Source organism: Myiozetetes cayanensis, unplaced genomic scaffold, assembly GCF_022539395.1.
Source record: "Myiozetetes cayanensis isolate MyiCay16 unplaced genomic scaffold, myiCay2020 scf20-37, whole genome shotgun sequence".
Lineage (NCBI taxonomy): Eukaryota > Metazoa > Chordata > Aves > Passeriformes > Tyrannidae > Myiozetetes > Myiozetetes cayanensis.
In genome coordinates, this window is record NW_026087412.1 from 15,328,380 (window position 1) to 15,398,082 (window position 69,703).

The 69,703-nt window shown below is 52.8% G+C and overlaps 2 protein-coding genes across 2 annotated transcripts; both read right to left on the minus strand.

The window, feature by feature from the left end:
* Window positions 1-13,415: 13,415 nt before the first annotated feature.
* LOC126641251 (uncharacterized) lies at window positions 13,416-21,113 on the minus strand. Its single transcript, XM_050317752.1, has 2 exons — window positions 20,997-21,113; window positions 13,416-20,195 (listed from the first exon to the last, which is right to left on the minus strand). The coding sequence occupies exon 2, from the start codon at window positions 14,662-14,664 to the stop codon at window positions 14,026-14,028; it is 639 nt and encodes a 212-aa protein (XP_050173709.1). The 5' UTR covers window positions 14,665-20,195; window positions 20,997-21,113; the 3' UTR covers window positions 13,416-14,025.
* Window positions 21,114-26,555: 5,442 nt separating this feature from the next.
* TEDC2 (tubulin epsilon and delta complex 2) lies at window positions 26,556-35,476 on the minus strand. The gene is made up of 10 exons (XM_050317829.1): window positions 35,052-35,476; window positions 34,863-34,961; window positions 34,582-34,643; window positions 33,508-34,141; window positions 32,055-32,108; window positions 30,116-30,200; window positions 29,675-29,783; window positions 29,347-29,448; window positions 28,735-28,946; window positions 26,556-26,763 (listed from the first exon to the last, which is right to left on the minus strand). Exons 1-10 carry the CDS (start codon window positions 35,474-35,476, stop codon window positions 26,629-26,631), a joined length of 1,917 nt encoding a protein of 638 aa, XP_050173786.1. The 3' UTR covers window positions 26,556-26,628.
* Between the last annotated feature and the right edge of the window lie 34,227 nt (window positions 35,477-69,703).

Genomic DNA, 69,703 nt, shown 5'->3' on the forward strand with positions numbered 1-69,703 from the left:
GGACTGTTGGGGTGCCCTGTGCAAGGCCAAGAGGTGGACTCAGTCCTTGCAGGTCCCTTCCAACTCAGGTTGTTCCATGATTCTATTCTATACTTCCCCAGTGAATCCCTCTTTCCAGATTCATTGCTAACGTCTCATGCCATGGATACCAACCACGCTGGATGCAGGGTGATGCCTGCACAGGGGCTCACCCTTCAACTGAACACCCTTTAAAATCCTTTCTGTGCAGAAGATTACTAACTTTTGCCTATTCTTGCAGTAAATGTGAAATTCCCATTCCCTGTATTGGCACCATGATGTTTGGACTAAACAGTTTGGATTGAAATCTGTAATGCCCCAGCACCCAGAGTTTGTCACTGGTCAGTTCTAAAATGCTTTTACCAAAAAAACACTCAGCTTCTGTATATTCTGCCACTGAAGGCACATTCCAGCTGCTCTAAAGGGCTGAAAATAAAAGGGAGTCAACAAAGTTAGAGGCAACAGAGTGTTGTGAAGAGGATTGTTTTCCTAATGAAGGAGCAGAAGGCACATCAATGAGGTTGGAAGGCGTGAAATGGGAAAGTGATGAAAGCACTCTCCTGACACCCGGCCACGCTCGCTCCATTCCCTCCACGTGGTACTGCAGATATTCAGCAGAAACCCCCAAAACAAGGCTGACCTTTACAGTGGGAGGTGTGCAGGTGCTGCAGGACTCCTGCTGCCAACAGCCAGCTGCAAACTTTCTGATTCTATTCAGAGTGCAAAATGCCTCCAAAGCCCTCGGGCTGATGAGGAGACGCAGGAGAGCAAGTGGCACAGGAATAAACCTGAGTGTGCCTCCAGATCTGAGCTTTATTGTGTGGACTAAACCTTCAAATGCCTCCTGAAGTATCAGAACCCCCATCAGATCCCCTCAGAGCCTGGGCTGTAGCTCCCATGCTTGGTGCTGGCATCTCATGGCCGGTTTAACTTGAGAACTTCTCTGTGCTGGCTGGGAAAACTGGGAACACTCTCCAGGGATAGACATGCCTGTGCAGACACAGACTGAGCTGGAGGGGCTGCAGAGCTGTGGCACTGCCTAAACACTGCACCTGGAGGGGCTCTGTGCTCTGACAGAGAGCAAAGCTGGTACCTGGGGCACCCGGGGCGTGCTGTGGCTCAGAGCCTGAGCAGAGGGCAGAGATGCACATGGAGCATTAAAGAGCTGCTGAAGGGGGACCTGCCACCTCTCCTGGCACCCTCGGGTCCCATCTGTCATATTGCCATGGGCATTGCACATCTCCTGGGCAGCGCAGCCCCACGGGACTGTGCCTCCCACTCCTGCTCACCATCACCCCAGGAGATCAAGGGACAGCATAAGCCAGTCCTGCCCCAAGCAGCCCTGCAGTGATGCACTGCAGGCACAGTGGGATTTAATCACCATGGTGAGGCTCATGACTCCTCCTCACCATCCCGTCCTACCCCGAGATGATCTCATCCAAAAATTAAGTGCTTATATTTAACAGCTTTAATATATCTTAGGTCACAAGAAAGGCAACTGTGAGGGGATTGCAAGAGATTCTTCCTGAAAACACACCACCCATCATAGACTCAGAATTACAGAATCCCCCAATAGGTTGACTTGAAGGGACCTAAAAGATCATCTCCAGTTCCAACCCTCTGCCATGAGGCTGGACTGGGCTTGGAGCACCATGGGATAGTGGAAGGAGTCCCTGACCATGGCAGGGGGTGGAATGAGATGAGCTTTAAAGTCCCTTCCAACCCAAACCCCTCAATGATTCTATGATTCTATGAACTATCAAATCCCAAAAGACATAGAAATGCAGTAATGTTGATTTAGGATTTAGAAATGGAAGTTGGGTCCTCTTAGCTTTACCCCCCCGCCCCAGGGTGCCTCATTCTCTGCTCTCCTCTGTGGCTGCCACATCCCCGTGGGACTGCACTGACCAGTGCCACCAGCCAGCCCAGCCCTCTGGGAGGGGAGGGACACATGGCCAGCAGGGCTGGGATGTGCTGTTCCTGTGGGATTTCCAATTATTTGTGTTTGCTCACCTAATGCACCTCAAAGTTTTTAGTCAAACTGAAGATTTCAATGTAAAGATTTGGTAGCCTTGAGCAAAACCACGACGTGCTTAAAGTCAACACTTGGAGTGGGGAAGAACAGACTTTGCAGGATTTGTTTTCCCCTTTATCCCAGCAGGATCTGAGCATCGATCCTTGGAGGAACTGTCAACTAAACTCACTTCAGGCTCAGTTCAGGGATTCACTCAAGAACGTGTAAAACTCATCACTTCAGATCCATTCTTAGCTCTGGCAGAACATCCCAGCATATGGTCTCGAACACAGGCTTAAAATAAATCCCACAGGAATGTTTCACCAGGCTGGGGCACTGCCATGAGACAGTGTGCCACAAATTCAGCCTTTACTGGGCACTTTTCAAGCCCAACAAAAGCAGATATTGCAAACAGAAGCTAATCAAGAGTAAAACTACAGGGCACGAACTGGAGCCACTGCTCAGGTGAGATGAGTTTTGCTGGGTGCTGGTGTGTCTTGTGCTTTTTTCCCTCATAAGTGGCTGCTGGCTGCCTTGGGAAGAGTCATTGTAACAATCCAGTGTGATAAAAACCCAGGGAAAACATTTCAATTGGTGAGTGCCCTGTGGGAAATCAAATCCCTGTGGGATTTCTGCCTGGCAGCTCTTCAGGAAAACATCCTCAGGACAAGGGACTCTGAATAAACCCGAGATTTTGCTGTGAGCAGAAGAAGGAAATTATAAAGTCCTGAAAACGCCACAGAATCATGGAATCATTAAGGTTGGAAAGGACTTCCAAGATCACAGTCCAACCATTCCCCCAGCACTGACAGGACTAAACCATGTGCCCAGGTTGGCACATGGCATTTAAATCCCTCCAGTGATGGGGACTCCACCTCTCCCCTTGTCCATGAGGAAATTTTCCCAATATCCAACCTGAGCCTTTCCTGGCACAGCTTGAGGACATTTCCTCTGGTCCCCCCTCCTGTCAGGGAGTTGCAGAGCCAGAAGGTTCCCCCTGAGCCTCCTTTTCTCCAGGCTGAGCCCACCCTGGAGCCTCTCCTGCTGCTCCAGCCCCTTCCCAGCTCTGTGCCCATCTCTAGTGCAAAAAGCTGAGTGGTTTTGCTCAGAGGGAGCTGGGTTTGGGGAGCAGTGAGGACACAGGGATGCTCAGGGCCAGTGCAGGACTGTGGGGCATCACCCACATGTGGCTGGAACAGCACCCGCTGGGAGATGCCTCCAAAAGGCTCTGTGACACCTCAGTAGAGAAGGACAAACTCACAGGCATCATGTTTTTGAGTTTTTAAGTGGAATGTTGGAAGATGGAGACTTGGAAAACTCCAAACTACAATCCAAAGAGTGCTTTTAAAGAAGTACTTGTAAAGTGCCTTTAAAAAAGTGTCACTGCCTTGATCTTACTCAGGCACCCAGTGAGGGCTGTGGTGAGAGCTCTCCAGCCCTGGCACTGTGAGCAAATGCCACTTCAGTTTCGACAAAACCTTATTGTCACCTCTTTATTCCACCTATTATTATTTTTCCTGACTCCCTGGTTATTACCTCCTCTCCAAAGCCTGCAAACAGCCTGTGTTTTCCACCCTCTGCTGTGCTGCCTCCTGCTAAAACAGCTTTCACTGTTCTCTCTCCTCCTGCTCTCCAGGAGGGTTTCACTGCTTCCTTCACAGTCCTACTGTGTGACACCTTTTCCAGAGGGATGCAAACCTATTCCTGGCTGACAGGTGCTGCAGAGTTCCCCAAAGCACCCTCATTGCCCACATAATCCTCCATTTTAACTGTTTCCAAGTTGGCCACCATTAAATAGCTCTGGTTTGCTTGGATTTTTAACAAATTCAGAGCGTGCTTGATCCTCTGCGATGACTTAGTGGAGATGGGTCGCATTCTTGACCCAGTGTATTGTAGAATCACTGAATATGCTGAGTTGGAAGGGATCCTCAAGGATCATCCAGTCCAACTCCTGGCCCTGCCCAGGACACTCCAACAACCCCACCCTGTCCCTCAGAGCATTGTCCAAACCCTCCTGGAGCTCTGGCAGCCTTGGGGCTGTGCCCACTGCCCTGGGGAGCCTGTTCAGTGCCAACCACCCTCTGGGGGAAGAACCTTTCCCTGAGATCCACCCTGAGCCTGCCCTGACACAGCTCCAGCCATTCCCTGGGGGCTGTCCCTGCTCACAGAGAGCAGAGATGGGAGCTGCCCCTCACGATGAAACCACAGGCCCTGATGAGTTTCCCCTCACTCTGCTCTTCTCCAGTCTGAATGTACTTTGTATTTTAAATATGAAAGTGAGATTTCACTCCATATTCAGAGTTGGGAGTGCAGGAATAGCCTGACAAGGCACAACAGGAGGGAGAGACAGGGTGGCCCCTGCACCTCTAATGGAACCCGATTTTAGTCTGGCAGAACCCCCTGATGCCGTAACCAGCCTCTGGCATTTTACCTTGATAATGCCACGGGATTTGCAGCCTCTTTTACACACTTCATGACATCCTGCTGGTTTATGCCTGCTGTTCACAGGGGCAGTGAGAGGGAGTGAGGACCTTCTGTCATTTTCTGCCATCTCCACATATTCCATGTGCAGGGATTCAGGAAAAATGGGGTTTGCATCTTGCCAGGGGAGGCACAGAGCAAGAGTGGTGTGGGGTTGTCATGAGTTATGGAGTCATTTAGGTTGGGAAAGCCCTCCAAGATTTAGTCCAACCATTCCCCCAGCACTGCCAAGGCCACCATTAACCCTTGTCCCCAAGTGCCACATCCACATGGCTCTTAAACCCCTCCAGGGATGGTGACTCCAAAGTTGTCCTGGACAGCCTGACCACCCTTTTGGGGAACAAATGTTTCCCAATATCCAATCTTAACCTTTCCTGGTGCAGCTTGGGGCTGTTTCCTCTGGTTCTATCCCTTGTTCCCTGATCCCAAGGAGCAGAAGGCAGTGGGGAACACCCAGGTTTCTGGTCCTGCTGCATCTCAGTCCAATATTGGAGTATTTTTCCCTTCCACTGAGTACAAGCTCTTCCTGCTCTTCAGCACTGCCCACTGGGCACCAACAAATTTTCATTTCGATCAAAAAACCAACAGAATTGTGTCTTAATGTTGGAAGTGGGCATCCTATGGGTGGTTTAGCTGCATCCTGGGTGTCCAAAGCACTGTGCTTTCCTGTCTCCCTTGGTGTAGCACAGCTTGTATGTGTTTGTTAGATGGGCTTTAAATGCTAATTTTTGGCATGAGCAGCCGTGAGCAGCTTCTCCCTGGTCTCAAAGGGCTGCCAGGGCAAGGTGGGTCACTGATACACAGCCCCAAAATGGAAAAAAATAGGGAACATGGGCATAAAAGCCATGAGAGAGTTTGTTAGAGGTGATGGAGCCCATGGGTCTCATTCTTGGAATGAAAATAGGGTGTTTTATAATGCTCCACGTAGGAGTGTGGTGGCTTAATCCCAACTGAAAACAAAGGACCAGGCAGCTCCTAACTCACTTCCCAGCCTCCCTGGTGGGGAAAAGAACTGGAAAGAAAAGATAAACTGTGGGCTCAGATAAGAACAGTTTAATAATAATAAAAACATAGAATATAACAATAATGATAATTAAAGGCAGAGAAGTGGTGCCCAATACAGTCTCTCACCACCCACTGTCCCTTAGCAGCCTCCTGGCAACCTCCCCAGTTTCTATACTGGGCATGACGTTCCATGGTCTGGAATATCCCTCTGGCCAGTTTGGATCAGCTGTCCTGGTCATCATCCCTCCCAGTTCTTGTCACCTCCTCACTGGCAGAGCATGGGAAATGGAAAATCCTTGACTTAGAGTGAGCACCTCCCAGCAACAACCGGACCATCAGTGTGTCACCAACACTGTTCTCATCCTGAATCCCAAGCACAGCCCTGGACCAGCTTCTGGGAAGAAAATTAACCCTATCCCAACCAAAAGAGGGACAGGGAGCCCATGCCTCTCCTGGGGGCTGTGCATCCCACTGCTCCCTTCCCAGCCCTGAGCCTGCTGCTGAGGATGGCTTCAAAATGATCCCTCCATCTGTCAGGACATCCTCCCCTGGAATGTGACCAGGACAGTGGCCTATTTGCAAATGTTTAAGTGGTGGGCAGAGAGGGGCACCAGGAGCTGCTGAAACCAGTCTGGCTTCAACCCCCAATCAACACCCTGCTGGAGAGGCAGCCACTGGGGTCAGTGGCTGTCAGTCAGTCACTCTATACCATGGAGGTCCAGTCCCCTTTCATGCAGGCAGTCCCTCCAACAACCCTTCTTGGGGTGTATGAGTGGAGATTCCTCCCTCGGGTGGGGATGCCCCTCAAGGTCACTCCTCGAGGTTGAGCAAAAGAGATCTCCCCACGAGCCTTGGTCTGGGTAACAGCAAACCTCTAACTAATAATTATTTCTTTTTGCTAGCTTTGATATAAGTACTTTAAGACATTGCACTATTCTATCCTATGCTAAACCACTACTAGTTTTAACTTTCATACTGTGCAGTAAATAATTCTAAGATCTTTCATCTGTTTGTTCATCTGATAATTTCTAATAATAAATGATTTATTTTGTATAAATGTTCTCAGTTTGTCATCACTAAAACCTGAGTGACAAAGGGGTTCAAACACCCCTCTTTAATTCCTCAAATTTAAACCGCTGACAAAATCCAAGGCTGAGATTGGATCCAGCTGCACCCAGGCTCCTCTGGAGAAGGGTTTTGGAAAGCAAAAGTGTCCTTTCTGCACCGTGTGACTCAGCAGCAGGGCTTCTTTAATAAACTTTGTCTAAAAGCCTGCACTCCCACTGTGGCAGCAGGACCAGGGCCCGGTGGAAGGAGCCACCTGTCCCTGGCAGGTCCTGGCACGGTTGTGGCACCAGCGGCTCCGGCCCATCTGCTCCTCACCCCGGCGGGTGGACAGCAGGTGGGATGGCAGCAGGGGCTGCGTGGCAGTGCTGAAGGGTGGAGGGGTTTGCCCCCGTGGGCTCTGGCTGGGCATGGTGCCACTGTGTCCCTGGCAGGTCCCCTGCCATCCCCCCTTCCCGGCTGATGGCAGTCCTGGCTCAGGCTCCTTCAACTCCCTCAGCCTTGGGGCTGTGCCCACTGCCCTGGGGAGCCTGTTCAGTGCCAACCACCCTCTGGGGGAAGAACCTTTTGCTGAGATCCAACCTGAGCCTGCCCTGACACAGCTCCAGCCATTCCCTGGGGGCTGTCCCTGGTCCCCCCAGAGCAGAGCTCAGTCCTGCCCCTCCTCTGCCCCTGCCCAGGCAGTTGTGACTGCAGTGAGGTCTCTCCTCAGTTCTTCTCCAGCTGAACACACCAAGTGCCCTCAGTGTCCTCACACGGCTTCCCCTCACTGTCTTTGTGTTCCTTGCTCTCTATTGGCTTCATGTCTTTCATATTCCCTGTATTTCAGTGCCCCAAACTGCCCCAATCTTGCAGGTGAGGCCACCCCAGGGCAGAGCAGAGTGAGACAATCCCCTCCCTCAGCACACACTGCCATCCACACCTGATGGACAGGCACGTGGTGTCCTGCTGAACACAACCCCTCTGAGCCTCCACAGGCACCAGCTGCTCCACTCACAGAGAGCTGAGCTCAAGCCTCAGCTCTGGCAAATTCCATGTGAAAAATGGGACCAAATCACAGGGTTTCTGTGCCTCAGTTCCTTTTCTGCCTGGGGAAGAAAATACCTCCCTCTTTCCTTCACAGCATGAGCATCTCTAGTGGAAGTGTCCCTGCCCATGGCAGAGGGGTGGAACAAGATGAGCTCTGGTGTCCCATCCAACCTGAACCATCCTGTGATTCTGGGATTTTCAGGTCTTGCATCGAGGCTGAGGCTCTGGGCACTGCTCCAAAAACCTTACAGCCAGCAAAGATGTTTATGAAGGGTTTTTTCAGCCTTGTGGTAAAACCCACATTATTTCTAACTCCCACCTGGGGGACCTTCCATCCAGTGTCACCAGAGGTTTGCTCCTGGGTGTGGGTAGAACACAGCACACGGTGCCACGGTGCTTTGCAAGGAGCCACTCACTTGAGATGTGCTCTGACAAACAAAGTGAATAATCTCTGGGCTGATGCAGGAGATACCTTGAGCAGGAAGCACAGCTGGCCTTTTCCAGAGCCCTGGAGCAGTCTCTGAACTGAGGCTGTATGTGGTGGCACAGGGAGAAGCTGCCATCCCTCAGCATAGCTCTGGGGAGGGATTAGAACTGCCTGAGAAACTTCAGGGGGAGCATTTGAGAACCTGGGAATAGTTTTGAGTCACAGCATCTGGAACCAGAAGCAGGAGAGCAGAGGGATGCAGGCCCATAGATTCATGAAATGATTTGGGTTGGGGGATTAAAGATCATCCAGTCCCACTCCCTGCCTTCCACTATCCCAGGTTGCTCCAAGCCCCATCCAACCTGGCCTTGGACACTTCCAGGGATGGGGCAGCCACAGCTTCTCTGGGCAGCCTGAGAAGGTTCTGTGCCAGGGCCTCCCCACCCTCACAGTCAACAGTTCTTTCCCAAAATCCCATCTAACCCTGCCCTCTGGCAGTGGGAAGCCATTCCCCCTCAGCCTGTCAGCCTTTGGCCTTTGACCACTACCAGCATCTCTGCTGTGCTGAGCCCCCATCTCTGTGTGCTGCTTTTTATGCTACAAGATCTCCAAAATCCTTCTGAACCTTAATCCCTGTAGAAACCCCGTGGGAAGGTGATGCAAACCCAAACCAGGGCTCAAGCAACCAGCAGTGAGAGGAGCTGAATCTCTAATGAAGGAGACACCTGGTGATCTTGTTTTGGAGGTGAGCAGTGGCCTCACCCCTCTCTCCACCCACAGCCCCCAAGGCTCCCCCTCCCCTCCTGCAGTGGTGGCAGCGACCACACCAGAGCCACGGGGACCTTCCTTGGGGCTGCTGGAGCCACCAAGTGCTGCAGCTCCATTTTCTGAGGGGGAACCCCAAGCTGAAGATATGGCCATGTTTGACTGATGGCTTTGAGACTCGCTCAGAGTTCCCAGGAGGAGCTGTAGCTGGTGGGACATCCCTGCAGCACGGCCACAGGGCTGGTGCAAGGACATTTCTGTGACAGCAAGTCCTGTGCACACACAGACCATCAGAAACTGCATTTACTTGGGAAAATATTCTCTAATTGTCCCTTTGGAGCTTGCTAAACCAAGATTAGAGCAACCCCATGGGAGGGAGTGCTGAGTTAGACGGTCTGGTGGTCATTTCCATGTTCCCAAAAGTCTGCTCCCAGTGCCCACTCTGTGCCTGGCATTCCACCCCTCGTCCCTGCCCTGGGAAGACAGAATTTTCCATGCCACAACTAGGCAAAAAAAAAAGTGTTAAAATTTCCATTTGTGTCCCTGCACAAAAAATAACTGTAAGAGGAGTAAATAAATCAGTTGATTAGCCACGAATTCAGCTCAGCTGTCTCAGAGTTACTCATTATTTTGTTGGCAGCTTCGGAGTGGAGCCAAGTAGCCAGACTTGGCCATCCCTGCACCTCCCTGAGCACGTGGACTTGTTTTTGAAGTGCAGGGAATGGTGATTTTTGGTCGGGATGGCTGTCCCAGTCTGTGCCACGTTCTCTGCTCCTGGCTGGGATAAGGAGACCAACAGTAGTGCCTGGACCTCTACCTCTGGCTGGGGGAGCTTTGCTAGTCATGCTGGGAGTTTCCAGGCCCAGCTGATACCTGGAGAGGCAGCAAAAATAAACGTGTTTTGAAGTGTGTACAGGCTTGTGTAGGAGGGTGGAACATGTGTCTTTTTTCAGGGGGTGCAGGAGCAGCTCAGACATGCAGCTGTACAGGAGCTGGATCAGCTCTTCCTCCAGCTCTCTGGGAAAGGGGACACAGCACTTCCCTGGCTGATGGCACATGTGGGGACCTCAGGTGCACACCCCAGCCCAAAATCCTGTCCCCTGGGCAGGTCCCTCCCTGCCACACCAGCCATAGCAGTGGGAGAGCAGAGTGGACAGAGCAGGGAACATCCCCATCACAGGGCAGGCACCTGCCCTTCTGGGTTCAGGCGTCACCCCAAGGCGAGGTGGTGGCTCTGCTGCTCCATTAGATCCTCCAGCAGCCGGGAAAAATGGTCCCTCTCTGGCTGTCCCTCTGTCACTGCTCCTCTGAAGGGCTCAAGGCTTCAGGTTCCTCAGAAGGGAGTGGAAACAGGAGCCCCCACAGCCCTGATGAGGACTGGAGAGGGGGTACCCTGGGCAGACTGGAGCTCTGGTGGGAGCTCCACCTCCACCCTCTGCGGCCAAACCCAGGCAGTGAGAGGGGACTCACGTGTGAGCCAAGACAAGAAACAAATGTCAGGCTTATTTTAGGGATGCATATTTTTATTTTTATGTTTCCCTTTTGTAACTGTTCCCAATCTGGCAGCAACGATTTTTAACCCTTCCCTTTGATGCCACAAAACCTGCACTTTTCCCTGGAAGCCTGTTCAGGGTTGAAAGCGGATTTGGGTTGATCTGGCAGAAACAGGGCACAGAACTGTCACAACAGCTGAATGCATGGATGGGGATGAGTTGTTGTGCGCAGAGAGTCTTGGGGAGGCACTGGAGGCAAGGTGAGGGTCTGTAGGATAGGGAATATTCCTGCTATACTGGAAGAGCAGTGCCTGATGAGGGGTGTTGGTGCAACGCAAGGCGCAGGTGACTTTGGGAAGCAGCTGCCCTGGCACAGCCTTTGAGCCATCTTTCCTCCCTGCATAACTTCTGCCAGAGGCACAGAGGTGTCTGGCAGGGGCAGGTCTCCAGGCAGCAGTGCTGGGCAGGGTGGCACTGCCAGGCCAGGCTGCAGCTCCAGCGCTGTGAGGGTGGGGAAGCAAAGCAGATGGAAACTGGTGTTTGAGTGAGCTCAACAGGTTTATTGATTTTTGGTTCTGTTCCCCTAGGACGGGTGAAGAGTTTCTCTTAGCCCCAGATTGTGGTAAGACAGCCACAGCACTGCCTTTCCAGGGTGCTTTCCTGCTCCTGGAGATCTGGCTGTGAACCGACAGCTCCTGCGCCGACACCTCAGCCAGGGTGGGAACATCTGAGAGAGCCACCTTCCCCAGAACAGTGCTGGGGTGGGAGATCCAGCCCTTGGCTCTGCTGTGCTCCAGGGCCGGGGCACCCAGAGTGGGGGGTGACTGCTGGGCACTGCATCCCAGGAAAAATGCCACGGTGTGCAGGGGGATGCCTGGGTGGGGGAGATAGCACGGATATGTGGGTGGGATGGATGGGTGGGGTGGGTGAGATACCCAGGTGGGATACCCGAGTGGGATGCCTGGATAGAATGTCCTCTGGAGCCTCTGCAGTTTGCACAGGGAAGGGAGCCAGGCAGTCCCACACATCTGCCATGTGTGGCACCAGATGCCACTTGAGGAGGAGGAGGGTGAAGTGGTGGTGGTGTCTACCAGCAAGCACAGACCCACCAGCTCCACCCTGCACACCGCCTGAGAAAGAGCACCGTGGGGTGGTGCCAGCAGGGTGGCAAATTCCGGATCCCCGGGTGCTCTGTGAGTATGGACTGACCACGGGGGGCCTTTCATCTTTCGGTTTATTTTCTGAGCTGGGCATAACTTTGCCACCCATCTATTCCTGCAGTCAAAAAACCTCCTTGGTGCTGTTTAAGGAGATGAATTTCCCCAGGACCTGCCCTTCAACCAGCGTGTGCAGCGGCCACAGCCCTGTGGGGGAACCTCCCGGACTCTGTCCCTCCCTCTGGCAGCAGGAGGGATTGTGTGTCTGTGCCTCTCACTGCAGAAGTCAAACCCCTTAAAGCTTTTACCAAAAATGAAAGAAAATCTCAGTCTGGGCAGGGTTGGCACTTGGACCCATCCAGGCTGTCTCTGGGATGGGCTCCACCTTGGCACTGCCCTGGGGAGAGCTGCCCCGAGGTTGCTGGGAGCAGGAGGGAGGGGATTTGGCTCTGGAGAACTGGGTTTAAGATCCAGAAGGGTGAGACACAATGGGGTCTGACACTAGACTGTTTAGGCTGGCTCCCAGGCTTTCCTTGGACAGCCCATCTGCACATTCAGAGTGGGGGCAGAAGGGCTGAGCGCTTTAAAAGTTTGGGCAGGATCAGGAGCAGGGCTGCTGGCCCTACTGGTCGTGATCAGCAAGGTGAGAGCAGAGGGGTCTGCAGGCAGCCACAAAACCGCTTGCTGAAACATTACAGCAAGAGGAATGTAATAAAAAGTAGTAATGATAAAATTGAGCTGGCACTTCAAACCCTCAATACATGAGTGCGTCACTGAGCATCCCCCATGCACTGCTGAGCCCCCCTGGCAGGAAACCCCTGATTTGCTGACCCTGAGACAGGCTGAAACCAAAAACTACAGATATTTAAACACCCTAAAAACAAACAGCCTGGGCTCAGAGCCTGCTAAACTTATCACCTGCCCCAGAGCAGGGCTCTGTGGCATCGTCTCATCTCCTAATTGCTCGTGGAAGTAAAGCTTTGATCTGAGCTAAGGCTGAAAGTGTCTCCAAAACTCCCAAACTCCGCGGGTGTTTGAGCCTGGATTTGTAGGACTGGGACGCCAAGCCCTGGTGTCCCAATATCCCACTATCCTGAGAATGGTGGCTCCGGGCCATGCACACTGTGACGAGCAGCAGCTCCCGGGGCTGCGGAGCACGAGTTAATGATGGAGCCAGAGCGTCGGGATCAGAGCGGTGGGCAGGGAGGGTGGCAGGGGCCTGGCACAGTCGGCTGTGTCCCGGGCCCGCGGCCCCCCGGCCCTCGGCACAAGCTCGGCTTTGCCCCCCTGTGCCCCTATTCGTGGCTTTTGGCCTTATTCGCTGCCTGTGCTGTGCATGGAAAGCCTCCAGCTGCCGCGGGCCGGGAGCGTGGCTGCTCTGTAGCTCTTGGCAGCGCTGCCCGCGAACAGGAGCCCGAAGAGGGGCTGGTTTCGGGAGGCCCCTCTGGGTGCAGGACCGGGACAGGGCAGCAGCGCGGCTCTGCCGCAGCCTCCGTGTCGGGGCACCAGGGCATCGGGAGAGGGATCCTCTAGCACGTCTCACGCTTCTTTTTTAGGGTAATGAGATCAAAGGCAAATTCAAAGAATGGGAACACGCACTTCTTTTCAAAAAAAAAAAAAAAAGAAAAAAGAGGCAAAAATGTATTTGCTCCTTTTTTCTGCACCTCCAGCTCCTTCTCCCCGACAGAATTGCATCTCAGACTCCCACCTAAGCCGGGGGATGTTGCTGCGAGCTCACAGCACGATCCCCTTCGCCCTGGGCATCCCTGCAGAGGGGACATGTTCCCCGGGACACCAGTGGGCTGGCTCACCCGCTCGGGGATGGGAAGAGCCCGAGTTCCTCCTCTACTTGCCGCGCCGCCAACAACAAACCCCCAACAGCCGCTGCCCCCTCCAGCCAGAGCCCCTCTGCTCCCCGCGTCCCCCCGCCGGTGCCAAGGCCCGCTGTCCCCCGCCACGCTCAGCTCCCGCCCTTGTCCCCCACGCTGTCCCAGGGGCTCCGTGCCCGGCCAGCCCATCGCTGTTCGCTGCCTCCCGCAGCCCCACGCCCGGCCTTGCCCCGCAGCTCTCCGGGTGCTCCCCGCACCCAGTGAGTTTCTTTCAAAACTCCTTCTGTCCTGCGCCACAGCGAAAAACCACCAGAGGACAGAAGTGACGCCGGACTCCTCCGGCAGCGAGCGGGGTGGCGGGGCTGCCTCGGGGTCCCGGCACGGAGCAGCGCCCGGGGCTCGCTGCGGCTGCCGGGCCGTGCGCGGCAGGGACAGGCGGCAGGTCCCTGTGTGCTGACTCGCTCCTTGGCCACTCTCCGGCCTCCTTGGCCGCTCTCCGGGCTCTTTCCATGCCGGTCCCGGGCAGGCGAGGCCGGGCTGCCCCTACCCCGTGCCGGAGCGGGGATGGCCGGGCGCTGGCGCGGGTGGCTCGGCGGGGTGGCGAATGACGGCAAGCTGACCTCGGGCACGGTCCGGACCTCCTCGGGTGCGACAAAGCCGGTGCTGTCACCCCTCTGCTCGCGGAGGGGGGTGTATAAGCAGGGGGCTCCGGGTGGAGCTGAGCCTCTGCCCCCAGCCCGGGTCATAGGGCTCCCTGCTCTAGGGCCACCGGCTCCTGCCGCTGCCGCTTGCGCTGCCGCTTGGCCCGCCAGCACACGTAGGCGGCCACCAGCAGGCCCACCCCGAAGATCAAGGTGGCCACCGAGACCACCTTAGCGATGTCCATCTGTGGGCCATTGATGGTGAAGGTGATGCAGGTCGCTGCGACGCCGATGACCACGGAGACGATGCCGAAGGGGAAGATGCAGCGGTACCAGGATTTCTCGGTCCCGCCCGTGGCCAGGGCCAGTTTGTTGAGTGTAGCAGTGGAGTCGGTGGCCGTGGCCAGCGGCAGCCCTGGTTTTCCTCCCTGCAGGCAAGTGAGTGAGTTGGACTTGCAGCCCATCATGTTGACGAGAAAACCCAGGACGGAGCAGCACAACGCGCGCGTGGGATGGATGCGAGTCGCTGTCCCACCACGAGCCGCTGCCGTGCCGGTGAGGGAGGGAAGATTCCGGATCCTACATGGTCGCTTTGTCCGGCGGCTCGGGGTGCAGACGGGCCGGGGTCTTCTGCTGCTGCTCTCACTCCCAGCTTTGGCTCCCGGCTCCTTTGCTGCCAGACTGAGCGAGGACTGGAGGAGGACTGGAGCAAGGATTGGCGGTGGCAGCGGTGATCTCATGCCGGTGGGAGGACCGGCTCGGCCTGGCTGCCTATTAACTGTTTCGGGCTGTGAGCAGGCAGCTGCTTGCAGCCCAGCCGGGATCGCTCCTGAGATGTGTTTTTCCAGTCTGCATCGCCAGGCAGCGCTGGGGCAGGGACGCTGGCCCAGCCGTCCACCACCCCAGGGCCACGCTGCTGCCACGCCATGGCAGGTGCAATCCCAAGGGAACAGGTCAGTGGGGACTTCCAGACACTCCCCAGAGCCCCTTTGGCTCCTCTGTGTGCAGTACCAACGCCATCTCAAGTTGCTTTCTCTCCCTATGCCAGCTTTGTCCCCTGGCACAGGGCTTGGGGACCCTCACTGGGAGCCCGTGGTGGGGCACCCGGAGGTGACTCTGGGGAGGGCTGAGGGTGACCCGTCAGGGGACCTGGAAGGAAAGGGGCTGGAGCCGAGGTGCAGGGGGATTTGGGGTTTGAGGTGTTGCTGTCCAGGCGGGGCAGCAGCAGGGTAAGAGCCAGGAAGGCAGCATATCGGAAGGAGCTGGGAGCTGCAGGAAGGACAGGTCACCTGGGAAGGAGAGCCAGTGCCTGCCACAGGGCCAGGCTCTGGGAACTGGCACTGCACCCACCAGGGACCCCCAGGCACTGTTTCCTTTCCCTGCAGTGCCCAAATCCTGACTATCAGGATCAAATATTTTTAAACAGCAATGTTGAGCACAGGTAGGTGATGTTGGCTGTCACTGCTCTGGCAGTCGATCACACACTTGCAGCACATGGCAGAGCCCAGAGATGCCACCCGGGGCTCCTGGGCAGGGAGAAGGAGGAGGAGGAAGGGATGGAGACACAAACAGCCTGGAAGAGGTTAAGCACAAAATCCTCCTGCCCAGCTCTGACCATCAACAGAGACTTATTTCTGCGGGCAAAACCTTTTTGTGCCACCTTTACCACGAGTGGATCAGGGAGGCACTGAGACTGGAGATGGCACAAACAGTTCCCATCTCTTCTGGCTTCTCCTGCACTGTTTGTTTTTTTTTAATTGGTTTTCCTGAAGGAGAGAGGAAAGGAATGAGCTATTGCAGCAAACGTAAGAGACCTGGAGCCTTTCCCAGGTCAGAGCTTCCCCGAGCCGATGGGGCCCAGCTGTTCCTGCATCAACTGAGAGAAAGCCAAAAATAAGGGAAAAAATCCACACTGTCAGAGAAGCAGAGCTGGGCAGCGAGCAGGAGGCTCTGGGGCAGGTGAGATGGAGAGGAGCCAATGGGACTGGCACAGGAAAGGGGAGGTTTGGGCATTAGTCTGGACATGGGATGTATTATCCTCCCTTTTTTTGTGGGCACTGCTCTTGCCTACAGCATCCCTAGGGAAGCCATGCCACTCTGGGGAAGAATAGAGCTGGTTTGGATGAGACTTTACCCCTCTTCAGGCTTGCTTTGGAAAACTGTGTGAGACCTGGGAGCAGCAAAAGAGTGCTGGTCTGGGTTTGCAAGAGCCTTGGCATCTCTCCTTGCTCCCAGTTTCTTGAGTAACATCCATAAATAACAAAAGTGGAGGTTGATCAGGTGTCAGATGAATTCCCAAACTGTGCTCCCGTGGTACTGCTGGAGGCAGGCAGCTGCAGACACCCAGGACCTGGGCACAGGGGTCTGGCTATGCACAGAAATAGCACTGGGAAAATAACTCCAGCTAAGGCAGACGTGCAGCACACAGTGCTCTGCAAACCCAGTTTTGTTATTTACTCTCCTGATTGCTCATTAGAGGGGAAGAGCAGCAGAACTCCATGAGTCAATGCCCTCTGAGAAGGGAGGGCAGAACCCACCCTGAAGGCTGATACAAGCTCCATCTTCAGTTTCATGAAGCTTTCTTAAACTTGAAACTGTTCAGGCTTAAATTGACCCCAAACTGAACCCTTGAAGCAAATTTCAGCTAACACAGTTCAGCTGCTGCTGAGAGTGGGCTCTGGTAGAAAATACCCCAAGAACAAGCCTGGCAATGGGCAACTTCCCAAACTGCTTCTCAGGAAACCAGTAATGTGGTGCCACCCCTAAACGCAGCTCCAGCACCCCTGTGCTGGTCCTACCCCCCAGCATCCCCACACCTCCAGCCTCCACCTGTGGGGTTGGGAAGGACTCTTGGTTTCCCTTGAAACCCGACAATGTCAGTGAGCTGACAGCTGTACCAGCTTTGAAGTGGTGCTGAAGAGCAGTGACTGGCCTTGAAAAAGCAGGAGGTGAGAAAAACAAGCTCCAACTGGTTAGAAAACCATGACATTTTCATGTCTCCGTTCTGATCCATGAGGGATTTGAGTATTTGACTCAGCAGCACCGATGTGCCTCCTGCACCAGGACCAACCATTGCATTTGCTACTGTTTAAATCATCCAGGAGTAAAGCATGACACGTGCATCCATCAAACTCCTCCAGACATACACCGAGTTGTAGCTCACCAGAGAGTGCTCCCCAAGCAGTGATGCCTGCATGTCTGACCAAGGACCTCTAAAACTTTCCTTTAAAAGGAACTACCTGCAGAGAGCAGAGCACAGGTCACAGAGCCCTGCTGGCTTTGCAGGTTTGAAAGGAAAAGCAGGACCAGCACAACCCTGCACAGGGCTCAGGCTGGGACAGGATCAACACCAAGAAACTTCCCACACTCACGTGTGGATGAACTTCCCCTTCTCCATTCAAAGAGGCCAAATTCAGGCAACTCTTTCTCTGATTTTGCAGTGGGTTTCTGTAAAACTCACCAATGTGCTAAGGGAGAGAGGAAGAGGCTTCAGGATGGGCTGCCTGGTGTGAGACCGCATTTTTGAGCACTGAATCTTTCACCTTTGGTGGGGCTGACAGGCCTGGGTGCTCCTCTCCTTCCCTCCACACTCCTTCTCACATCAGGGTGTAATTTTCACAGCAGAAATAGAGACTGGCGTGTCCTCCTCCCTCTTCCCACGGGAGGAGCAGAAAGTGCAGCTGGGACTGGATGAGTCACCTTGCAGGAGCAGAGATGGATGGCACCCCCTGCACACACAGACACTCACAGGGGCCCATGGGGGTGATGGATGGGGCAGCAGGAGCTCTCCCTGCTGCCGGAATGCTGCCCTGAGCCAGCTGCAGTGCCCTTGGATGGGGAAGGGGCTCCAGAGTCTGGCTCTCAGGATTGCAGCAAAGTGATGCAGGAAGGAAAGAAAAACCTGGGAACAGAAACTCCCACTGAAGAGGAAGAGAAAGAACGGAGAGGGGGAATGGCTTTGGTGGGTGAAAGAAAAGTGGTGTTTGGGCAAGAAACCCAGATTCCCAGGAGGAAATGGTGAGGAAAAAAAAAGATGAGGAAGCCAGGATTCTTCTAAAACAGATCAATTACTTTGATTTTGAAGCAAGAAGGCCCAGGATCAAATATGATGCTGAGCAGCAGTAGGGAATCCCAGGAGAAGCAAGGTGTGGGAGGAGATCCACGTTCCCCAGCACCCAGTGTTTCATGGTAGGTCCATAATTATGTGGGTAACCAGAGACAACAGATTTTCAAAATAGATGTTATAGAGAGCTGAAATAATTTGGAGACCACATGGAAATGCTAAAACAAAGAAGGCAAGGCCAGGATGCAAAGACACCCATGTGCTGCTTGCCCTGTTTAGGGCTCCACCACATGAGCCCACCACTGCCAGGAATTATGCAGAAAATCTCCAGACCTTGAAAGTAATGGGGCTGGAAACAAGAACAAAAAACAACTTGTCTTACAGAAATAACACTTTTGGGCAAAGACAACCGAAGACAACCTCTGTTATACAATCCACATCTATCCCTGCATGAGTCCAAGGAGCAATACTCACTCCTGCCCACCTCATTGCTCATTTTCTGGTCACACAGCTCAAAACTGGGGCCTGAGTTGTAGAAATCCAGCAAATGGCAGCCCTGAAGCCTTCTTACATGGAGAACAAGTGACCCTCACTCGGTTAAAAGGCCAACAGACCACAGGCACTGACTTATAACACAGAGGAACGGTAAGAAACAAACCCCAGCAGTCTGTAAGAAATAAGACATCCCCACAAGGTTTTTTTTCCTGTGGCTCTGTGAGGAAATTGATAATTTTGCCTTTATCTGGCTGATACAGAATCACAGAATTGTTAAGGTTGGAAAAGCCCCTGAGACCATCAAGTCCAACTGTTAACCCAGCACTGCCAAGGCCACCACTAAACCGTGTCCCCAAGTGTCACAGCCACACATTTTTTGAACACTTGTGGTGATGGTGATTTCCTCACTCCCTGGGCAGCTTGTGCCAGTGCCTGACCACCCTGTCCATGAAGAAAAGATGGTGCAGTCCATGCAAGAGCCACACATTAGATTAAGACAGGGACAGGAAATACTGAATATTTATTGCACAACAATACCCCATAATAAACTTTGACTGCAGTGAAGAGCTGCAGTAGAACAAGAGCAGGAGAATATGGCATCAACAACCACGGAAGACTGTGGAATAAACCCTGGCAAAGCCAGCATTAAGTTTTGAGCAGCTCCATTAATTTTAAGATAAAGAGCAGGGAAGAAACTCCTCACGCAGCAGGAAGGCGTCATTAAGGAAGCACAGGCGGCATCTCATAGCCCATTTTAAGCTGCCTCTTGCCACGTAAAACTGGAAAATAGGCAGCAAAATAAATCAGGAGGCACAGTCTTGGATTCTCAGTGACCTAAGAAGTATTTTCCAGGTCTATGATTCAGCAAAAGGGAAATAAATAAATAATCAAAGCGGGGGAATACAGTGCCAACAGCCATCAGGAAGTGCTGGTCCGAAAATAGCAGCCAAGTGTCACCTTGATCCTCTCCAACAAAGACTTCGGCAACAGTGACAAGTTGCTGGGTGACATGGCCCTGCTATTTTGGGCCCATGGCAGTGGAGAGCCCCACCAGGGCACTGGCACAGGAGGGGACACCAGCACAGCCCCACCTTCCACAGGAACTTCCAAACCACTTCGAAATGAGAGATTCGCGTGTCTTACAAGAAGGACGCTTTCCATGGGTTCAAATGTGGATGGGAGCAGATGAAAAAGGATTGTCATCATCATCATCATCATCATCATCTACCTGGTGGTAGCTATGTTTCTTCCCAAGGTGGGGCAGACTGAGCTCGTCCAGACCTTCACACCTTTGGCTGCTCCTCTCCATCACCCTCCAACCCCACCTCCGGCCACACCAAATGTCCAGGTCACAGCACCAAGGCTGACAGAGCTCAAGGAGCATTTGGCACAGGGTGTGACTCTTGGGGATGGTCCTGAGCAGGACTGAGGGTTGGACTCGATGATCCTTGTGGGTCCCTTCCCACTCGGCGTGTTCTGTGATTCTGTGAAGCACTCAAACAACACTGAGGACCAGGCATGATCCAGAGACAGGGAAAAACTCCTCACCAGGAGAAAAGCTGACCAAAACAGCAGCTTTGGTGGTATCCTCTGCCCCTGAAGATGCTGTGGATTCTCAGGGCACTGCTTGGAGAGCTGGGCAAGGCACCAGCAGAGCCCAGTGACTCACAGGCCACACACACCGGTTTTAAAGCTCACAGAAAAGAAATACACCTAGAACATAAGAATAAGCTATTTTATTGTAATTACTGCTTAAAAAAACCCCAAAAACTAAAAGCCCAACCCCAAAATAATGCCATTTGCATTGTCATAAGCAAGGCTCTGAATTCCTCCTGTGGTAGGAGGGAGATGTGATCACACATGATTCAAATCACTTATGGTTTGTTCAGTCAAACAACTCCATTAAATCCAGCGAGTTTGCTTTTGCAAGGACAAAGGGATCTCTGCTGAGAGCTCTGTCACCTTCAAGGAGAAGATTCCAGAGCAGCACAACACAACAAATACCACTTAAAACTTGACAAACCCAGGTAGGTAAGACTTAAAATAGTTGCAAGGATACTGCCAAACACCCCAGATTTCCTAATGACACTAAAAGTGAGCCTGGAAGTCTCACAGAAACACATGGCTATGTTTAAATTGATATGATCAAACTTGTTTAAATGTAAAAAAATACTTAGTCTGATTCATCCCTGCATCCAGTAATTTCTGTCCCATTATGCAGTCAGTGCCATATTGTAATTAAAGCACTGTAGCCTATTTAGGGTTTCATTAATTTTTTAAAGGTATTTTTTTGTTGAGTCACCATCCCTGGAGGGATTAAAAAGCTGTGTGGATGTGGCTCCTGGGGACATGGTTAGTGGTGGCCTTGGCAGCGCTGAGGGAAAGGTTGGACTTGAAGATCTTAAAGGTCTTTTCAACCTTAATGATTCTCTGATTCCTGTGCTCTCTCCTGCACGTTCCTGTGCCTGGTTGGTACCCAATCCTCCAGCCCTGGAGGCAGAGAGAGGCCCTCACCTGGCATGACAGCGCCCAGCTGCCCAACAGCTTCAAAACCAAGATTTACTGCTAACGTGTCCTCTAAGAGACTCCACCTCCAGAGAAAACTCTTGTATGTTCTGGAATTTAGAACCTGAAACTGGAAAACAAAACCCCAAAGGGTGAAATCCTCAGACAAAGCACTTCTCCAAACTGCAGAGCTCCAGGGCTGTGCCAGCTGCACCAACAGCTGGGGCACAACACTTTTAACAGAGGGAGAAGGATGCTGAGGTGCTACAGAATGTTCAACCCGTGTCACCTGCTGAAGTTTTACTGACCTGGACACACACATTGGGCCTCCCTTATTTTTTCTGTCTAAGCTGGAGATCACATGAGACCAGTAAATCGTTTCCCACTACAACACGTAAGGGCTGAGGAGAAGCCGAAGGCAGCGCTGGCACAGCTGGGAGCTGGTGTTCTCAGAAACCAGGAGGGAAGACTCCAGGAAGGCTCTTCTCCAGGGCCAGGCTCCTCCACTGACTCACAGCTTGCTCCCATTTGCATTTTTCCTATCCAAACTCCGGATCCACTGATTATCTTTCTTGTTCTGGCTAAAAATAAGTCAAACATCTCCGTTTGCCTGCCTAAATAGCCCAGTGCCGTAATCTCTCGCCTTCTGAAATTACAGTTCAAAACTCCCTCTTAATTTGTCCCCCCCTCCCATTCCCAGCTCTTTATCCCCCGGCAGCTTCCTGCCCTCTTCTTTCTAACTGAGCTCAGATTGATTAACCAGATTTTTCTAGATTACGGTGCTAAAGCCCTTCTTTCTTCGCAGATTAAAACCAAGAGACAGACCTTTTCTTTTGGGTGGTGGTTCCAAAAATAGTAATTTTGTGTCTGCAAGGTGGATGGTAGAAACTTTAATGCCTATTTAATTAATTGTTTTTATGTTGGACTGAGTCATGATTAGGGTTTTTCTTTTGTGAGGTTGTTTTTAGTGGATGTGAAGGAGGACTAGGAGGCTGCCAGTGAAAGCAGATGTCAACTGCACCAGTCCCAGTGTATATGCTCAAAAAACCAACCAAAACCCACCTAAACAAGAGGCTTTGCTCCAGAGAGCACAGATTTGCAAAAGCAAGCTCACGAGCAAGTGAAATAATCTCGATCTCCATTTTACAGGTAAAAAGTGAAGAGTCCTGGTGTCAGATCCATCATCTGCTGCAGCCTCTCAGTGACCCCATACAGTGACAGGACTCAGGAGTGGAAATGCACACCCATGAACTGGCTGCCTGCCCACAAAAAATCCCAGTTGGCCCCTTCTCCTGGCTTTCACAAGGCTATTAAAGCGTTTCCCACTCGTTGCTTACAGTATACTAAGAATTAGACACCCTGGCAGTGTCTGGAGGAGTATTACACATCCTGCAGTACCCACATCCAGCATCCTCAGTGTGCTCTGCACTCTCATGGAACCCAAAACCACCCCTTTCAGATTTAGCAGAAGTAGACAAAATTTCTCAGCAAAGCTTCAGCTACAAATCCCAAGCTCCCATGGAATTCTGGAACTCAGGGAGAGATTGATTTGAGTAAAAAAAAAAAATCTAAAAACTAAAGGATGTGTGGGGAGAACAGGCAGCTCTCCCCAAGAGCTTTTCTAAAATCCAACCTCTGACTCAGCACTTTGCAGCACCATCACCCCTCCTGGAACCCCCTGACTGGCACAACAAGTTGCTGAGTCAGGTGTTAATGCTTCAGGCTTGACTCACACAGTGCTTTAATCAAGGAACTTGCTCTCTGGAACTCACAGAAAGCAGGAGAATAACACCACCAGCAAATCTGTCATAGGCAGAGAGGGCTGGGAGCTTCCCTCCCACCTCCACGTGCACCATCTCAAACTGCTCCTTGATGACATTCCCTTATTCCTCACACAGCTCAGCAGGGTTTGTGCTCCTGGTGCCTTCTTTCTTACCAAGACTCAAATTATTTCTGGTTTAGGTGGAGAGCACCCCTGAAGCCACACTGTTGAGTCTCTACATGAGGTGTCTCCCAGGGAGGAGCTGCAGCAGCACCTCGAGTAGGACCTGTATGATAAACCCCTCTGAGAGTTCAACACGATGAACATCCAGAACTAACCACAGCTCAGGGTGTGGCTGCCCCATCCCTGGGAATGTCCAAGGCCAGGCTGGACGGGGCTTGGAGCAACCTGGGCTGGTGGAAGGTGTCCCTGCCCATGGCAGGGGGTGGAATGAGATGAGCTTTGAGGTTCCTTCCAACCCAAACCAGTCTGGGATTTCTGTGATTCTCTAATTCTGACCCAAAACAACTGGTGCATGTGAAATCACAGGGGAAGGTCTGCTGACTGCAGAGTGCACCACCAGCAGCATCTGCAAAACAGAAACTGCCCATGAGAAGTTGCAGATGGGAAGGAGAGAAGGGAGCCAGTGGAAAGGACAAACTGTAGCAGCTGGAAATACTTAAAGCCACAGATTCTGGAAAGAAAAGGAAGAAAATCTGTCTCCTCCCTAGGATCCAGCTTCACATCCTTCAGCAGGATAAAAACAAAAACCTTTTAAAACTCTGCTGTAAGGAACAAAGAAGGAGTAAGAGCTGTTAATCCTCCCTGACCCTCACTGCGCTTTCTCTCAGCTCATGTCTACACAACACTGGGATCATCTATCACTTTCCAAAAATACTGCTCATTTCCTGTATTTCTGTAATTCTATCCCCTGGCATCAAACACTGCCTTTTGTCTTTGTCTCCTCATCTCAGTTTGATGTACCAGGATAATTCCTTCTATAACAAAGGCAGATTTTATAACAAAGACCCCTCAACCTCTGAATTCAATTGCTGTTGACTCTCAATATCTGCTATAGCACAAGACTTGTTTGAAAAAGTGAGTCATTCAAATTATTTAGCCTTACACGTTTATGAAAATTATAAAATGGGGTGTAGGAAGAGTAATAAAACTGCACCCAGAGGTAGAGAACAGCCAGTCTTCTGCACCCTCCTACAGTGCCAGCTTGTCTTTTGAGTTTCTAACAACCCCTGTGACCCCATTTTTGTGGCTCAGTCTGCTTTTTCCTGGCACTTTCACACCTCTGCAGCCCTTGCTGTGGCACTGAAGTTGCTGCCAAGTTCCACTGGACTGCTCAGTGCCGAGAAGCAGATGCTCCATGACTCATGCAGTGCTTGCAGACACAAGTTATCCATAACAGCACCATAATTAACAATACCAAATGTCAGCTCTAAAATTCCAACATGCAGATGTTCATGCCCATGGCCTATGACCACGCTAATCTAGGAGGCATGCAAGTGTTCTAGATCAGGTTGGACAGGGCTTGGAGCAACCTGGGCTAGTGGAAGGTGTCCCTGCCCATGACAGGGGGGTGGAATGAGAAGAGCTTTAAGGTTCCTTCCAACCCAAACCATTCTGTGATTCTGTGATAAAAATATAAAGCGGAAGTAAGAGGTGCTGATTTTCATCTGTCATATGAATGACTTTTAGTGAATTTCCAGTGTCAGAAAGAGGCAGACATTCTGAACAGACAGCAAACTCTGGCTGTGAAAAAAGATAAGGAATAAATAATGACTGTCTCAGCACTGCTAAGAGCTAAATCCCCTTTCCCCCCCAAGCAAACAATCCTAGTCCAGATAAGTGGTCTGGTCTAAGCAAACTGTACTAAGCTGTGCTAACTGTGGCCCTTCCTAAATGGAGTTTTCATTGCTCACAAGCAGAGGTTTTCCACCTCCCTCGAGAGCTTTACCTGGCACTGAAATTCCGGAGGAGCCGGGGCCGGGCGGGTCGGGGGTGGCGGGGCCGGAGCTGCCGCAGCGGCCGGGCCGGACATTCCGAGCGGCTTCGGCTCCAGCGCCACCTGCGGGGCGGGACCCGCCACTGCAGCGCCCGCATCGCGACACCCCGACACCATCCCGATACCATCCCGACACCATCCCGATACCATCCCGACACCATCCCGACACCATCCCGATACCATCCCGGCACCATCCCGATACCATCCCGATACCATCCCGACACCATCCCGCCCGTCCCAGGCCTCTGCCCCGGGAACAACCGCCAGACACGACAGAGCAAAAATCACAGAGTCACAGAACGGGCCGAGCTGGAAGGGACCCACAAGGATCACCCAGTCCAACCCCCCGCCCTGCACGGGCCCATTCCCAGCAGTCACTCCCTGTGCCCCAGAGGATCATCCAAACCCTCCTGCAGCTCTGGCAGCCTTGGGGCTGTGCCCACTGCCCTGGGGAGCCTGTTCAGTGCCAACCACCCTCTGGGGGAAGAACCTTTCCCTGAGATCCAACCTGAACCTGCCCTGACACAGCTCCAGCCATTCCCTGGGGGCTGTCCCTGGTCCCCCCAGAGCAGAGCTCAGTCCTGCCCCTCCTCTGCCACTGCCCAGGCAGATGGAACTGCAGGGAGGTCTCCCCTCAGTCTCCTCTTCTCCAGCTGAACACACCAAGTGCCCTCAGTGTCCTCACATGGCTTCAAATCAAGGCCCTTCCCCATCTTCATTGCCCTCCTTTGGATGCTCTCTGATGGCTCAGTCTCTTCCCTACATTGCAGTGACCAGGGCAGTGAGGTGACAGACAGGCTGGGGACAAGGGACAGCTCCAGCTGCACCCCAGCCCTGGTACCAGCCCAGCTCAGAGCAGGCACCCATGAGCCAGAGTAGCTCCACAGAAGGCACTTCTGCGTATGGCCTGGGCTGCTGTGCATGAAGACATGAAAAACAATTAGCCAGTGAATATTAATGAAATAGTGAGCACTATAATGCTGGTTATATGCCAACTGGTGAACAGAGTAACAAGGAAGCAGCAGCTCAGGTTCTCAGGATTTTTGGATGCTGGAAGGCTGTGGCCCATGATGCTGTGGCTATCTGAGCAGGAGAAATCACGTTTTATTGCCTGCCACACTGCCTGCAGAAAGGAGCCTGGTGTTCTGACTGAGGCAGTCAAGAATCCACAGCTGGGCAGAGACAGAGCTTGGAAGATAAGTCAAAACCAGCATCTCTGAAGGGGCTCATAAAACCTCAGTTAGCAAGTCAGGAAAGAGATACGGAATGACAGAATCAAGGAATGGTTTGGGTTGGACCTTAAACATCACCCAGTTCTAACCCTCCTGCCATGGGCATCGACACCTTCCACCAGCCCAGGTTGCTCCAAGCCCTGTCCAGCCTGGCCTTGGACACTTCCAGGGATCCTGGGGCAGCCACAGCTTCTCTGGGCAACCTGTGCCAGGGCCTCCCCACCCTCACAGGGAAGAATTTCTTCCCAATATCCCATCTAACCCTGCCCTCTGGCAGTGGGAAGCCATTCCCCCTTATCCTGTCCCTTCATCCCTTGCCCCCAGTCCCTCTCCAGCTCTCCTGGAGCCCCTTTAGGCCCTGGCAGGGGCTCTCAGGTCTCCCTGGAGCCTTCTCTTCTCCAGGTGGACATCCCCAGCTTTATCAGCCTGGTTCCAGAGCAGAGGGGCTCCAGCCCTCCTCATAGAAAAGAAGAGAAAAAAACAACCAAAATTAAGAAAAAAACCCCCATAACAAAAACAACCCGCTGAAGTTTAGCTGAACAAACAGGCAGAGTAAAGAAGTTCATGGAAAAGATTTATTACTCAGAACTGTCTCTGTCTGTGTGCAGCATCAGCAGGAGGCTCCCCTGCTCAGTCCCCCAGCTCGTCCCTGACCAGCACAGGGAAGCTCCTGCCCCCCTGGCAGAGCTGGGTGTGGATGGCCCGGAACAGGCGGGCAGGGCACGGGCTGGGCTCCAGGACAGGCAGGAGCTCTGCCATCAGCACCTGGGCAGGACAGAGGAGACACAGGACACACGTCACCAGAGCCAGCACACACTTCCAGGACTCCTTGAAGTGAAGTGGCTGCATAACAAGTGAAATCTAATCAGAGCAGTATGACTAATGGCATGCTCACTGATTGACAGACACTTTCTTTTGTCATATTTAACAAAGGCAGAGTTGTTCATCCTCTGCTCGTGAGCTACACCAGCAGCCACCCAGTGTTCCCAGAGCAGGGAGATAAGTGGAGATGCTGCTCCTCTGCCACAGGGAAGGCCCAGCACTGGGATGAGATCATATCCTGCAAGAAGTTAAAGCTGGTGTTGGCTCAGGAGCTCTGCAGCCACACAGTGAAGTGCTCACTCACCCAACAGTAAGTTCAAGCACTCAGGACTGTTCCTGTCACCTCCCAGTTAATCCAAGACAGATGGGTAAATGGCCAACTCCAGTCCAAATGGGCTACAGGGGTTGCTAGAGCTGCCAACATTCCCTGGCCTGGCCTTTGGTCCATTAAGCCTAGCTCAGGATCTCAGCCCATCTCATCTCAGCTCCAACACCACCCCGGGGCAGCATCATCAGCTCTGGGATTAGGACTGTGACACACAGCTCAAGCACAGGTCACTTCCAATCAGAGGACAGAAGCTGGCCTTTGGTGCCCCACTCTTGAATGAACGCTCAGGCAGGCATCCTCCCTGGGATGTTCATACCTCTGCACACATCTCTGCACAGGGACAGGGAAGCAGGACACAGCTGCTCATCTCTGGGAAGTCTCTTTCTACAGACATGAAAGCTACCTAAGGGGAAAGCTGCACATGAAGGAATGCTGCCCTGCTCCACTTCCTAAAAGAGAGATCCTTGTCTTTTCCATCCATCTGCTCTGCTCCTGATGTGCAGGAAAAGAAGAAATAGACCTTCACCATCAAAGAGAGTCTAAGAGCTACCAGGAGTTTCTGTGATACTTGGCATTCCTCCATGGAAAGGCAATGGATAGGCTTGGCCCAGAAATAGGTACATCCTTTCCCAGGGTATTTATCTTGTACCACATCCACTCATTTCACCTGTTCCAATAATTTCACTTATCTTCACTCTGCAGAGCTCCTTCAGACCCTCAGAGCTCACCCGGCACAAAACGCCTTTTGGATACATGTGCAGAGGAAACTGAGTCAGCCAACAGAGCAGCAGGAACCTGGCTTTGGTCACCACTTCGTTTTGGGCAGGAAAAAAAAAACCAAAACCTTCACAATCCATAATTCAGGATTATAATGCTGAAGTCCCATTTGAGGACAGGAGGCAATCTATCTTCAGCCAGAGGGAGCAGTGCAGCCAGTTATTAATAACTCCTCTGTGGCTTAGAAAAACTGACTTTTCCAAAGCCTTAATCATTCAGGTCAACAGTGGATGTGATTTCACAGATCTTCTCTGCCCTTTGCAGCTGGTTGAGAAGAACAAGTGATCTCTGTGCAGCAAGCTCTCTGCTGGGGCTGCTGGAGAAGCTGACACCTCCTACCCTGTTCTCACAGGCTCAGAATGGTCAAATCAAGATTAGCAGCACAGTGGTTTGAGGTTTAAAAGGAAAGGAAGAGAGCAGAGGAGTTCACTGGCTGGAGGTCACACAGGAGAGAATGCCACAATGGGTGCCCTTGTGGGACTGTGAGGGGCTGACAAAAGGGGCCTTCAGGCATTACCAACATCCTCCACTGTCAAATCCTTTCAGAACAGCTAAATAAAACCTTATCAGGAGAGGGTCAGACACATAAAGGCCTCTGCTCTGGCTCTAACAGAAAAAAGTCAGTTCCATTCACCTACAAAGACAGCAAGGCACTGATGGGACTTGGACATGAGTTATAAACACGGAAACACAACTAGGGGAGCTTGTTGCGCTGCTGCTCCCCATCCACACCCCATCCAGCAGTTGGTGCCCCACAACTGCCCTTTCCTTTCCCTGCTCCAGGAGCATTAACACTTCCCCAGACTCACCTTTTGTAAGGCAATCTCTTGGTGCAGCATTGACACTTGCAGCTTCAAGGCAAACAGGTCCCTCAGCTCCTGGAAGCTGGAGTAACACAGGAGAGGCAGAGCCAGCACTCCTGCAGTGTCACACATCTGTCCCCTGGCAGGGACACAGCTTGGGGAGCAGCTTCCCACATCCCCAGTGCAGTCTGGGCGCAGCCTCAGCTGGGACTCCAGAGCTGCCAGGGGGCAAGAGCAGGAAGGAGACAAAACCACACAAGTTAAATCTGCCCCTGCAGAATTTATGATCTACTTACTGTTCCCAGAAATGAATGACTAATGGCAGTGTATTAATCAGGGTAAGCTCCTCACACATGGCACAATCAGGACATCCTAAGCTATGGCATCCAGTGTCCCCAGCCCTCCTGAACCAGAGCAGTTAAAAGCTCCAAGCCTCTCCTGAGCAGAGGGGTGGCACACAGGTTTCATGGCTTTGTTTGCCACCAGAAAATTTCATGTGCTCCATTACCATTAAGGATAACCAGGGGGAAAATTACCTTGTCCACAGTGTCCTGCACAGATGGAAAACAGCTGTTCCAGCACACTCACACCTGACCACAAACGCAGGCACTGACTCACCTGCTCGAAGAAGCTGCAGCTTCTGCAGGCACTGAGCAACTGTGGTTTGCAAACCCTCCAAGGTCAGAAGGCTTTCATATTCCCCTTGCAGAGTGGGAGGATCTACAAGAGAAGCAGAGGAAACCCAGCAGGCGTGAGTATGCTGGAACCTTCCTCCCCAAACACCAGCTTCCAGAGCAGCCTTGGGTTCACCAGCCCTCATTCTAGGCAGGCAGTGCTCCTGTCCCTCAAATCCAGCACATGGCAAGGACACAAAAGAGATGGAACTGGAGTCCAGACCATCCTTATTCCACCTTCTGTCCCTCCATCCCCTTTTTTTCCTCCTTACCTGCAGTCTCAGCTTCCACATACTGCCTCAGACGGGAGGGGACATCCTGGAGGAGCCTCAGTTCCTCCTCTATCTCTGCAGGACTGAAGGCTGCCTTTGGTGAGCAAAACTCAAACAGCAGCAGCTTAAGGAAAGTTCCACAGCACCAGCTCTGTGCAGCATCCCTGGCCAGGCAGGCTGGGACCAGGGACAGAGGGAACAGCCCAGGGAGTGGCACTGCAGGGGGAAGGTGAGGACAGCACAGCACAGCTGTGCAGGGCATGTTTGCCCTGTGGCCACGCTTGGCTGGATCAGAACTTTTGTAAGTGCTCAAGAGCTGTACTGTGAAAAACCCCACTTCCCAGAGACCCAGCCTGAAGTGCTGATGTTGGAGGCATTACTCTCTCCAGCTGGGAGCTCACTGTGGAGCAACTGTACCCGGAGCCTGCTGGGAAAGGATACAGTTGTCTGGATCCTCTCCATAAAACGGGCCCTCGCAGCTGCTGCATCTGCACTTGTTGGGCACAGATGACATTTCTCCCATGCCCTGAAAATTCCAAAGGGGCAGGAGGTGGAAGTTACACTCCTTTGTACCAGACAGTGATCACACTGAGCTGTGACACACCAATGTGACACATCAGTGCTTTAATTACAAGCGTCTCCCCCATCCCCCTCTCTCACAGGTTATTTACTAACCATTCCCAACTCATTCCCACAGCTGGTATTAGATCAGCAAGGACACCCTGCAGAAGGCATTAGACACTGCAAAACACCTGTTCCTCTCTCCCCTTGTTCTAAAGGGAAGGATTTACAGCCATCAGAAGACACACAGCACGTTTCCAAAGCAGAATGTGAACTTGCAGTACCTCCCCAATTCTGTTCCATTGCCCTGCCTACGTTTATATCCCATAGCAAACACCAAATCTTCCCTTCCTTTCTTAGGAGTAATTCATCTGCATTTCTGCCCATTTATTCTGTTAGTAAAGGTGCACAAAAAGAAGGGCAGACAGGACAAGCTCTCACCCCAATTCCTTCATATGCCAAACTTCCTCAAGATTCTCCTTTAATCCTTTTTTTTGGGGACAAAGTTCTATGTTTGGCAAGCAGTGTGCCAGCAGTGTGGCAGCATCAGGGATGCAAGACAGAGGTTTGAGGACAGTATCAAGAGGAAGCTGGCCAGGAGTTCACACCAGAGTCCAGTTTTTAAAATAAAGCATTACACAAACAACAGCACTAGCAGAGAGATGCATTTCACTCACAGAGTTCAACATCCCCATGGATACACAGTCCCCATAATATCCTTTACTTAAGGACTGGTTTAAAAAGCCAACCTCCCAAAATCTGCTGCAGCGAGAGCCATCAGGAGGAGGCTTAAAATAGTTCTGCAGTGCCTGACTGTCTAACTCATGTGCATGTGTCTTCTAAATCATGTTAGGAACTGCACATTTCAGAAATACATTATGCAAAGAAGTGGCAAGATTAATGGAACAGGAAAGAACAGAAGTTCCCAGGCAAGATGCATTCCCTCTACAAGGGTTCTTTAGTGCAAAGGTTATTCTCAATCTGTCACTGAGTTGAAAGCAATAGTGAAAAGTATAAAATTATATCAGAGTGATTAGAATGCTGAAAGGCTCAATTTACAAGTGAAAATTAAAGGAATAAAGTCTTTACAACTTGCTGAAGGGCAACTAACAAACTGGTGGCTGATAAATGACAGTTCCCAAGAGGAGGAGGAATTCTTGAGGGCTATAGTTAGTTAAGACAGGGCTCAAGCTTAACATCTGAATTAAGCACATAATGAGAAATCTGCTGAATTATGGCAAGATTTCTCAGTGTAAATGTGGCAAACCCTTCCAGAAGACTGGAGAATGGACCAGAGCACTGAGCTCACCAGAAACCCAACCACCTGCACCCTCACTGCAGGAACTCTGGAGCTGTCTCTGTGTAAGAGCTGAACAGCAGGAACAGCCTCAAACACACACAGCTGTGCTGCTTCCAGAGGTGCCCCAGCAGGGCAGGGCATGGCTGGTTTGGGGACCTTGCAGTGGAGAGGGTACAGAGGCACCCACCCCACAGGGCTTCCTGCCTTCAACAGGTGGCTGGTACCAGCAGAGGCTCCTGCTGCACTGTTAAACCCACAATTAAAGCATTCCAGTGCCTTCCTGACTCAGTGATCAACAGTAATTAGCAGTCTGAAAATAAATTCTAGTGGCTAGAATAACACGAGCACACACATCCCCAGCAAGAGCCTCGCAGAGCACCCTTCCTGCTCCCAGTTCAGCCCCACAAGCCATGGGGTGGGGTCACAGCCCCTCCAGGAACCACAGCCAGCCACACCTCCCCACCTGGCCCCTCCTCACAGCCCTTAACAGAGGGACTGGACTAGTCAGGCTGGGCTTACCTGGAGTTCCTGGCATAGGCTTTCCTGTAGGGAAGGGGGAGCTTCAGCTGGCATCTGCAAAACAGGAGAAGGATCAATCCTGGCTGCCAGGGAGCAGTTGAGCCTTGTCTTCCAATATTTTGTCAAAATCTGGAGTTAATTTAGCTGCAGTGGGAGATGTCAGCAACCCTGGAGACTGAATCCACCACTGCCTCCAGCTTGTCCTCAAGGTAAGAGGCTCAGGCTCCTCTTTAATTTCCACAGACACCACTGAGCTGACCTGGGGCAGCTCCTGCAGCCTGGTACCAGCTGTCAGGGGCTCATCCAAGGTGGGAAGCTGGGAGCAAAGCCCTGGCACGGCAGAGAACAGGCCTGGAAACAACTTGTTCAGGGAAGCCGGTCTGCCCAACCCTGCTGCCACACCTGAGCAGGACAAGGCAGCTTTGCTTAGCACCACATCACACTCAAAGAAATGGGAAAGGGACATTCCAGCTTCTGTTGGAACATGATTCTTAACCCTGAAATAAAATGATCTCCAAATTGTTACTACAAAAACAGGTGGGTTGGCAGTTGTTAGTCACATGCAGACCAGGAACCGAAGGCCACCGTTGAGATTTTCAGTAAATAAACATTTGAATCCAGATCCCTGTTCCCCCAGTAACTGTCACTCAGTGTCCTGTGCCCCTTCCAATGCCAGGGAACAGGGATAATTTCCCTCCTGAACAAACACAACAGTTTGGGTTGTGGTAGCTGAGAAATATTCCTCAAAATTTCCTTGGGGCATCAGAGCTGACCTTCACTGTTTCTTTAAAGCAAAGAGTACACAGAAAAGAAATTCTTTAAACAAGACAGACTGGCCTGAATGCAAAGCCAACATTCCAAGTATTATTTTGCCACTTTTCCACAGAGAATCTCAGTAACATCCAGTTCATAATCCTTCCCACACCAAACACTTGAAACAACTGCATTCTATTCCATCCTGCTTCGTGCAGTTACATGGGCAGTGTCTTACAGGTTAACAGGGATAGCATTAAACTCAGATGCCATCACTGCAAACAGTACTGGGCACCTGCTTTAAGAGAGAATGAAAATTCATGCATTATGTATTATCACTGTGTAAGAAGAGAACAAATAAAAAAATCAATATGCTATAATAGAAAATGCACTCAGAGGAAAACTAAGGCTCAAGAAAGCTCTACAGAGACAGCTTTCCATAACAGTCACAGGGGACTATGAAATACCAAAAGTCTTAATTGAAAGGCTTTCAAAGTCCCAGCCATCCAAGAAGAAGCCCTTTAAATTCAAACCGCTTACTCAACCACAAGAAAGGCTTTTAAACTGCACAGGATCCTTCGAGAGGGCTGGGAGGAGGGTGAAAGCAGGCTGGGGCCCAGAGCAGCAGCAGCAGGGTTTGGAGATGTGCCTCTGAGTGTCAGGTAGAACACGAAGAGAGGTGCTCACCTCCCACACTCACCCCTTTTCCTGCAGGGTGCCTGTCCCAGGTAAGGGGCTCCTTCCTGATGCACCTGCAGCATCCTCCTTTTTGCTGGACTCTCCCAGGAAACCACAACCTTTCTTCCCTGCATCAAATAACTTCTGGCCAGCAGGTACTGAGTTCTTTCCCCCAGCTGAATCCCCCACAGACAAACAACATTGCTTCTCATTTAGGGCAGACTGGGATGAGCCAAGTGTCTTTTGGGGTTCAGCTGGAGCACAGACCTCTGTGGCACTCCCTTTTGAGGAGCTCTTCCCAGATGTCCTGGGACCTTGAGAAACACATCTGGCTGGGGCTTTCCTTTGTGGCTTCTTCACACCTGGGTCAGTCCTATAAGGGGCTCTTAGATGGTATGCAGAGGGCTTCTTTGAAGAGCCAGGCTTTTTGCTTCCAGTTCCCACCTTTGTGCTCTCAGGAACATCCTCGACAGGTACAGGCACCTGCTGCTCTTCAGCCTTCTTGCCAGCAGGGCCCTCACCTGCCAATTTCTTTTCTGTAGCTCCCGAGGCCTCTAATGGAATTTTCAAGATGCTTTTCCTGACTTTCAGTGCCTTCTCCAAGGCCCTGTTCAGCAGTTCCAGCTCCTCCAGCTCCTTGGGTGAAGGCCTGTTCTCTGCAAGAGGAGATGACACGTCAGAAGGTCCAACCCTGGATCTTGCCCATTTGTCTCTTCACTAATCTGCTTTGCCATGTGCTACAGAAGGGAACCAGACACAATGAATGGTGCAGGGAGTACTTTTTTTCGGCTGTGAGAGCAGCCACTGCACACAGGATACAGGCAGGATGCAGCAAGCCTCCAAGACAGGATGGGTGTGAGCCACAGAAGAGAGTTCTGCAGAATCAACCTCAGCAAGTGACACACCTGGGTCAGGCCCACAGACATCTCACCACGGGCCTGGGTTACCGAGGCAGGACGCCAAACTAACTCCAAGTGGGAGGGAAAAGGGGGGGGGGGGGTTAAGTCGCTGCAGAGAAGTGGAACGGCTCCTAACACCGAACCTGGCTCAGCCCCGGTGCGACCTGAGAGGCCCCCGGGCCGGGGGAAGCGCTCACCGTGTCCAGCGCCGGAGCCGGGCTGTGCCTGCGGCTGCTCCTCCTCCTCCTCCTCAGCGTCCCTGGGGGAACAAACAGCGCCGGGGCCGGCGATGCTGCACCGGGACCGGACCCTCCCGCCCGGCCCAAGGGGACCGGGGCTGAGGGCAGCGGGGTGTGCCGCGGGCCGGCCCCGCACTCACCATGGCCGCAGCAGCGCCCGGCCCCGCACTCACCATGGCCGCAGCAGCGCCCGGCCCCGCACTCACCATGGCCGCAGCAGCGCCCGGCCCCGCACTCACCATGGCCGCAGCAGCGCCCGGCCCCGCTCCGCCCGCCGCTCCAGCTCCCGCCGCCGCTCCGCGCCCGCGCCCAGCGCCGCCCTCAGCGCCGCCGCCGCCCTGCGAGGCCCAGCGCGCTCAGCGGGGCCCGGACCGCTCCCGGCCCCGGGCGCGGCCCGGTGTCCCCGCTCCCCCCCGGTCCCCGCTCACCGCCCGCCGCAGCCCGCGGGCAGCATCGCCCCGGCCGGGCCCGGCCGCTCCGCCCGCGCTCCCTCCCGGCGGCCCTGCCAGGACCTGCGGAGAGGGCGGAGCGAGGCCCGCGCGGCCGAGGGCGGGAGCGGCCCCGGGGAGAGCCCGGGGGATTCCGGGACATCCCGGGCCCGGGGATCGCTGTCCCTGCCCGGGGGTCTCGGGGGGTCCCGGGGGTCGCTGTGCCTGCCTGGCACGGCCCAACCAGTGCCGGGGATCCCCCGCCGGACCCGGGGAAGCCGCTTTTCCCTCCGCTGCGTCCGGCGCTTCCCGCTCGGCAGCGCCTCTGCGGGGCTCGGGCGGCGCGGGCCGGTCCGGCAGCCCCCGGTACCCGCATCTCCCGCGGCCAGGCCGTGAGCGGGGCTCATCCCCCCCGGTACCCGCATCTCCCGCGGCCAGGCCGTGAGCGGGGCTTATCCCCCCCGGTACCCGCATCTCCCGCGGCCAGGCCGTGAGCGGGGCTCATCCCCCCCGGTACCCGCATCTCCCGCGGCCAGGCCGTGAGCGGGGCTCATCCCCCCGGCCTGGGCGGTGGGGCTGAGGGGGAGCCCGCAGAGAGCAGGGGCACAGAGCCGCCGTGGCGGCGGGGATGGAGCCCCCCGGGTGCCGCGCAGCGCCCGCAGCCGGAGGGTGTTATAAGTAAATGAAATTAGGCTGAAATATAGTAATAAAATTTATTGAAGATTTATGTAAAATGCAAATAAGCAAAACAGCATGCTGGGCGGCCGGGGAGGCCCCTGCTCCACTCACGGCACGCAGGCACAGTAGGCAAAAACAGTAATTTTATTCCCTTATCAGTTCCCTTCCCATAGTCACTTGTTACCCTTCTATTGGATCCGAGTTTGCAGGTCTGGTTCTGGTTGGCTTCCCTGCAGGCCCCTTTCAGTTGCCAGGTGCTTTCCTTTCCATAGTTTTAATTAGTCCTTAGTCCTTGAGGCCCAGTGTGTAGCTTAGTGTGTCGGTATCTCCAGATGTCCATTTTGGATACTCTGTATCATTCTCGTTCTTGACCCTTCGTTACTTTATGCGTGTGCTATGAGACAATAAGCTTTTTATAAAAATAAGATACAAAATACTTATTCAGCAAGGCACAATAATTTGTCTTTCCAGCTTAAGAACTGCAGGCTGTATGACTATCAGCTTACAATGCTGACAGGTTAATGAACCATTCTGCAACTTACAGTCTCCCAACCTTAACAGAACATTGATTATAATAACATATATACATATATAAGAATATAATATGCAATACTATATAGGTATATAAGAATATAATATGCAATACAATTTAATGAGTAAACTACTACTACTAATTTGATGAGTAAATTTAAACTACTACTAATTTATTACAAGGGGAAGCGGGGCCGTGCAGGGGCCGTGTGTGAGCCCGGTCCCCGAGGGCTCCCCCAAGCAAGGACCGACAGCCCGGCCACCAACAATCCAAACCGCTGCTGCCGCCCTTGGTTTGCATCGGCGAAGAGGTTTTTGTGATGGAGGAATCTGCCCTGTCCTGCGGCTGTGGGAGCTGCCCGGTTGGCAGCGCTGGGATCCCGACGGGAATACAGCTACTGCTGCCGAGCGCTGCAGTTCCCCAAAAGTGCCCGTAGCTGGCACTCGGCGATGCCTGTTCCAGGCAGCCGAGCAGCAGGGATCCCGTCCTCCACTTTGCACAGCACAATGAAAATTAACAAAAGTTTGTAAAGTAGGAAAGAAGTGGTTCTTTGCCTTCGAGGGCTGAATCTTCAGGTTGAGATGCCCTTGATTCTCTGCAGCCATGTGATCACAGACTCTTCTAAAGAGAAAAAGTTCAGAATTAGAGGCTACACATGGAGACAGGACTTAAAAAAAACCCCAAAACTATAAAACATTACAAGGCTGGCCCCATCTTGCTCCATTCTTGCAAATGTATGTGAGTTCACTGTCAGAACACTGTGAACAGTTCTGCTTCTGAGGTAGGAGCCAAGACAGAGCCCATTTGGCTCTTCCAGGGCTCAGCGGGCTCAGCAGGGCTGACAGGGGGTATCAGACACTTAAAGTAGTTTAATCAGCAAAATCAAGAGATGTAATGCTGTGAGACCGTGGAGAACAGCAGTGGGACAAAAAGAGCTCATTCTCAGACATCTTCTCTAGAATCATGGAATATTATGTGTTGGAAGGGATGCACAAGGATCATCAAGTCCAACTCCTGGCCCTGCCCAGGACACCCCAGCAATCCCACCCTGTGCCTGAGAGTGTTGTCCAAACACTCCTGGAGCTCTGTCAGCCTTGGGGCTGTGCCCACTGCCCTGGGGAGCCTGTTCAGTGCCAACCACCCTCTGGGGGAAGAACCTTTTCCTGATATCAAACTTATCCCTCCCCTGACACAGCTCCAGCCATTCCTTTGGGTCCTGTCTCTGGTCACAGGGAGCACAGATTGGAGCTGCCCCTCCAATGCCCCTCCTGAGGAAGCTGCAGGCCCTGATGAAGTCTGACCTCAGGCTCCTCTTCTTCAGCTGAACAAGGCAAGTGACCTCAGCTGTTCCTCAGACACCTTCCTCCCTAGACCCTTCACCATCCTCCTTTTTTTCTGATACCTTCAGATCCTTCTCATATTGTGGTTCCCAAAGCTGCTACCCAGGGCAGGTGGATTCCTGCAGCTGGGACTGGCTGGGACATGGAGTCCCACCAACAGCTCCTGGAGTCACCAGCATGGCCCAGGGGGGCACAGCCAGGGCCATGAGAGTGACACAGCTCCTCAGGCACCTGCATGCTGTTGACATTTAAGTTATTCAAAACAGCCAAAAAAGGCATCAGGGTGCTGTAATCTGGGGCCTGGAGCAGCACTACTGACACCACTACCTTTACATCAAATGTCTCTGTGGTTTAGAAGTGCTAAAAATGATCCCCCAAATCCCAATGATCCCTTTGTATTGGGGATGTGCAACCCCTCCTGAGCCTCTGGTTTTAGCAGGCAGTAAGATTCCTACTAAAGGACAAGAAAGCTTTATACAGGTCCTTTGTTGTTGATCTGCACCTTGCTGGGAAGAAGGACAGGTGACTGTCTGCTTGTTGACTTGGAGTTAAGATCAGGGTGAGGCAAATGCTGCTGCCACCACAAGATTAGGAGTGGCAGCATGGCAGGAGGTGGGGAGGGAGAGGCTCTACCTGCCCCTTCCAGCTGCAGCAAGAGCTGGTGAAACCATGGCAGGGGTGCTGGGGTGAGGTGATAATTAGCAGAAACTTCTTGACAGAGATAAACCCACTCCACTGCTGACACCCAGGGCTCAAAGGTGCGACACTGACACTGGGCATCACAGCCCAGCCACTCCCACAGCCCTCTCCCACTCCCTCCACACCTCTGTGATGGGTTCCTGCTGCCTCACCTTCAGAGGAGTCCTGCAACAGGGCAGCTGCTGGGTAAATCAGTTCCTTCCTTCTCTTGTGGGGGGTTGGCTTCCCAGTAGATTATCTGGCAAAGCCATTTGAGGAAAAGGCCAATGTGTGTGTATCTGACTGTCTTCACTGACAGCAGCTTGTCCTAAAAGAGGTAAATGCAGCAAAGAGCCATATTCTGTTAATGTAGCAATGAGACGCTGCCCCAGTACAGACCTGTTCTGGCCCAGTTGGTCCAGGACACATTTGTGGCAGGGGCTGGATTTTAAGCTAACAGAGTCTAAATGTGTTTACCTCATGATGTTGCTTGCTGAGGAAATGCTGAGTACCTCAACAGAGCACACATGCTGAGTAACTGGTGCAAATTACTACTTAAAGGTTCAATTACAAAAGATGTATAGGTTAAAATACCCATGTGATGTACAAGGGGCAGTTTCTGGTAGTCACAGCTCTGCCACCAGTTTATTTTTGGGACCTGCAGTGAAGAGGCATCTTGCAAAGGTGAGATGTAGTGGAAGTTACCGTGTCAGCACTGATTCTCAGGTGATGTTCTGCAATACCTTTCTTTTTTTCTGAGAGTCCAGTACCTGTAGACTAATAAAAATAACCATCCAAGCCCTGGGATCTCCTGCTGGGTGTCTCTGATAGCTCTGTCCACAGCCCTAGGGTAAAATGCAAGGAGGCATCACAATTCAAAGAGCAGCAAACAGGAAAGAAAAAGAAGCAGGAGATAAACTTCATCACTAATAAACCTCCCCACACTTATTTCTGATGTTATATTACATCAGCTGCCTTGTCCTGTGTGCTGCCCATGGAGAACAGGGCTGTTTGCTGAGCTGACACAGGAAGATCCTCCCTGTATATACCGGGATGTCATGGTTGAAGCTCAGCTGAGAACTCAACCCCAAGCTGTTCACTCCTCCCCAGAGGGAGGGAGACAGAATCATTAAGGGCAAAAGTGAGAAAACTTGTGAATTGAGATAAAGGCAGTTTAATAGGGAATGCAAAAGCCACACAAGCAATGCAAAACAAGGAATTCATTGCCCTTTCCCCTGGGCAGGCAGGTGAACACCATCCCCAGGACAGCCGGGCTCCATCACACAGAACAGTTACCGGGGAGGTCAAACACCATCACCCTCAATGTCCACCCCTTCCTTCTTCTTCCCCCCAGCTTTGTTTGCTCAGCATGATGCCAAATGGCTTGGGATACCCCTGTGCTCAGTTGGGATCAGCTGTCCTGGCTGTGTCCCCCCCAGCTCCTTGTGCACCCCCAGCCCCCTCGCTGGCAGTGTGGGGTGAGGAGCAGCCAAGGCCTTGAGGCTGTGTAAGCCCTGCTCAGCAGTGACCACAACATCCCTGGGTTATCACTCTGTTTGCAGCACAAATCCAAACAATCCTGTCCCAGCTACTCTGGAGAAAATTAACTCTACCCCAGCCCAAACCAGCACAGGGTTGTCCTGTACAAACCATTTGTTTTTGAGTCAAGGAAGAGGAAAATCTCCCAGTGTTCCCAATGTAAGCCTGAGGATGTTGCTATGCTGCTGGAAAAATGCATAAATATCCAAGATCCATCTTCAGCTCTTCTTGTCATTTCTTTGGAGCAAAGATTCCAGGAAATGAATCTGTAGGAAATACAGATTATAAGTAGATTCCCAGACCCTGTATCTTGCTGCAGCCAAAATCCCAGCAGAATTCAGATGGCTATGAGCAAGGTGGGGTAGGAAGGGACAGCCTGAGCAACCTGGTTTAGTAGAAGGTGTCCCTGCCCATGGCAGGGGGTTGGAATGAGATGGTCTTAAAGCTCCCTTCCAACCCAAACCATCTTGTGATTCCATGATTCTGTGTGACACATCCTGTGGCACTTGTCAGCTGGAAGTGAAGGGTGTTGGGGTGCTGTGAGCACATTGATCTCACTGGGATTCCCAGGGGTGCTGAGTCCAGCAGCAGCTTCCCAAGCTGCAGGTCATTGAATCATAAAATCATTAAGGTTGTAAAAGCCCTCCAAGATTATCGAGTCCAACCATCCCCCCAGCAGTGCCAAGGCCATCACTAACCCATGTCCCCAAGTGCCACAACCACATGTTTTTTGAACCCCTCCAGGGACTGGGACTCCACCACTGCCCTGAGCAGCCTGTGCCAGGGCTGGACAGCCCTTCCAGTGAATAAATTTTTCCTAATATCCAACTTAGACCTCCTCTGGCACATCCTGAAGCTGCAGCAGCTTTGTGAAACTGGTTCAGTGAAAAATGCTGAGAGCATGGACACTCTTACTGAGAAATACTCTGTATCCTCACCCTCCTCCTGGATGTTACACTGGATCAGCCCTCATTGTGATTAAATAAGGAGGAAAACGGAAGTCATGTATCCAAGTTGGAAAAGAGTACAGAAAAGTATCAGTGTATACTGTTTTATGCATACATGTGTATTAATATTGCTGACTATCAGAATTGGCACACATTAATCGCCTACCTTCTGTTTTGAAAGATGGGCAGGCAGTATTTAGAGGACTAGAGGAGTAAGTAGGCTCCAGGTAGGGCAGGATGCCTCTTCTTTCAGCAGCAGAACCAATGTGCAGACATAGGAGGTGTAATTTTGTCTCTGTTGAGGCTACAAAGAGAAATCTGCTTATTCCCTGATGCTCCCAGATGTCCCAACAGAAAAACTATTAAGACTGCTGGAGGCTCCGAGTTTGAAATCAAATTGTTCAACAATACGTTAACATACAATATACGTTAATGATACTAAAGATAGGGTGGAGTTTCAGTTTAAGTATGCATTAACATCTTACGTTTTGGGCAACTGCATGTAGTGAAATGTGTATAAGCCAGGCAGGTGTATTACAAATGGGTATTTTTGTTCAGATCTGCCTAGAAGTTTCTGCATCAGCTAAAATGAACCAAGATATTGGATGTTAAATTTAAGAAGTCCTCTCATACGAGACAGACTAGTTGGGTTTGAGGTGGGAAGTTCCAAAAGAATAGGGAAGGTCTTTCTCAACGTGGTCTCCTGAGGCACGAGTGTCCAGCTTGGAGTTTGGGTGAGGAGAGAACTCAGTGTGGGGAATGCAGGGCTCTGGCAGCTGGGTTTCCCTGCTCCTCAGGCTCCAGGAGCTCTTGTGCTGGATGTGGCTGCAGCTCCTTCACCAGGACACACTCACAGGGCATCTTCTCTGGGGGACCAGGGACAGCCCCCAGGGAATGGCTGGAGCTGTGTCAGGGCAGGCTCAGGTTGGATCTCAGGAAAGGTTCTTCCCCCAGAGGGTGGCTGGCACTGAACAGGCTCCCCAGGGCAGTGGGCACAGCCCCAAGGCTGCCAGAGCTCCAGGAGGGTTTGGATGATCCTCTGGGGCACAGGGGGTGACTGCTGGGGATGGGTCTGTGCAGGGCTGAGGGTTGGACTTGGTTATCCTTGTGGGTCCCTTCCAGCTTGGCATGTCCTATGATTCTGTGAGCTGGTGGGATGAGCCTTGTTCCAGAGGCTCTGACTTCAGCCCTGGAGCACAGAGCAGGGAGGGGAGGATCTGCTGTCCCACAAGAACCCCTGCCAATGGCAGAGGCCGAGGTGATCTCCGCCTGGGCTGTGCAAATCCAGGACGGCTCTCAAGAGACCCTGCTTGGCCATGTGGGTGGAAGGAAGTGAGATACTGTGGTTTGGGGGAAAATGGTGTTTCAGCAAGGAGAGCTGGGCTGTGGAGTGAGACTTGGGGAGAGGGAAGGCTTTGAATCCAGAGATTTGGCCAGGGTGTTTGGAAAACATCTGCAGCAATTCATCACCCAGCCCCTGTGAGCACCATGTGCAGGAGTGTTCTGCCTCTGCTGTGTCACTCTGCCAGTGGTTTGTTTGATGTGCTGCAGTAACAACAGGCTCTTTCCTCCCTTTCCCCAGTAGAAAATGATGCATTTAACACGTGCAGGTCCCCATAAAACCAGGCCAGGAGTTTATAACCAAGGTGTGGATTAATCCCACACCCGAGGAATGAAAGTGTTAAGGATCATCACATTAGCACATCTTCAAAATCCCAATCCCTGGCTGAGGTCTTGTTTCACACTGAATGAAAGCCATGTCCTCAGAGGTGTGGGACAGGGGAAGGGCCTTGCCCAGTTGTTTGTGGAGAGCCCCCATAACACGAAGGTATTTATGGGGCTGTTTTGCCCTCGAGGCTTCTCACTTCCTGATTTACAGTCTGGGAAAATGCAGCCAAATGGAAACCTGAGGGATCCTCCCCTCCCCTCCCCTCCCCTCCCCTCTCCCCTCCCCTCCCTCCCCTCCCTCCCCTCCCCCTCCCCTCCCCCTCCCCTCCCCTCCCCTCCCTCCCTCCCCTCCCCCTCCCCTCCCCTCCCCCTCCCCCTCCCCCTCCCCTCCTCCTCCCCTCCCCTCCCCTCCCCTCCCCCCCTCCCTCCTCCTCCCCTCCTCCCTCCCCTCCCTCCCTCCCCTCCCTCCCCTCCCTCCGCCTCCTCCCCTCCCTTCTCGCAGGACAGACTGTTGGGAAAAGGAGGAGACAAAGAGCACCCACCCATTGACCAGGGCTTCTCCTGCCTTAACCAATCCTGCTGGCAAGCAAGGCTGTCAGATTTGCACAACCCCTTGATGATCTGAGTGTTGGCACAACAGCAGTCAATTCCCTGGGAAGTGCAGCTCTCGGGGATGAGGGTTGAACTCTGGGCTCATCCACTGCAGGCCGCGGATACCAAAGATTACAGGGGTTAAAAGGAAAGAAAAAAAGAAGCTATCAGCAAAACTCGTGGGGAAAAAACACAACACCAACAGGAATGAAATCCAAAGATCTGAGCTTTGGGGAAAGAGGTCTCTTGTCCACAGTTTGCCAGGGCAATAACACTGTGTGGTGTCTGCTATCCCGTGCTTCTGCTGTTCGCTGTGGGTAGAGGCAGGGCTTGGTAAATCACTCTTGTGACCCTGAATTCCCTGTCCCTCACAGAGCACACAGCCAGCAGCCTCTGGCCCACGGTGGTGTCCATGTGTTCATGAAGCTTGGATGGGAACACAAAGGCTGGGGGTGGTGGGAACATCAGCCACGCCAGTGACTTCCTTCGGATGTGACCACGATGCTCCGGCAGCAGTGAGCAGTGCTCTGGCTGACACTGAACTGCAGCCCCGAGGAGGACAGAGAGGAGCAGGGGCCTTTTCTGATTTCTCTCACAGCTGCTGGTAAAGTGCACAACAAATTTACTTTCTGTCTTCCACTGTGCTGTTCCTGGATAAAAGCTAAAATGGTGTTGGCTGCTCCTTGGAGGGAGTTCAAACGAGGGGCGTACGTACCTTGGAGAGGCACAGCTTCCACTCAGACTCACTGAGGTGTTCCCTCACATTCCCAAGTGCTTGTTTTCCACCTGAAGAAAAGAACACCAGGCCTTTAACACTGACAGGACCTACATTTCCCACCTCATGGGCCATCACAGTGAGGGTTGTTTGGCAGTGGGTTGTTTGCCAAGTGTCTGTGCAGAGATGGAGGAGAGCACAGGAGGGCTCTCCAGATACCCCAGTGCCCCTGCCCACTCTGTGGGCATCTTACCCCACAGCCCCTCTCTGCCCACAGCCAGCAACTGGTCAAGCTGGGAGCTGCTGCAGGAGTCCCTTCTGGTTAACACCCAGGCACTGAGCTGCCTGCTGAGGGAGGTGATGCCTGTGCTGTCGTGGGCAGGGCCTGGTGTGACCACTCTCCTGTTCTACAGAAGATTAAAACCAGTGAAAGTTCAAAGTTTGGGAAAAAAGGTGGTGCAAGGTGCAAAAGAGGAGAGAGCTGGCAGTAACTGTACAAATAAATCTGCTACAGTGCTATGAATTGGAGCACAGAGCGAGAAAGGAAAACCTCTGGATACTCCTGTATCCATGTAAACAGAGATCCACAGCAGGAATCCACGTGGCTCTGACAATAAGCCATGGCTTTATTAATTGCTTTTCCTCACTGCTCCTTAATTATTTTCCCTATGTAGCTAATAACTAGGAGCTGGAGGAGAAGGGAAATGCCAGCTCTGAGTCTGGGGTGTGGTGACTGAAGCTGGAAGAGGTTGCAGTAATATATTTAGATTTTACTAAAGAGCTTGACACTGTGTCTCAAAGTCTTCTGCACAAAACTGATTAAGTCAGGCTATGTGTGAAAGCTGATGATGGAAAAGACTGCACAGGTGGAGGAAGGGATCTAAATTTCTGCAGACATCACTGCCAGGTTAAGGTCTGATTAATCAATTCAGATTAATGTCATCTTCATCTGCTGGTCTCAGACAAGGCCTTTCAGCTCCAGGCCATCACATCATCTATTGCAGAGGTAAGAGCGCTTGATGAGCTCCATCCTGTTCCCTGTGGGCAGCAATCAAGCTCAGAATCGAGCTTGCTGTTTTCCTTTATTCAGTTTCATCTTCCTCTTCAAGAATCCTGAAATTACTGCAGGTCTCCATGCGCTGGAAATCTCCTTTTCATTACTCCCGAACTCGATTTAAGACATAAGTCGGAGTTTTTGAAGGCACTTGAAATTCACTTACAAACTCAACTGTCCATTTTGCATCTCTCTGGGGGCATTCAGCTGAAACCGAGTAAGAACCTTTCATACACAGCAATTTGGAAGTGCAGACACGTGCACGTCATCTCTGGAAGGACTTTGGATTCCTCCTCAGATCTCACACTCAGTTTCTCACTCACACACCTGCTCAGAGCTCATCTTTGTATTCACTGGTGAGATTTGTGCTAAATGACCTTCCACTTGCCCTGCCTCAGGGGAAGCTCAGCACTGTCAGAGTTCCAGCTCAGATTTTTTTGTCAGAAAGGTTCCCATCTGCTGTTTCCGATGTTACAGAAATTGAAATTCCTTTCTTGTATCATCATTTTAATGCCTCATCTCTTGAAAAAAAAAAAAATTAGTGGTGGGAACCTGGAACATCTTGGAAGAGTTGTTGTTTCCATACCATGTCATCTGCCCAAAGCAGAGTTCTCCATGTCCTGAACAGCTCCTACAGCAGCTCCACTGAGTGCATGGAGAGACAGAAACTGGGTGGTTGTTGGTTCCATGGACGCAGCTGTTTCAGCCTGCAGATGAAAAAGTTGCTTCAGTTCTCCTCTGTGCTTTGGAGCAAGGACTGATTAGGAGCCAGTAGAGGTGCTGTCTTGAAATCAGCAGCTGTGGACTTTACAAGTCAGCTTTTTTAAGATGGGCCAGCCATGGAGATCGTCTTCCACAGCCCCCTAATTTCCCCAGGCAGTTTGGTCATGCCCAACGCTCTGGAAGACCACAGCAACTTTGAACACCTTTTGTTTCCATCATATGAAATGAGAAACACCATTCCCGTGGGCAGCACTGGGTCTGGATCACACCTGGCTGTGAAAACACGAGGTGAGTTCCCTGTCAATTGGGTATTTGTCTTTGTAAGGGCTGAACCCAGCCTTGGCCTGACTGAGGAAGGTCTGGTTCAGTTCCTGTGAGGAGAGCACAGGCATCACTGCAGAGCTGCTGATGGGGTGGCTGAGAAGGTCTCCAAGAGCCTGCTGCCTCCAGTACATCCACCTGTCCTTTATCATGGAATCACAGAATGGTTTGTGTTGGAAGAGACCTTAAAGATCATCTTGTTCCAATCCCCTTCTGTGGGCAGAGATGCCACTCAAATAGATCAGATTCCAGGAAAGTGTTTTACCCCCTTTGTTTTCAGTTTTCTCTCGAAGTTGAGCTGACAAAGTAGTTCTGGCCTTTCAACAGGGAGTCATTTAGTGGGCCTGGCCTCCATTCAGATTCAAAAGCTGCAGATTAGGGGCTAATTGTGACTGTAGTGATGTGGCTTGTCTGGGAAGATGTTCTCCTGGCAATGAAATCACCTGGAAAAAGAATGTTGGGAAGTATTAGAAACTGGGAATAAAAAATTTTCTCTGTGTCCGGTGAATTCATCTTTAGCAGGAGCTGAAGGCAAGAGGGAACTGTCCCAAAGCAGTGGTTCTTTCCCTGAGGCAGGAGAACAGAGGCACGGGGTGTTGCTTTTGGGTGCCTGTGATTTCCCCCCTCCCCGTGGGTGCCCTCCCCTGCCAGGCATGGGAGGTGTCAGTGGTGTGCTGGAAACTCTCACTGCACAGGCTGTGGTTGTGGCTGGGGTCAAATGAACCAGTTTGTGTCTTCTGGACCTCACATGGCTGAAGAGTTAAGCAGGAGGATCTCAAGGTGAAATGGGAATCCAGAAAGGGAGGATTAAGCACCTGCACGTTGGGGAGATGCATAAGTGAACCCAGGGATCGAGCAGCTTGGACACAGCCTGAGAGTTTGTGGCCTGGCAAGAAGTCCAGATTGTCAGGACCAAAGAACTGCCTGGACTTGGTTGTATTCCAGATTGAATAGGATTCAGCAGCTCTCATTCCTTTCACCTCGGAGGCAGGAATCTCCCAAACCACTGTAAGGACTCTGCACCTTCCTGCTATTGGCATCAGCCCCCCTCCATCCCCACCAGATGTGGGGATGTACCAGATGTGCCAGACCTCTCTGGGAGTGGGGCCAAGGCCAGCATGAGAACTCTGAGCACAGAGGGTTGGTCCCATAGCCCTGAAGGCCCTCCTGGGGCAGATCCATCCCCCTGCAAAACCACGTGCCAGGTTTGGTTGGGCAACAGGTTGCAGGGGCTGGGAAATGAAAAAATCCCTTGGGAAGGAAGAGTGTTGAGTTTATCCCGTGTCTGTGCTGCAGATTACGAGACATCTTAACACTCTTGAGCTGTCAGATGGCATTTTTAATCAACCTGAACTTGATTTTTCAGAATTTGTTAATTACACTCTCCAAGCAGAAAGCACAGGGCTTTGATCAGTGCTTCTCAAAGCAAGTACCATCCATTGCTGCATCTTGTGGCAGCTCATTAGGAGCTGCCTTCATTAGAAACCCAGCTCATTAGCTGTGTATGAAGTCCTGGATGTGGAAGCCTGAGAAGTAAGAGGGGAGTTAGACAAGGTTTTGTGGCTGGGTCTCAAACCATAGACAGCACAAACATAAACATGGTTTATGTTTTACAGACACATCAACATAGTTTTTAGGAAGGAGGCCTGGTAGGGAAGCTGCAGTCACTGATGAGCAGAAGGTAAGGCCCAGCAGCTGCCCCAGAAGTGAAGCAGGTCTATCAAAAGGGATGATTTGTCATTGTCTCATCTGCAACCCCAGCCTGGGTTTAACAGTACCTGTGTTTGAAGCACGATAAGCAGGAGTGCACATGCACCAGGTTTCTTGGAGCTGAACTGCCAGGCAGGATTTGGGGGTGCACAGTGTCAGTGTTGATGTCAGCCTTGTTGGCCAAGCTCATCACACAGAGTGGTACTTTAAAGCAGAGCTGGTGTCTTGGTCCTGAGAAAGCAACCCCTTCCAGAAGACTTGTCCACGAGGCTGCCCTGCCATCACAGGATCATTGCTCTTCATGAGCTTACAGAGCACTGGAAAGGGAGAGACTTTCAGTGTTAATTATAGCTCATTTTTCTGGTAACCCACTGTTCCATGGCAGATTTAGAGCTGCCTGGAGGGAGGTTAAGAGCCACTTTGTCCGACTGTCTGGAGAAGTGATCTAAAATAGGAATAGTGTGATGGTGGAGTGTCGTGGGGGCTTATGAAATTGAGACAAATAATAAGTTCAAATGAGATTTATTTTACACACCAGTTAAACCAGATTAACTGAATTTATTAAACCAATTAAGCTTCATCAACTTTTGAATACAGATTTGTGGTGTCCAGTGGAATTGGTGCTACCTGACTGATTTCGGAATTCTTGAGCTTTAGAAGGGTGAGTCAGAATGAGCAACCCCTCACCCAATGGGGTGAGGATTCTCAGCCTCATGGACTTACCTGGGGCAGCACCTCACCCTGACAACAGAGTCCCTGACTGCAGACCTGCTTGCTGCTCCAAGGAGGAGCCACTCACCCTGGCTGGGCTCCTTCCATCGCCCGGTCACATCTGATCTGTGCTCAAATATGGTCATGTTAACCCTCACTGCCTGGGCTCTGACCTTCTGCCCCCCACAGCCTCCAGGGACACGTGCTAGGGGTTGGCCTGCACAAGTGAAGCCATGACTGGCCAGACTGGGTCAGTGGCAGGGCAGCATCTGGAGGGTCACAGTCCCTGCTGGGGCAGGTGCAGTGGCTGCAGGGAGGGGGATGCTCATGACACCACGACACGTCCTTGCAGCAGCCTTTGCTCCCTGCTAAGGCAGAGTGGTCAGTCAGAGAATCACAGAATGGCTTGGGTTGGAAGGAATGTCAAAGTCCATCTAGTCCAACACCCCTGCCATGGGCAGGGACACCTTCCACTAGCCCAGGGTGCTCCAAGCCCCGTCCAGCCTGGCCTTGGACACTTCCAGGGCAGCCATCCCCCAGCTTCTCTGGGCAACCTGTGCCAGGGCCTCCCCACCCTCACAGGAAAGGATTTCTCCCCAACATCCCACCTAACCCTGTCCTCTGGCAGTGGGAAGCCATTCCCTGTGTCCTGTCCCTCCATCCCTTGTCCCCAGTCCCTCCAGCTCTCCTGGAGCCCCTTTAGGCCCTGGCAGGGGCTCTCAGGTCTCCCTGGAGCCTTCTCTTCTCCAGGTGAACCCCCCCAGCTCTCCCAGCCTGGCTCCAGAGCAGAGGGGCTCCAACCCTGGGAGCACCTCTGTGGTCCTATTGAATAGCAATATTTGATGCAATCTAAAATCAATTAAGCCAAAAAGCCCATCAGCATTCCTGGCTTCCTCTTGCTTGTCCTGAGACCTGTGCATTGCTTGGCTTTCAGGACACCCAGGTTTTGGGCATCCAGGCTGGGCAGCCTTGCCCTGCTACCGTTTCCCTCCTGGGCTCCCCCTCACAGTGGCTCTGCAGCATCAGGAGAGCCTGGGGCAGAGTCAGGCCAGAGGAGCAGCACGTGAGGTGAGGTTTGCTCTGCTCCAGGTGGGCAGCAGCACATCTCCAGGGCTGTGAAATGCACCCAGCAAAGCCTTTCAGCCCCCCTTCCATTTACACCCAGTGACCACTGACTGCACAGCACCGTGTGGGTCAGGACCTGCCCTCTGTGCAGTTTGAAGGCTCAGGCTCTCCAGAGCAGCTGCTCAGCCTGAGTGAGGAGCCACTTCCACCCCCCTGAGCCCTCCCTTGGCACTGATGTTCTGCATCAAGGCTGCTTTTGACTGAGAGGAGAAAGTGTTTTCCCTTCCTTACCCAGAGAATGCCTTGAGCATTTTGGCTTGGGAGCTCAGCTCATACTGCAGGTCCTCTGCCAGATGTGGGCTTATCATGAGTTTTTTTCTGTTTAATCATACACAGAAAAATGCATTTGCTCTTCTCATCAGACAGTTTCCCTGCAGTGTCTCTTTTCTTGTCTAGAGTATATTTTCCCCCAACTAAACCACGTGGTTTACTTTGTGTGTTCATGTTTTGCCAAATATGAAGTGTGAGAATGATGCTGTTTTGGAGACAGACTGATGAGGCCTTGTTATTCCCAGCCCAAAGATTAATGTTAACACAGGGTTTCATGGATGCTCCTGGGGCTGCCCATCAGCTCATTTATCTCCACTGGTAAATCCCAGGAGCCTTAACCTCCAAATCACCAGGCAAAGCCTCATGTCAGGGGCATTGCTGATGAGAAGCAGTGCCATAAACCCTGGGCTGGCAGCACAGTCTGCTGATACACATCATCACTGGGTGAGTGTTCTCAGAATTTTTTCCCTGGAATTAAATGCTCCATGGCCCTGCAGCATGGCAGGTGGATGTGCACAAAATACTAATGGGAAGAACATGGCAAATTAGAGCTGTTCAGTGCCTGAGTTTAACAGAAGTGTATATAGTATGTCCCAGACTTAACACCCGGTTGTTTTGTCCAGGGAGGCACTGTGTCCTTACCCTCCCCTGTTCCCAGCCCACTCATCAGCTGAGCAGTGCTGGGAAAAACCCATCTAGCCCCAACGACTGGATAGAGCCAGTTTTTGGGCTGGCTGAGGAGATTGCATAGAGAGGGCCTGACCCTGCTTCCATCTGCATTGCCATGGATTGGTCTGGGGCAACACAGCAGGAACTGAGAGCAAGCTGGAGCTCGCTGTTGTTCAGTGCTGAGCTGCAGGGAAGCAGTGGTGGCAGGGGGCTGATCCACACGGCACTGGCACGCAGGGATGTGCAGCCACAGCACACAGAGGTGCCCAAAGGCACTCCCCCAAACCCATCAGAGCTGTCTGCCCTGCCTGTGCCTCAGTGCCTGTGAGCAGCATGAGGGGCTGCAGGTGGGTTTGTGTCTGCAGGTACCCCAGGCAGGGGGCAGAGGGGGCAGAGGGGCTGAGGGCTCCAGCTGCATCACCAGGGGGCAGCAGGGCAAGGGGTGGAGGGGAAGAGAAATGATCAGCAGGAGCGAACACAGAGAAGAGCAGCAGCCCTCAAAGAGGGGTTTGTAATGATGGCACAGCACCGTGGCTCCTCGGTTCTCTGGTTTCTCCTAGGGCAGCCGGGATCCCCAAGCCATCAAAGCTCTGGGTCTGGCACATTGCTTTGATGTACTTGAGACCTCACATCGGAGCCTGTGAAGCAGCACGTGTGCTGCCTGCAGCCCGCAGCATCCTGTCTCTGCCTGTTCACCAGCACTGTGAGTTTGCACGACCTAAAATGAGCATCTACCTTGGGACAGCGTTTCACTTTCTCCAGCCATCCTGCTCTAGCAGATTCCTCCAGACTCTGACCTTAGAACCGTAACCACTTACGAACTAGAAAAAGCAGCAGGACGATTTCCAGCGGGCGGAGTGTGTGGGCTGTCACCCCGCCCGTGCTCGGGGGACGCTGTCACCCTGCTCGTGGGCCATGTGGGGCTGTCACCGCGCCCGTGGGGTGCGGGGTCTGTCACGCTGCCCATGCCCGCACCCGCGGGGCTCCGGGGATGGCTCGGGGCTGAGGTGTAGCTGCGGGTGCTCCAAGCACTCCCCTTGCCCTCCGGCGGGCTCGGCGGGCTCTGCTGCTCCAGTCGCTTCGCACAGCGATTTCAAACCGGTTTTGTTAAACTCGGGAACGAACTGCAACGGAGCAGCGAGTTCCCGACCCGGCCGAGCCGCGGGAAGCGCCGCAGCCGCCGCTCCGGGCACGAACCCCCGGCCGGGCCTGGGGACACGAACCGGCTCCCATCGCATCCCGGAGCCCTCCCCGGGGCGGCCGCACCGAGCCCCGGGCCGGGCGGGTCCGTCCCGGTCGAGCATCCCGGGGCGGGGCGGGCCGGGCTGTGCGGCGGGCGGGGGTGGCTCCCGGGGCCGCCCCTCCGTCCCCACCGCCCCTTTCCTGTCCCGGAGCCCGCTGCCCTTCGGCGGCACCGGGGCTGCGTCCCCGGCGAGGGACGGCGGAGCAAGTGAGCGGCTTCTCCCCCCTTCTCCCCTTTCCTCCCCCTTCCTCCGTGGCCGTCGGGAGCGCAGGGCTCTGCCGCGGGAGCCCGGGAGTTGCAAAACATCTCCTGGCTTTGCAGCACGTTTTAACTTTTTTTTTTTTTTTCCCCTCCTTCCCTTTTCCCCCTTACACTTGGAGTGGCTAATTGGGTAGGAAAACACGAACTGCAGGGGTGGGATTACTTCATGCTCTTGCAATGCTGTTTTGCCGTTCGCTTTCAGCCCTTTCTGGTGAATAGCGGCTGCCCGGCGGTGCCGCCCGCGCCTTTTTTTCCTCAGCAGGTTTTCGCTTTAAGGGCGATTTGTTGTCTCTCTCGTCGCGTTGGTTGCGGAGGAGATTTGCTCTTTTGAACAGGGCGCCCCGCAGTAATCCCGGTCCTTGCTGTGTGCCCAGAGGCTTCCTCATCTGGCAGGTTCACTCAGTCTCTAGGGCTTCTTTTTCTTTAGTTTCGAGATTTCCGTAGAAAATGTGAGCTCCAGGGAGGCGGCAGTGCAGCAGCGGGCTGTTTGTTCCCAGCCTCCTGGCTGGTGTCCTGGCTCCTGCGGCCGTGGATTTTCACGGTGTGGAGCACCTCTGATTTTCCTCCTCTGTTGGTGAAAGCTGGATTTCCTCAGGTTTGTCTGAGAATGGGGGGACAGGGGGCATTGAAGTTCACCCAGCCAAACCGGCAGAAATCCTCCCCTGAGATAATAGGATGTGCAGATGTGCTCCCTGAACAGCCTATTCTTGAATACGAGCAACGTGTTATGTGTATTTTGTAGAAAAAAGCACTGATGAGGTGAGTGCTGGGCACTGATTCCTTCGGGCTGGAGCCAGCAGGATGCTTCAGCGTGGGGATGAGAGCAACCTGGAGCTTCTCCTTGGGTTGGGCAGATGTGTTTGCACCACTGGAAAATGTGCAGGTGCAGGACTAGTCTGTGTCAGTCATGCTCAGCTTCCCCGCGTGTGCCCCTTCAGAAGGGGATGATGCATCGTGGTGCTCAAGGAACTCTCTTCTGCTTGTTATCTTCCCCCTACGGGTACTTTTTCTTGCTCTCAACTGACAATTACAGCAGTAAAATAAGGAGGGGTCTATTTGTCTTCCTTCTTTATAGTACATATTTTCCCTGTCAAGCAGTAACCCTAAAAACAATTAAACCCAAGGAAATTTCCTTTGTGCATCTTAAGCCTGGGCTTTCCCCCGGTGGTCTCATCCTCTTGGGTGTGGCAGTTCTGCTTTACTTGCCTGAATTAATTTTATTGTAGCAATGAGAAACTCCCCTGTGGTCCCTGGAAGTCGTCCTGCATTTTGAGGAGTTCAGAATTGCTGAGTAGCTGCTTTTCTTCCCTGAAAGGTAGTGCTGTTAGGTGGGAAATTTCCTATCCCTGGGGACCTGAAAGTTGGCTTTTGCAGCTTTTACCTCACCAGACGTGGGCTTCATTGATACATCTTTTTTAAAGTGACTTTTGTCGTCTAAAGTTATGAAAAGTTGATATTTCTCATAATAGTTGGATTGATTTATTAGGTGAATTGAGATCTTCCTGCTCCCCTTCTGCTAAGCAAAAATCCATTTGGCAAAAATCCAGTAATGATTGTTGAAATGCTTCCCAGCCCCAGTCCATTCCTGTTTGCTCCCTGGAGCTGTGTCAGTCTTGGAGGGTCTTCCCCAGGTGTAGGAAAGTGCTTCTGGTGAGGTTGCTCTGCTGCTGCAGAAGGGCCAGAGCCCCTGCAGGGAAAGTGATGTCACCTTGGTGCCTCTTCCTGGAGAACAGCTTCCTTTGGGATGAGGCATCTCCATCCTCGTGCAGTGACAGGAGCTATCACAGCTTTCTCCAGTGACAGCTGCTGTGGTGTTCATGGGGAGCCTGGGGTGTTCACCTGGGAGAGGACTTGGGACCAATGTAGTGTGTGTTCCTACAGGATGATTTAACCCTGAGATTGGCTCTGTTGGTTGGAGCCTGGTGCTAATAATGCCAAGGCTGTGGGTTCAGTCCCTGGAGAGGCCATTCACTGAAGAGCTGGACTTGAAGATCCTTGTGGGTCCTTCCAACTCAGAAGATTCTGTGATTAAAAGAGTGGTCAGAAAGGGGTCAGATGTTTTCCTCAGCGAGGCAGTGAGTATGTCAGTTCTCAGCCCTTTACCTCCAGCGAGTTATAACTTGAGAGCAAACACTCTTGTTGGCTTTAAGGATGTGAGTTTTGAAGAGGGCAAATCATTTGCTCAGAACGCAGCCGCACTAATTCCTGTCCCTGTCCTCCCCGTGCAGCACGGCTGGCGTTGGGAATGGCAGGGAGCAGTGCAGGGCTGGGGCACAGGCAGTGTGTGGAGCCAGCAGCAGCGTGGCTGGGGAATCCCAGGCAGCCCTGGAAGCAGAACTGCAGGAATGTCACTGGTGGCAGGGAGCTGAGCCAAAGTGTAACCGAGAGCCGCGGCCATCCTGGCTCCTGGCAGCCGGAGCTGGCGAGGACGTGGGGACACCCTTTGGGGCACTGCTGGCAGGGCCTGGCTGCTCTGGGGGCACGGCTGTAGCTGCCGCTTGTGGGACTTGTGTCCATCCCAGGAGGAGAAATGTGTGTTGGCAGCTTCCCCAGCCCTGGGCTGAGCTCGATGTGGAGCTGTGTTTAGCCTGGGGAGGAGTTTCTCCTGCTTGCAGCCGGCGTCCTCTCCAGGCTGGGCTGGCCCTTCCCTTCCCACTTGCTTCAAGTTTTTCCCAGCTTTAAGGTTGAGATGTTAGATGACATCTCTGTGGTGAGCTGAGGCAGGTGAGGGATGCTGTGTCCTGCTAAGGCAGTGTGAAATGAGCCTGTTTGCTGCACCCCAAAAGCAGGAAAGGAGCCAACCGGTGCAGCATGACCCTATTGCTGCATTCCTGCGTCTCTGTGCCAGTCTGCTCAGCAAATGCTGCAGGATCCTCCCACTTACCTGTGAGACACTTACCTGGGTCTCACTGGGTCAGAATGAGAGCACATGGGCCAAATCCTGCCTTGGTTTGTTTTTTTTGCTTGCAAAAATGTATGAAGAAGGGCCACATCGACTGAGGATGGGCACAGAGCTGGGGGACAGCAGTGCCATTTCAGTGGCAAAGAACTGTCCTGGCAGTCACAGGCTGAGCTGGATGCTGTTGCTCAGGTGGAACCAGTTACCGTGGTCTCTGCTTGCCTTCAGCTGCTGGGCAGGGTGGGAGTGAGACCTGTGGGCTGGGGCCCTCTGACTCCCTGACTGCTCCCACCCTCCCAGAAGGAAGGGTTGGCAGTGTCTGGGAGCTCTGGTGCCATCCAAGCCATGCTGTGAGGACAAGGGACAGGAGGTGGCTGGCTGGGATCACCTCACTCCAGGATGGCGCCCACAGGAAAGGCAGAGCACAAGTCCCCCCTTTTTTGGTCTCTCTGATGAGACCCTCAGCACAAGCAGGGGGGATTGTACCACTGAGGGTCTGCTTGGGGCCCCTTTGGAGTGAGGGCTGATGTTTGGTGGTACCAGATGCGGGCACAGCCTGATCAGGCTGCAGTGAAGATGCCAAGTCACCCCCTGGCACTTGCAGCCCTGGACAAGCAGGGCTGGCACAGCTGGCTCTAGGTGGAGTGTTTGCACTGGAGAGCCCAAGCTTTCAGAGGCTTTAATAGGAAGTTACTTTTTGTGATAAATTGATGGCTTCATTTTTTGACCTTTCAAAGCTTTTCATGCATTAGCTACATGTAGGAAATGTAATTTTCCATGCTGAGAAACCAGCTCTGAAGCAGAATGACTGATGTGATCTTTTTTTGGATGTCTGGCAGACCAAATTTAGTGTGAAACAAGCCTTGAGTCCCGGGCTGAGCTCCTCTGCCTCAGAGAGTCTGTGTCTGCATGACAGCAGAGTTGAAAAGGGGAATGGGCAGGATTTAGTAGAATTGTTTTCTTTTGATGGCTGTGAAGCTCCTGGAGAGACACCAAGGCACAAGGGCTTCCAGACTTACAGAAGGATTTCAGTGATTGAAGAGTAGATTGAAGGGGAAAAAAAAAGAAATGCTAAAATGAGGGAGGCTGAGTACTGCTTGGGCCTGAGCCCCTTGGCCCGCAGGGCTCCTCTGATGCTGTTCCCAGTGGCAGCAGCAATTGGGGTCTGGTCCTGCTGTGCTGAACAGTGCTGACAGCCCCAGCATTGCTCTGTGCAGCGAGGCAGCTGTCACTGAGCTCTCATCTCTTCCCTTGCTGTTCCTTTAGCTTCCTGGGGAAGTAGTGTCTGTGCTGGCCCTGTTCTGGGTGCCTTGGGGTTGGTGTTCAAAAGCCCTCTCCCAAAAGAGAGGCAGCAACCTGCCTGTGCTAAGGACTTGTCCCTGTTTGCCGTGGGTTACCGAGCATGTGGATGAACTCTGTGTGTGTCTGCAAGTGACTGTGGTGCCAGTGCCCAGCCTGGTTTTGGGGATGTGTAAGCAGTGTAACACCAGCTCTCGGGCTGTGTTTATTTGCAGGAGGTGCCTCGGGACGGCTCAGCAGACTCGGCAGTGGCAGGGGATGACTTTGCCTCTCGGAGCATCTGGAGTGACGCTGTGAGAGCTGCCCACACACCTGAGCCTGCCCGTGGTGAGAGTCGGGCAGGGCAGCTGCCTGTCCTGTTTTAGTGCTAAGAATGTGACACAGGGATAAGAGAGCCCAGAAGTGTCTGGGGTGCTGCTTTCCCTTGGAAGTTCCCCTCTGCCATATATTGCTGTGCCGGTTAAATGGGAAGAGTGAGTTGCCCTCTGGCCATGCTTGGAACTTCTTAGATTGGATCTCTTTGCTACTTTGCTCCAAAAGCATCCCTTTCTAACAGAGTGCAGAGGGGAAACTGGACTAATCCTTTCCTTAAATGCATTTAACCTGCGTATGAGCCTTGGTCGGGGACTGTAAGGGGCACGCACACAAAGCCCTCATCATCCCACAGCAGATGAAGGCAGCCTGCCCTCCTAGAGCAGCCCTGCAAGGCCATGTGTGTCGATCTGTGAGCTCCAGACATGCCTCTGGGGAGGACCCACAGAATCATCTCCTCCTTTTGTGTAGGTTTTTCCTTCTGTGAGATGGAGAGAAGTGATTTGCCGGGCCTGCTCGAGAGCAGAGCTGTAAGACCTTTTTGATTAGCGATTAGCAAGTGCTTGGAGCTTTTGGCTGCAGGGCAGGGGCAAAGGCAGGCTGGGGGAGGGAGCTGTTGTGTGGCAGCAATATCTTGAGGTCTTTCGTCCCTGCTGTTGCAAGTGTAGAGAAAACCTCGGCTTGGCTTTGGAATGGGAGCTGTGTTGTGACTGTGCCAGAGACGGTGGAGCACAGCCCTGGGAGGAGGTGACTCGATGATGTCGGTGGGTTAAATCAGGCCCTGACTGCAGATGATGCTGAGTGAGGAGTCTTTAAACCCTCCCTGTGCCCCAGCTGGCTTCCCACTGCCTGCTGCTGCCCGCCGGGATCCTAACCCCTCTCCCTCCTGAGCGAGAGGATCCTCATCCCAGCCCTTAGGGTGTCAGTCCGGGGGTCTTCCCTCTGTCCCTAAAACCTGACAGACCCGACCTGCTCCTTCTTGAGTATGAGAAAAGCCACCCTTGCTGGGGCAGCTGGTTCCCCAGGCTCCGAATCTGGTACGTGCTGAGCTAACACGGGTGTACCCGCGTTTGGGAGTCCCTGGGATGTCTGTAAGCACACTAATCCTCCCCAGGGGCAAAGGGCAAAACACCATTTGGAGAGGTGGCTCTTCGTGGAAGGAATTGGGGAGGATCCTTGTCAGTGTGCTGGTGCCTGGTGTCGGAGATGGGACTGGTCGATCCATTTAGTGGCTGACGCCTCGTAAGAGGGGGGGTGTGAGAGAGCTTTAGGGAGCTGCTGCTCAGCTCGGCTCAATCGGGTGTTTCTTGAGGTTAATAACTGTGGTGTGAAATGTGTCAGATCTCTGTGAGTCCTCACAGTGAGTCTGGATGCCCGAAGTTCCTCTCTTCATTCAAAAAGAAGAGAGGAGCCGCGGGTTTGGGATGGAGGAGGAGGAAACCTGCTGTGCAGGTCTGGCAGGGATCTGTCTTGGCTGGGATGTACCTGCTTGCGCTGGTGCTTGCTTTGAAGAGGCTCGGGAAGGGAAGGAAGGCTGCTCCCCACGCCGGCACCTCGGGCTACTGTTCCCGGTGATGTTTCTCCATGCTCTCCATCCAGATTGCTTCCTAGGGAACAGCCTCTGGGTACGCGGGGGTCGGCTTGGATTTCCTCCTGTGCCAGTGAGTTTATAGGAATGTGCTAAGCTCCTTTACAAAACAGCTTGAGCGCTAATGAAAGGCATCCCTGTGTAAGAGAAAAATATTCTTAGCGCGTTACTGCCCTCGTTAACGAGGTCGGATCATTGCCTTGGAACCAAATTAGTTTGTTTTGCTCTAATCAGTTTTAGTAGCTAGAGTGCTCAATAATTACTCATGTCCTTGTGAAAGGGATGGGACAGCATGACTAGAGCTGCTGGCAGACTGCTCTGACTCTGAAATGAATTGTGCAGATGATTTTTGGGAGGGCATCTTTCCAGTGCCCCTGGAGTGATGCTGGCAGAGTCCAGCTTCAGCAGGAGCAGTCATGGTCCATAGCACGGCTCCTGTGGAAAGAGCTGTCCAGAAGGGTGTTCAGAGAGACATTAACAGCAGGAACATCTTTGGACTCTGCTGCTTGTCTTCATGTTTATGATCCTATTTGACTTAAGGCATCTAAGTGTCTCTTTGAACTCTTCTTCCCTGTGTATGTAAATTGTCAAGACCCCAGGGGCTCTCAAATACAGCTGCTCTGTAAACCAAAGGATGCACTCCTGGGTATCTGCACCCCTCTTTATTTTTATTTTTAATTTTATTTTTATTTTAATTTTTTTTCCTGATGTCAGTTCCTGAGAAGCCAACCTGTGGCCACCAGGCTGGACGGGCAGGGTGCTGAGAGCTGTGGTGGTGCCCTGGTTCAGGAGTGATTGTCAGCAAGCCATGCTTTTCCTTACAGGTGTGATGGTTGTGCACCTGCCCTCTGCATCTGCAGCTGCTGTCCAGCAAGAGGAAAGCAGCAGGCACCCTCTGGGCCTCGCTCAGGGGAGCCAGGGTGTGCAGTGAGACCACAGGATGCACCGTGCCCTTGGTCTCTGTCACTAGGTCTGTACCTGTAGACACAGAGAGAGTGTAGCTTCTGATCAAAAGCCAGGCTGAGCTCATCCCACCCGTGCTGGAGGTGAGTGGTTCTTCTCCAGCATCTGCCTGGCAGCTCCCTGGGAGCATGGGGCAGGAACAGCACAGCTGCAGCGCTCTGGAGCTGGTGCAGGGAATGGTTCTTGCTGGCACTGTGGCCTCCTTTTCATTGTGCTCCCCTATCTCCCTGATGGGTCCTCCCAGGAACCTGGGTCGGGCTCACAGAGCCACAGCTCAGCAGCTTATACTTAAATTGTCCTTTCCTGCCAAAGGACGAGTTTGTGTTGGAGCCCCCAGCTTTCCCTCCCCTTAATCTGCTTCCTGACTTCAGCTAAAACAGTGTTAATCCTTGCTATACTTTCCATTTCCTTCCTGGTGTTCCCTTCTGGCCCAGTTCAGATGTGTTTCTCCTCCTGAAGCTGAGGGAGCTGCAGTTGGGCAGCAGCTCTCTCTTGGAGGGGTGCCAGGGCTGCTGGAGCTGAGGCAGTTTGAGGGCTGTGATCTCTGCACCTCAGGGTTTGCCTGCCTGGCTGGCCATGATCAGTGAAGTATCTCTTGAGAGTGCACAGGGCTCTCACTGGCTCTGCTGCTCCATCAGGGCTCCCCCACCACCTGTGAGGGCTCTGAGACGTGATGCTCTAATGGACTCTTCCCCAAATAAGGACTGAGGGGAGGAAATACTTGAATACAGTTTGTGGAGCCGATGCCGTGTCTGTAGGTTGTAAATCCAGCTCTGGAGGTTTGGCTGCAGCATGGACCTGCTCCTCTGTGTTGTGAAAGCTCCTGACATGCTGAATGAGGCTGTGGCTGCTGAGCCCTCCTGCTCCTTCCCATGCCTTCACTCACATTCTCCTCCTGTGGTGAGTCAGTTCAAGCAGCTCAACAGACAAAAAGACTTGATGCTTCTCCTTGATGAACTTTGAGATTCCTGATGGTCCTCTTTTCCAGCCTGTCAAGTACTTTTAAGTGGCAGCACAACCCTCTTGGACTGACTCAGTTACCCGATGTTTCTCCTGGATCACCTGTCCTTGCTCCCACCCTTTGTGTCCTTCCCTTTAACCTCTGAGTTCCGCTGGAAGCTCCTTGCCCATCCGTGCAGGTCCCTGTCACTACAGCTTGGTTTCCAGGAAGTGGAGATGGAATGACACGATCCATGGCAATCAGTGGGGAATGCTGAACTGCTGCTGTCCCCAGGACTGTATCCCATGGGATTCCCCCAAGCAGGTCCCTGAACAGGCCAGTGTTTGCCCTCCTGTGGTCTGTGGGCTTGTGGCCCTGTTCATCCTTCCCGAGATCCTGACTCTACCATCTCGTGGGCACTGCAGCAAGGACTGCCCAACACCACCACACTCTGACCAGCTCTTCCTAATTTGTAAGTACTAGGCCCAGCAGTGTCTCTTCCCACTGTCCCCTCTCTCCTGTGTCAGGAAGCTGTCCCCAGTACTGCCCAAACCCACCTGGCCTGAGTCCCCCTGTGGTGTTCCTCCAGCACACGCTTGGGTTGTGGAAATCCCTGAGGACCAGGATCTGCAACCACGAGGCCTCTGCCATTTGCCTGAATGTCTCCAGTACTTTGCCCTGCTCAGGTGGTCTGTTGTCACCCCTCCCAATGTCACCTGTGTTGATCTGTCCCCCAGCCCTGAGCTCTCGACCGGCTCATCGGCCATCCCGAGGCACAGCCCCGTGGGCTCCGAGCAGCTCCTCGCTGTCCCACAGATCCCATGGCAGCTCTGGGTCACCTCAGCTGGCCCCCCTGTCCTGGGGAGGCCGCAGCCTCAGCTGTGCCCCAGCCCTGCCTCCAGGCAGCACCCTGGGCTCTGGGGGCTTGAGCCTTGCACGGCTGCACCGCATCGGCCTCTCCTCTAATCGGTTTTGAATTTCCCACATTTTAATTCCATTGAATGCCCTTAATTCCTGTGTCACGGAACAAGGGGGGCTCTGTCCAGAAAAGCTCTGTTAGAGACGTGTATTTTGGCAACTCTAAAAATACACCTCGCTCGCCGAGGCTGGTGCGGGGTAGCCATGGCAACGTGGCTCCAGGAGCAGGGTTAGAAACAATTGCACCAGTTAAGGGGGAGATAGAGCTCTTCAAGCTTATAAAACCTAAAAATTAAAAAAAAAAAAAATTAGAAAAAAGGAAGTAACAAACACCATGTGTGATGCTGTGGTCTCTGGACCATCTTGTATTGGCTTGATTGAAACTGTGCCCCTTCCACTCTTAAGAAACATCTTGTGGCCTGGGGGAGCTGAGAGGGTTCACCTGGAGAAGAGAAGGCTCCAGGGAGACTTGAGAGCCCCTGCCAGGGCCTAAAGGGGCTCCAGGAGAGCTGGAGAGGGACTGGGGACAAGGGATGGAGGGACAGGACAAGGAGAATGGCTTCCCACTGCCAGAGGGCAGGGTTAGGTGGGATGTTGGGGAGAAATCCTTCCCTGTGAGGGTGGGGAGGCCCTGGCACAGGGAAGGAGAAGCTGTGGCTGCCCCATCCCTGGAAGTGTCCAAGGCCAGGTTGGACGGGGCTTGGAGCACCCTGGTCTAGTGGAAGGTGTCCCTGCCCATGGCAGGGGTTGGGATGAGATCATCTTAAAGATCCCTTCCAACCCAAACCATTGTCTGGTTCTGTGAAAGAGCAGCCTGGCTGAGACTTGGGGATTGTTTTGAGGACAAAAACATGGTGGGAAGAGCAGTTTTGGCCTGCAGTGCTGGCCTGTGTGAGGGGGCAGGTGGATGTTAAAATTCGTGTGCTGAGCCAAAGTCCCTCAAAATCAACGGAGATGCTTTCACTGAAGGATTAGCTCAGGGCTGGGAATGCAGGCCTGCTAAAAGCCACCAGATGAGTCTGAAAGCAAAGGGCTATTGTATCTAAACTGCATTTGCTTTAATTGTACTTGCTGAGCCCTGGCCAAGACCAGAGGAAGCCTCAGAAATGTCATCAGCTTGCTGGGGATGGCACTGGGGTGTGTGTCTCTGTCTAGTGGAGCTAACTGGGCAAGCTGGTCCTTCAGAAACCTTGTAATAAAATGACTTCAAGCACCTTTTTGCTGAGCCTCACAGAAAAATATAAAGAAGCATTCAGAGCATCTCTTTCCAAAATATTTCTAGGTTTTTGCAGGTGTTTTCCCTCCCTGACTTCTGTGCTTTGCCACCCCAGTGTGCTGATGACACGCCAGGTTTTTTGGGGGATGGACAATGGGATTTGGGTGCAGATATTCCCCTGCCTGATGCTCTGAAAAGTATCTGAGCCCGGAGCAGAGAGTGGCAGTGATGCTGCTGCCTGGCCTTGGGCTCGAGCCTGGGCTGGTGAGGGATCCTGCCCTGCCTGTTCTCACCAGGACTGCTCAGCTCTGGTCTCCATCAGTCCCACCAGTCCTGAAGAGCCCCTGGAAGCTTCTTGCTGTGTGTGGAAGCACCAGAGAGGGGGATTCCAGGGAGGCCTCCTGGTCACTCGGTGGTTTGGCTTGTTCTGGAGAGGCGGAGGTTAAAGCTGTGCTGGGCTGGGAGCGTGGACACGAGGCAGAGGTGTGGGGGGAGGAAGGAAGCGGGGCCCGTGCAGCTGCGTGTGGAGGATCCTGCGCCCGCTGCAAAGCAGCACAAGGGTCTCCTGAGACAATTTAGGTGAAGGAAACTGCGATGAAGTCACTGGTTTCCTTGGCTTGCTGTGGCAGGAGGCGTTGTTAGCGGTGCTGGCGGGGAGGAGAAGTTCAGGTCAAAGGTCCTAAGAAGCAATTGGGCCCATCTGGTGTGCTCAGGGCACCGTCCCCGGGCCAGCACAGCCTGCTGTGCAGTGCCTGAGCTGTCCCCCACACCAGGTGGCCTGTGTTTCATGGAAGCACAGACTGATTTGGGTTGGAAGGGTCCTTACAGGTCGTCTTGTTCCACCCCCCTGCCGTGGGCAGGTTGAACACAGCCGTCACCAGAGAGGGATCTCTGCTCTCCAAAATCTGGTCCTTCCCCTCTCACACTTCCCCCTCCATGGGGTGTGAGTGAAACCTCAGCTGTGTCCTGTGAACACTGGTTGTGCTGGTGGTTTGGGGATGATATTAGGTGGGTTATCCCACAGGGAAGGCAGGTTTGGGTGTCCCCATGGCTCCTGGGGACACTTGCTTTGCTGGACTGGGAGTCTTTGGGGTTGGCATTGGCCCAGGTGGTAGAAGTGCAGCAAATCCTTCCACTTTCAGAGATGCTCCAGGCAGGATGGATTGGAGTCTTTAAACGGGTTTAGGCAAATTTAAAAACTATTTTAGGGTGGATGTCTAACTCCCTTTGAATTTTGGTTTGCATCAATTTCGGTTAATGGAGCTGGAGGCCACCCCCTAGTGTGTTGGGGTTTTTTTTGCATAGGTTAAACCAAGAGCTGTTCTGGGAGCTGGGCCAGGCTGGGGAAGAGGCAGAGCTGGTGGGGGAAGGCTGGAGCACGGCTGGGGGCAAAGCTGGTGGCGCATGAAGGCGCCGGGAGCATTCCCAGGCTCCAGCTCGGGTGCTGGCTCCTGGCCAGGGCTGGTTTGCTGGGTGGGGAGTCCTGGGTGAAGCTCCTGTGGTGGGGATTGAAGAGGGCCCAGGCAGCCAGGCGTGTGCCGGGGCAGCAGCGAGCTCCGCTGGGATCGGACGTGGCCGCCCTCGGAGCCGCGGCAGTGCCGGCGGATGCAGGTTTGGCTCCAGGCCTGGTCGGTGGGAGGGAGGAGGGCACTGGGATTTCACCCCGCTCCACAGGCTGCTTGGAAAGGCTCTCCAAGGCTGAGCCTCCTGTGTTGGCTCCTCTCTCTCTGTCCCCTCTTGCAGGGGTGGCACTGCTCCAGCGGGGTCCAGCACTGCCTTTCCTGGGTCACTTTGTGTGGTCTTTGCATGTCACTTGATGTACATCTGGTCTATCAGATCTCAGTGACCCCTTTCTCCAGTGACTCTGGTGTTTGGTGTCCATGTGCCCTTCCTTCCTTCTTTGCCATGGAAGTAGAAATCTTCCACTTTCTCCTTTCTGTTGCCAGCCCTTCCTCAGTGGCTGTGGTGCCCTGTGAAATGCCACTGCTCTTCCAGCTGAGTCTGCACAGGGGCTGCAGGGGGATGAACTGTGTGCAGGGAGAGGGGAAGAGGCAGCATAAAGAGCTCTGCTCTCTCCCTGTGAGGTGCAATGTCAAGAGGATCTCTCCTAAAGTGTGCTTGCCCTGTTCCCACAAAATTACAATTAGTTCTAATTAAGTGGAGGTTAACCTCCACTGTGCATGCTGCAAATTAATGGAATGTGCCATTACCTTATCTTGCAGTACTAGAGGTTCTTCAAAATTACTTGGAAAGAAGCGTATCCTTGTGTGTGGTTTGAATTTTTAATTCATGTTAATAGTTCAAGCTTGAGTTAATTAATTTAACATGACAGACCTTTGATCTCTCTTTTTTATTTTTAACCACTCCTGCTTCTGCAGCTTAAGTGCAGCTTTCCCTCTCTTATCCCATTGTAGTGAAATGAATTGGATAAAAATATGTAATATGATAAAAATCTGCTAAATATGTCCTGAGCACAAGGATGGTGAAGCTGGTCTGGTCTGCAGGGGTGGGTGTGCACTGAGGGGTCTCTGCCAGTGCCCCTCCAAGGTGGGGCTGCAGCAGGATCCACAGGTTCATGGCAAAATATTGTGTTACATCATCTTGGAGGGAATTCTGGGGACAAAACTCATCTTGTGGCTTTGTACCTGGTTTTGAAGGTGGTAGTTTGGGTTTGTGGTCGTGTGTTTGAACAGAACTTCATATTTTCTACACAGTCTTTTGATGTGTCACATTCTCTGCTGCAACACCCAGGGGAGCATAAGCAGCTCATGCTCCTCTGGGGTTTGCCAAGCCAGAGAGGGTTAGAACTCCCTGGGGAAAACCCAGTGTGGTCTTTGCAGGAAAATGTGCTTTTCTATTCACAGTAAGCCCCTGCCACTTGTGTTCCAAAGCCAGGGAGTCCTGTTTAAGGGCTGGTTTAGGATGCAGCAGGTTCACTCACCCTTCTGCTGGGAGACTTGATATTTCATAGAGTTACAGAATTGTTTTGGTTGGAAAAGCCCTCTAAGATCATCAAGTGCAACCCTTCCCCCAGCATCACCAGGGCCACCACTGACCCCTGTCCCCAAGTGCCACATCCATGTGTCTTTTAAATCCCTCGAGGTGTGGGGACTCCACCACTGCCCTGGGCAGTCTGTTCCAATGCCTAACTACCCTTTCAGGGAAGAAATTTGCCAAATATCCAATCTAAAGCTTCCCTGGTGCAACTTGAGGCTGTTTCCCCTTGCCCTGTCCCTTTTTCACTTGGAGCAGAGCCCGACCTCCACCTGGCTCCAGAGTTGTAGAGAGCAGAAAGGTGCCCCCTGAGCCTCCTTTTCTCCAGGCTGAGCACCCCCAGCTCCCTCAGCTGCTCCTGCTGCTCCAGCCCCTTCCCAGCTCTGTTCCCTTCCCTGCACACGCTCCAGCCCCTCAGTGTCTCTCTTGTTGATGGGCCCAGAACTGCCCCCAGGGCTGGAGGTGCCCCAGCAGTGCCAGCACAGGGGTGGGCACTGCCCTGGGCCTGTGGCCACACCATGGCTGGGACAGCCCAGGGGCCTTTGGCCTTCTTGCCCACCTGGGCACACCTGGCTCATGCTCAGCCACTGCTGACCAGCACCCCCTGGGCCTTTCCTGCTGGGCACTTTGCAGCTGCTCTGCCCCAGCCTGGAGCTCCATGGGGTTGTTGGACCCAAGAGCAGAACCCAGTACTGAGCCTGGTTAACCTCATAAAACTGACCTCAGCCCATCAATCCCAGACTGCCCAGATCCCTCTGCAGAGCTTCCTGCCCTCCAGCAGATCAACACCCCACCCAGAACTGACTGAGGGTTCCCTTGTCCAGCTCATCAGTGAAGATACGGAACAGAGCTGGCCCCAGCAATGATCCCTGGGAACACCACTAGTGACTGATTGCCAACTGGATGTAACTTCACTGCCCACCCCTCTCTGGGCCTGGCCATCCAGCCAGTTTTCACCCAGCAGAGAGTGCACCTGTCCAAGCCATGAGCAGCTGGTTTCTCCAGGAGAATGCTGTGGGTAACAGCATCAAAAGCTTTAGTCAAGTCCAGGTTACCACAACTACAGCCTTTCCCCATCAACTAAAGGATCATCCTGTCACAGAAGGAGGTCAGGTTGGTCAAGCAGGACCTGCCATGCTAGCTGAGCCTGATGACCTGGTTGTTCTGAATGTGCCATGTGATGGCACCCAAGATGATCAGCTCCATGACCTTCCCCTGCACTGAGGTCAGTCTGGCAGTACTGCAGCTCCCTGGATTCTCCTTCCATCCTTTCTTGTGGATGGGCATCACATTGGCACCTCCAGGCAACTGGGACCTCCCAGTGATCCAGGACTGTTGGTAGGTGATGGAAAGTGGCTTGGTGAGCTCTTCCACCAGCTTCCTCACCACCCTGGGATGATCCCATCCAGCCCTAGACTCTCGTGAGAGTCCGAGTGGTGCTGACCATTTCCCCTTGGATTATGGGGGCTCCATTCTGCTCCCTGTGTCCAGCTCAGGGGGCTGGGTACCTGGAGACCAACTGAACTAACTATTTGAGCCATTCCTGCAATGCTTTGTAATTTTACCAGCAGACATCATCTCAGAAGATTCCCAGTCCCTGCTGGAGCACTGACCTTGTCGGGCTGGTTTCAGCTGAAGTCAAATCTGAGAATGGGTATTCCCTCCCCTTGCTTCCTTTCCCTGTGTGATCCCAGGACATGGGGACCCAGGGGTGTCCCTGAATGCAGATCCCAGCCTGCCCTCCCGGGTCTGTGTCGATGGCCCTGCTCCCAGCAGTCCCCTGCTCTGTCCCTGGTGGGAAGCTTTGGTTGTGCTGTTCCCAGCTCCTTATCTTGCAGTGCAGGGCCTGGCTGGGGCTTCACTGTGGGCTTCATCCAGCAGATCAGTCTTCTGTGTGTGTCTGGGAGCTGGGTTATCCAGGGTGATGGATTTCTGTGTGGGAAGAGCACGTTTACTGGGGGGAAGAGCAGACCTTAAGGGTGAGCTGGTTATTTTCACAATACCTGTGAGTGGGGTTTGGAGGAGGAAGCAATAGGGTGGGCAGGAGTGCCCAGCAGGGCTCTTGCTCTTTATTTTTGTGGTCAGTTACTGTCTCTGAAATGATGGTCATGGCTGCTGCCTGTGTGGCAGAGGAGATCTTGCAGAAGGGAGAAAGAGATGCTGGAAGGGGCCACCATGGCAATCTCCTCTTCAGCAGAGTGCCCAAGGTGGACTGGAGATGTTATTCCAGTCCTGAATCACAGAATATCCTGCGTTGAAAGGGACCCACAAGGATCATCGAGTCCAACTCCTGGCCCTGCACAGACACCTCAACAATCCCACCCTGTCTCTGAGAGCATTGTCCAAACACCACTTGAGCTCTGGCAGCCTTGGGGCTGTGCCCACTGCCCTGGGGAGCCTGTTCAGTGCCAACCACCCTTTGGGGAAGAACCTTTCCCTGAGATCCAACCTGAGCCTGCCCTGGCACAGCTCCAGCCATTCCCTGGGTGCTGTCCCTGGTCACAGGGAGCAGAGATCAGAGCTGTCCCTCATGGGGAAGCTGCAGACCCTGATGAGGTCTGTGCTCCTCTCCTCCAGCTGAACAAACCAAGTGCCCTCAGCTGCTCCTCAAACAGCTTCCTCTCTGGACCCTTCTCCATCCTTGTGTCCCTCCTTTGGACATTGTCCTATTGAAGTCCTTCTGGTATTGTAAGCACCCAAAACTGCCCAGAGGACTTGAGGTGAGGCTGGACCAGCGCAGTCCTGGTGCTAGTGTGATCCTACTGGGCAGTTTTGGGAGTCCCAGAATGTCCAGGAAAACAGAAAAGCACTTCAAAACTCTTAACAGTGATGTTTTGGAGCATTGGGCATCTCCCAGTGTGGCTGTGCCATGGGCTGGTGGCACACAGGTCCTGGCCATGGCTCAGCTGGCCCTGGCATTGCCCACCTGTTTTGGGGCTGAGGTGGGTGACTGTCAGTGTGGGAGGACGAGATGGCTGGGGCTGGATCAGGGACTCTGCTGAGCTGGAGCTGGAGGGGCTTTTCTTCAGCCTTGCAGGGTGGGGGAAGCTGCCTGACCTTTAGTGCAGATTTGTTTCTGCATTACTTGCCCTTTTAACACATGATTGAAAACAGGCTGTAGGGGAGAGGGAGCCAGAGCTCAGAAATTGGGCTACTAGGATTGGTCAGGAGCATTTCTAGGAGAAACAGAGCAGAAAAAAGAGCGTGTGGAGGGAATAGATTTTGCTGCTGGTGATGGATTGCTTGCCTGTGTGGAGATACGGGCCTGGCTCTGGGGTGCTGCCATCCAAACTGAACACGAGGGTCACAACCTGTTGTGTCACTGTTCAGTGCAAAGAGCTCGAGAACATGCTGTCTGGCATTTGGGGAGGCTTTGGAGGAGGCTTCAGAGCTGCTTGCTGCAAAGCTCACCCCCCAGGAATGCTGGCACTCTCCCCCAGCCATTGCCTTGCTAGCGCTGGCTCAGTCCGGTGGGGTGGCTTCTGCTGGGCTCTGGGGACAGCAGGCAATGACATGGACAAACTGGGGTGTGTGATCTGGACATCCATCTCTGGGGTTGGCAAGGGGATGGTGACCAAATGGGCACAGGGTCCTGCTGTGGCACCAGCGCTCAGGGTCCCCGTGTGGCCACGGATGCCGTAAGGTTTCATTGTGGCAACAGTGTTTGTGCTGGAGTCTCATGAAATCTTTATATCTTAAGTGTACATGACCCATTCATTTATGTCTGGGCACTGGGTAAACAGAGAGGGATATTGGATAAAACACTGCAAATATTTGCAGTTCCCTGGGAGAGGAGCTCGGTGAAACTTGAGGTTTCATGTTATGTGTGGTCCTTTCTTGCTCTGCTTTTCAGGTTCACATCTTGAAGAGCTTGGCAGAGAGGCAAGGCTGGCCTTCCACAGGCAGGGAATTGCAGGGCTTTGCCAGCTTTGCCAGGCCTGTGCTGCATGCCTTGCAGTCTGCATGGCACCAGGATGTGCCCAGGGTGCAGCTGGATGCACACAACAGGCTCTAAACCCCTTGTCCAGGAGCTGGTACTGCAGCCATATGTGCAGCCCAGTGAAGTCCCAGCAGCCTGGCCAAGTGCTTTGGCACCTGGTGCAGGGATTTCTGCCCTTCTGGACCATTCTCTGGGCCTGGTAGGAGCAAACACAGAAATGGTGTGTAGAAATGCTGAGGAGCTAGGCCTGTTCTCCATGCAGAGAGGTGGCCTGATGAGGTGGAGGAGAGACCTCTTCCCAAGAGCAGGGATGGTATTTGGAAGCCAAGTTTTCTTCTTGACAGAGCATTGCAGAAAGCCCCATAGCTGAGAGGAGTTGGCTGCAGGGGAGGCTGAGGTGCTGCTTCCACCCACCTTGGAGCCCTCCGAGTTGAAACCCGAGGATGTTGGGCTTCAGCCACTGTTCACTGACTTTGAATTCCATAGTCTTTCCATTCCAGCTCTCGTGACCTTGGGAGAAATGTTTCTGTGCACCTGCACCGAGGAGGTGGGGGGAGATAGGAAGTTCCCAAGGTGTGATGGTTCTGAGGGTTGGTGGTTTGGGGTGCAGTCATGTGCTGCATTGTTTGTAAACTCCAGACACATAAAAACAGGGAAGTTTAAGGCAGTTTAAGGACATTGTAAACCTTGACTCCACCCATATCAGAAATGTGAATCCTTCAAACCCTGTGCAGGGAAGATTACAGCTTTAAAGGATCACAAACCCTCCTTTTACTGGGATGTGACATTTCAAACATAAGTAGGAATC

Excerpts from the sequence above, each read along its gene's own strand:
- LOC126641251 (XM_050317752.1), bottom strand. The coding sequence starts at position 14,664 with ATGAGATCACCGCTGCCACCGCCAATCCTTGCTCCAGTCCTCCTCCAG.
- TEDC2 (XM_050317829.1), bottom strand. The coding sequence starts at position 35,476 with ATGCGGGTACCGGGGGGGATGAGCCCCGCTCACGGCCTGGCCGCGGGA. Across the intron at positions 34,142-34,581 it reads CGGCTCCGGCGCTGGACACG|AGAACAGGCCTTCACCCAAG; the intron begins GTGAGCGCTTCC and ends CTCCTCTTGCAG. Across the intron at positions 29,784-30,115 it reads TGGAGAGGATCCAGACAACT|TTTTGCTCACCAAAGGCAGC; the intron begins GTATCCTTTCCC and ends CTGCTGTTTGAG.